Here is a 72,089-nt window from a genome sequence, read left to right as displayed (position 1 = left end):
GCATGTCGCCATGTGCAATTGCATGGACACAAGCAATTTAGGTACATATTACAGTGGGCCTCGGTGTCTGGATGTGTATATGTAATATCATGTTGCAGTTTGTTCTTCAAATAATACTAAATCTTTTCTCCACTGCATAATTATGAGCTTCTTGCACCTTTATCTCCTTGCTACACCAGCCGTTGATGGCAGATTTCAATAATAAACTTTTTTCGAACCATCAAAGTATACACAATCCATAATTTGCACAGTATTAAAACGTTTTAAAAAAAAGATCAAGGGCCAGATGTAATACCCATTTTTGCATGCGCAAACAGGTTTGCGACCCGTTTGCCCATGCAAAAACCTACAGAGCCATGTACAAACCCTATTTAGTGAGTCACAATTTATTTGCAACTCGCTAAATAGGATTTGCGACTTACAATTAGGAAGGGGCGTTCCAAGGGCTTTCCTTCCAAATTGTAACTCACTACCCTATGTAAGAATGTTTTGCAACCGCAATTGCGGTCACAAAACACTACGTATGGGCGTTAAATCCGTTTCGCGGGCGAATTTGGGGATTTTTGACAATTTCACGGACCGCGAATCGCGCAAATTTGCCCAAAAATCCGCAAATTCGCAAGTTGTGAATTATTTTGCTTGGTTGCGCTTGAAAAATACAATATCGCGTTGACTTACCGTGATTCTGAGTCCGCCGAGTTGTTTTTCTCCCGGTTTGCGTGTGCTGCGCCATTTTAGATCTTGCTGCGTGATCACGCGTGAGTTTTTCGACCGCAATTACGTCATCGCAGTTTGCCATCTTGCACAGCGAGAGTTTGACAACGCGAGTACCTCATAAGGGCCCGCGATCACGCATCGCGGGAGTAAACAATGCCGAACACGTAGATGCGGCGCGCAGCTGACATCCGGCGGGAGATTTGAACAGCTCGCTTTCCCGAAATTGCAAAAATTGCAATTCTGCACAAGAAATCCACCGCAGGCAGCATAAACCTTCTGAAAATCATGATTTTGATCAGAATAACCCCTCAGATTGAGATTTGGCTGGACTTTTTGGTGGAAGGAGTTCATATTTGGGGGGGTGGGAGGAAGGAAGTGCCCCAGAGTCTCCAACTTCCTGTTCCTGTCCAGCAGGCTCCTCCCAGGGCTTCGTCCATCTCCTGGTCACTCTTCATTTGGATCTGGAGCTGGAAGGATTACTTTTTGTGGCTGCTGCTGGATATTTGTATTTGAGGACTTTTTGGACTTCACTTTTAGATTTGAGATTTTACAAGTAAGTTGGTGTGTTTGTTTGGGGCATTGCAGTTGCTGCAACTACAATTTTAAAACTTTTTCACAACTTTAAAAAATATATATTTTGGGTAGCCACAGTATCCAGTAGGCCCAGGGTTAGTAATGGGTGCATGATACAACTGTTTCTGTGAGTTTTGTTGAACTTAAATCTCATTTATGTCATTGAATTTTAGCTCACCATCAGCCTGATTCATCATTCTCCCGTTTTGCGAGCCCCTAATAGCGATTCATAACAAATCGCTATTAGGGACTTGCAAAACGGGATTCATGTAGAAATTGCATAAAGAAATGCGATTCCTACACATTCCTTATTTGCGATTAGCAAATTGCTAATCGCAAATAGGGAATAACTCCCCATTCATTCCTATAGGCCAAAAGGCCCATAGGAATGAATGGGGAGTATTCCTTATTTGCGATTAGCAATTTGCTAATCGCAAATTAGATAGCGATTTAAAGGGTGCCAGGGGTGTCCAACGGACACCCTGTAGCACCCCTTAAATACAAATTGAAACAGGTGTTGCGCACACACATGTCCAAAGGACATGTGTGTGTGCAACATGCAACTTAGAAAAATGCTTTTAAAAGTTTTCGCTATTTACCACGAGGTTTGACCTCGCGGTAAATAGCGGGCCGAAATTGCGAATTCACAATTTTTAAATGGATGATGAATTGCATTTAAGGAATCTCAAATAGAGATTCCTTAAATGTAATTCCTCGCAAAATAGCGAAATCGCTATTACCGATTTTTGCATTTGGGATGATGAATCCCAAATGCAAAAATAGCGCTCGCAAAGGGCCAGATTCTCAGAATCTGGCCCTTTGCGAGCCGATTTCGGCTTGATGAATCAGGCTGTATATGTGGATTTTTATTTTTTATTTTCGGGTGCCTGTAATGCCACACTAGCCAGTAGGCCCATTGGTAGTGAGTGGTGCATGGGCCAAGTCTTTCTGTGGGGTGTCTTGAATTTAAACATCATTGAGGGCATGGGTGGCATTGGATTGTGGTGATTCTTGTGTGTTTTTCGACTTTTTGGGGTGGTGTTGGTGCCTGGCCATATGGGTGGGGGCCATTTTGAGGCCTGGTCCAGGCAGGGCCTGGCCATGTGGTGAGGGTCAAGGGGCCATTTTGAAGCCAGGCAGCGTGCTCAGGCCTGCACCCACTTTGCCTTGCTTTCAACCATTAGGCCCAGGGGTAGTGAGTGGTGCATGGACCAAGTCTTTCTGTGGGGTGTCTTGAATTTAAACATCATTGAGGGCATGGATGGCATTGGATTTTGGTGATTTTTGTATGTTTTTCGAGTTTTTGGGGTGGTGTTGGGGCCTGGCCATGTGGGTGGGGGCCATTTGGAGGCCTGGTCCAGGCAGGGCCTGGCCATGTGGTGGGGGTCAAGGGGCCATTTTGAAGCCAGGCAGTGTGCTCAGGCCTGCACCCACTTTGCCTTGCTTTCAACCATTAGGCCCATGGGTAGTGAGTGGTGCATGGGCCAAGTCTTTCTGTGGGGTGTCTTGAATTTAAACATCATTGAGGGCATGGATGGCATTGGATTGTGGTGATTTTTGTGTGTTGTTTGACTTTTTGGGGTGGTGTTGGGGCCTGGCCATGTGGGTGGGGCCATTTTGAGCCTGGTCCAGGCAGGGCCTGGCCATGTGGTGGGGGTCAATGGGCCATTTTGAAGCCAGGCAGTGAGCTCAGGCCTGCACCCACTTTGCCTTGCTTTCAACCATTAGGCCCAGGGGTAGTGATTGGTGCATGGGCCAAGTCTTTCTGTGGGGTGTCTTGAATTTAAACATCATTGAGGGCATGGATGGCATTGGATTGTGGTGATTTTTGTGTGTTTTTCGACTTTTTGGGGTGGTGTTGGGGCCTGGCCATGTGGGTGGGGGCCATTTGGAGGCCTGGTCAAGGCAGGGCCTGGCCATGTGGTGGGGGTCAAGGGGCCATTTTGAAGCCAGGCAGTGTGCTCAGGCCTGCACCCACTTTGCCTTGCTTTCAACCATTAGGCACAGGGGTAGTGAGTGGTGCATGGGCCAAGTCTTTCTCTGGGGTGTCTTGAATTTAAACATCATTGAGGGCATGGATGGCATTGGATTGTGGTGATTTTTGTGTGTTTTTTGACTTTTTGGGGTGGTGTTGGGGCCTGGCCATGTGGGTGGGGCCATTTTGAGGCCTGGTCCAGGCAGGGCCTGGCCATGTGGTGGGGGTCAAGGGGCCATTGTGAAGCCAGGCAGTGTGCTCAGGCCTGCACCCACTTTGCCTTGCTTTTAACCATTAGGCCCGGGGGTAGTGAGTGGTGCATGGGCCAAGTCTTTCTGTGGGGTGTCTTAAATTTAAACATCATTGAGGGCATGGATGGCATTGGATTGTGGTGATTTTTGTGTGTTTTTTTACTTTTTGGGGTGGTGTTGGGGCCTGGCCATGTGGGTGGGGGCCATTTTGAGTCCTGGTCCAGGCAGGACCTGGCCATGTGGTGGGGGTCAAGGGGCCATTTTGAAGCCAGGCAGTGTGCTCAAGCCTGCACCCACTCTGCCTTGCTTTCAACTATTAGGCCCAGGGGTAGTGAGTGGTGCATGGACCAAGTCTTTCTGTGGAGTGTCTTGAATTGAAACATCATTGAGGGCATGGATGGCATTGGATTGTGGTGATTTTTGTGTGGTTTTCAACTTTTTGGGGTGGTGTTGGGGCCTGGCCATGTGCGTGGGGCCCATTTTGAGGCCTGGTCCAGGCAGGGCCTGGCCATGTGATGGGGGTCAAGGGGCCATTTTGAAGCCAGGCAGTGTGCTCAGGCCTGCACCCACTTTGCCTTGCTTTCAACCATTAGGCCCAGTGGTAGTGAGTGGTGCATGGAGCAAGTCTTTCTGTGGGGTGTCTTGATTTTAAACATCATTGAGGGCATGGATGGCATTGGATTGTGGTGATTTTGGTGTGTTTTTTTACTTTTTGGGGTGTTTAACTGATGTTCCTCTGGCTTTCATTGCTTTTAGGTGCTCACGAGAACCACCAGTGCCAGGAAGAAGTCCTGCAGCGGTGTGTGCAGCACAATGTCACGTGACGTCACGTGTGGCCACAGACAAGACAACACTGCAACTCGTGCAACTGCAGCCTGCTGTTCTGACATCTGAAGAAGATGGCCCCAAAGAAAGGTGGCCGTAGTGCCTCAGCGAAAAAAGTTGCTTGTAGAGAGGGGGTTGTAGCCCACACGAAGACTAGGGCATTCATGTGAGGAGGCACCCCTTTGCTGAAGCATGCCACCTCTGGTGTGTGAGCGGAACTGTCTTGAAAAGGCAACCCCCCGCCATGCATGGCATAACATATCTAAACAGTTAACTAACCTCCTCCCAATATGGACCTGTGGCTCTTTTCTTGTGTGACAGTAGTTTGGTGGGGACTTAAAACTCCTCACGCCCTCAAGTGTATTGATTGTGCAGCTGCATGTTGTCAGCCAAGGCACAGGAAAAGCTAGGGCAACCAGGTGGGCAACCTCTAAAGTAGCCACCTAGGTGCCTGCCCCATCAAATACGCCTTAGAGAAAAAGTTTGATTTGATGAGAATGTTAGTTTGATACCAAACAAGACACTTTTCAGTGGGACCGTAATGGAGCTGGCAATGTCAGAATGCCCTGGTGCCAACACATGCTATCCCATTTCCCTTGAAGACATATTGTAGCCCCTAGTGGAAGGAGACTACTATAGGGACACATAAGCTTGCACTTATATATACACACCTTTAATATAATGCACCTTGCCTCCTGGGCTCAGGTGGCCTACCTTAGGGATGAATGTCATGTATTAAAACTAGTGCTGTGAACTATCCACTCACGGCGAGGGTAAAGTTGAGTTTGAGCAGTTTGCACTGCCTGTGCAGTCTGCAATGGCAGGACTGCTGTCATCTTTTACTTGGGTCACTCAGGGTGGCACAATCAGTGCTTCAGGCCCCGGTGACCCCATTAACAACCCATACCCTACGTACCACTGGTACCACTTACCAGGGACTTATAAGGGGGTTAAAGTCTTTGCCAATTGATGTTACCAATTCACATGCATCATATTTTAGAGAGCGAGAACTGGCATTTGGGCCTGGTTAGCAGGCTCTAGAGCACTTTCAAAGTCAAAGGTATCAGCTTTGAAGAAAAAAGTGTAGGGGTGGTCGTAAACAAAAGAGCACTTTCCCACACCCATCATTTCATCTCATTCTCCAATATTTAAGCACAAAGCATTGATATTTTGATGCCAGAAAGAGATCTCTATCTAGTGACTGAATTTCACAGTATGAAACTAGAAAATCTGGATCTGTCCCAGCTTTTCCTCTTTGCAACATTAACTATGTCACCTTTTTATTCATTATCACTTATAACAGCGCCTCAAATATGTGAGATCACAATGTTAGTTGTAAAAAAATATTGTGATTTGACCTAATAGTCTATAATGTTACTACATCTATAATAGGAGTCTAGGCCACATATAGGGTGTACATGACAACTGACATATTCCACTAATAGCAGTGTTATTGACAGGGGTCTGAAGGTTTTTCAGTTCATGTTTGAAACTCTGACCTTTAATATATACTTTCAATGCAGTGATGAAATGGATAAAGGAGAAGCGATTCCACTTGTTACAGAAATACATTTTTTTTATTTTGAAGGCACCTTATATAATAATAAGATGTTTATTGAATGATTCCATGACAAATATTGTCAAGGCTTGGCTCGTGCATTTACTAGTAGAACCAGAGCTGAGTCTTGGCTCGGCTCTGACAAGCTTTGTTAATTTATTGGCTCGGACCTCCAGAGATAAATATATCTGGCATGTCGCCATGTAAAATTGAATGGACACAAGCAATTTAGGTACATATTACAGTGGGCCTCGGTGTCTGGATGTGTATATGTAATATCATGTTGCAGTTTGTTCTTCAAATAATACTAAATCTATTCTCCACTGCATAATTATGAGCTTCTTGCACCTTTATCTCCTTGCTACACCAGCCGTTGATGGCAGATTTTAATAATAAACTTTTTACGAACCATCAAAGTATACACAATTCATAATTTGCACAGTATTAAAACTTTTAAAAAAAAAGATCAAGGGCCAGATGTAATACCCATTTTTGCATGCGCAAACAGGTTTGCGACCCGTTTGCCCATGCAAAAACCTACAGAGCCATGTACAAACCCTATTTAGTGAGTCGCAATTTATTTGCAACTCGCTAAATAGGATTTGCGACTTACAATTAGGAAGGGGCGTTCCAAGGGCTTTCCTTCTAAATTGTAACTCACTACCCTATGTAAGAATGTTTTGCAACCGCAATTGCGGTCACAAAACACTACGTATGGGCGTTAAATCCGTTTCGCGGGCGAATTTGGGGATTTTTGACAATTTCACGGACCGCGAATCGCGCAAATTTGCCCAAAAATCCGCGAATTCGCAAGTTGCGAATTATTTTGCTTGGTTGCGCTTGAAAAATACAATATCGCGTTGACTTACCGTGATTCTGAGTCCGCCGAGTTGTTTTTCTCCCGGTTTGCGTGTGCTGCGCCATTTTAGATTTAAAACGGCCACCAAAGAAAGGTGGCCGTAGTGCCTCAGCGAAAAAAGTTGCCAGTGCCACTGCCAGTAAGAAGGGGCAGAAGCAAGTGGCACCACCTACCAAGGAGACTGGTGTGCCCACCGACACTTTTTTGGAGAAAAAAAAACTACGCCTGCAGCAGCAGCGGTGTCCGCCGGGGACCAAGCTGGAAGCAGCACCTCCGCTTCATTGGGCTCAGTGCCACCACGCCAAGTTAGGCCCAAGCCCATGAGTGCCGCAAAGGCATCCACTTTGGTTGTTCAATCACCATCGACCAGTGATGTTGGCTCATCACAAGAAAGTACCATCCATCAACGCCGGGTGTAACTCAGCTGACGAGTGTTCAGCAACCACAGCCGCAATGACAACCACAAGTGCAACTAGTACAAGCGCAAGTACTTGGGCAAGGAGAGGTCCAAGTACATGGGCAAGGAGAGGCGCAAGTACATGGGCAAGGAGAGGCGCAAGTACATGGGCAAGGAGAGGCGCAAGTACATGGGCAAGGAGAGGCGCAAGTACATGGGCAAGGAGAGGCGCAAGTACATGGGCAAGGAGAGGCGCAAGTACATGGGCAAGGAGAGGCGCAGGTACATGCACAAGGAGAGGCGCAAGTAGAGTGTGCATGGAGAGGTGCAACTAGAGGTTCATGGAGCGGCACAACTGCCTACAACGCTTGTTCCTCCAGAAGTAGGGGCACATCAGGAAATTGATATTCAAGTGGAGGCATCATCCGAGGAAGCCCCTCCTCCTGAGGATGATCCATTGTCTTCCAGATCCCCAGCAAGAAAAATGTCAAGGAGGGGTGCTACTACTACAAGTTCTTCTTCAAGCCCCCTTCATTCTGATGACATTGATCGTGATTGGAACCCAGCAATGCAGTCTGACAGTGAGGCACGCCATGAGCCGACAAAGGTAGCTAAACCTAAAAGAAAGGTTCCCGCAAGGCTTCGACTTATGGTTGATGAAGATGAACAAGAAGTGGTGTCTTCTGCTGTTGATGAACAGTCTGACGATGACCCAGTCATCACAGACGTCACTCCAGCCACAGCAGGCATGCAGCAGACAAACATTTTCACCCTATCCCGAATGGATGCTGAGCGGGATGTGGGCGGTGTGGCACTGGTACCACCACCAACGCAGTTAACTACAACACCAAAAAGACCTACAGCTTCCATATTTTCTCGTCAGAAGGGCCGGCAGGGACCTCCATCCAGCTCGACCTCCATTACCTCAAGTAGTGGTGCTGTAAGTGAACAACAGAAACGAATTCAGCCACGCCCATCCTCCACTTTATCTGGCATTGAAAGTCAAAGTAGCACCTCCACCACCAGCAGACATTTCCAGTCCCCAGTTTGGGACTTCTTTACTGTTAGCAAAAAGGCGGAAAACATGGTCGTTTGTTCGATTTGTAAAGTATCAGTTAGTCGGGGTAAGCTTGGTACCAACTATGGTACCGGAGGCCAGAGAGGTCATCTAAAAAAATACCACCCTATCCAGTGGTATGCGCACCTAAGTAAGATCGAGGAAGTCAAAAGTAGAACTGATCCAAATGTATCCATTGACATTGCATCTGATGCTGACGAGGAGCTGATTGTGCAGGGGTAAGTCAAGAACCAACCGACATTTTTTCTGGTACACCCAGTACCCCTGGCAACAGCACTGCAGTGGTAGCGCCCACACCCTCTACCCCTGCAACATGTATGAGGCACACTAAGAGTCTGGGACAGACACCAATGCAAAAAAACTAAATCAATGGGCCTAACTGGTGTGAAGTCTGCACCATCATCACGTAAAACGGTCCAGCCCACCATTAGCAGCCTGTTTTGGTCGAATGCGCCATTTGAACGCAGCCACCCAACGGTACGTCTGTATAACGCAAAGCTGGCTAAAATGCTAGCGCTGGACCTTCTCCCTTTCTCTTTCGTGGAAGGGGTGGGTTTTCTTGAATTGGTGGCAACAGTCTGCCCTAAATGGAAGGTTCCTAGCCGGTCCTATTTTGCCAGGGTTGCTGTTCCAGCACTACATCAAGATGTGCTGGAGGTGATTGGCGCAGCTATTCTGAAGAGTGCTGTTCACACTATCCACATGACAACAGACATATGGACCAGTTCCCAAGCCCTTGATTACATTTGCATCACTGCACACTGGGTCTCTTTTGCAGGGGTCGCACAACAGTTAAAACAAGCAAGTGTTGACACGGAGAAAGTTTTTCAAGCTACTCGCAAACATGCAACAGTAGGCATGTTTGCCAAGGAGCAATCTCACACTGCACGTAACCTTTTGGAGGAGTTTAACAGGAAGGTCTATGAATGGCTGCATCCAAGAAATCGCATAGTTGGTTATGTTTCCATGGATAATGGCAGTAATATAGTTAGGGCCATGACTGATGGTGGATATTTCAGAGTGCCATGTTTGGCGCACAGTATTAACATCGTGGTGCAAGAATTCTTGAAAAAAGAAGAGCCAGTCATCAAATTACTGACCATCTGCCGAAGAATCTGCACATATTTCAGCCATTCTTTTAAGGCCCAGAAGCAGCTGAGGAGCATTCAACATGAACGTAAACTGCCAGTCAAAGGACTAATCCAGAAGGTGACAACACGTTGGAACTCAACCTTTTGCATTCTTGAGCGTCTGTCTGAGCAGTGGGGGGTAATAAATAAGTATGTCTAAAACTGGGTTCTACTCACAAAGAAATGAGGCTAGAGTTGGAAGAATGGAAGCTAATTGCAAGGCTGACAGACATGCTTTGTCCTTTTGAGGTCTTCACGCGTGAAGTCAGCAGGGAGGACTGTTCTTTGGGCAAAGCTATCCCATTGTTGGTCATGCTAGAGCACCAACTGAAGGAGGTGTCTTCAACGTTCAGAGATCATGCTGAAAAGCGAGAAGCATATGGTGTGGCGGAGAAGTTATTAAGGCGCCTACTTCACAATGAAAGGCTTCAAAACATACATACAGAACAACATTACATTTGTGCCACTATTCTGGATCCACGGTACAAAAAGGCAGTGGCCAGCAAAGCATTCATTCCTTTTGATGAAGCAGATGTTTCAAAGTACAAACATTGGCTCGCTGTGTCAGCCACTCGGTTCAAAAAAGAGCGGATGCAATTGCACGGAGACAGCACAAGTACAACTGAATCAGCTGGCCATCCGGCGTCAAGTTCCACTTCTGAATCCGTGGCCGAAGGGAGTCACTTTCCCTCACAGCCGCTAACGACACCAGCAACGGTGTCATCATCATCCTCACCTGCACCAGGCCCCAAAAAAATATTGTCGGAAGCGGATTGGCTAACTCAGCATGGGTTTGCTCGGTCCACTGCTGCAAAGGCCACAGATTTTACGCAAAGTGGAGCAACCCTGGAGAACCTTGAGTCGGTGGTGCAGGCCTATCTGGATGACCCAACAGAGGTCTGTCTTAATGAGAACCCATTGGTGTATTGGTATAGGAAAAGGTCTGGATGGCGACTGATCAGCAACCTGGCTCTAAATTATTTGTCTTGCCCACTCACAAGCGTGTCTTCTGAACGTGTTTTCATTGCTGCTGGTGCCATTGTAACTTCAAACAGGACCCGCCTCTCGCCCAAAAATGTGGAGAGGTTAACAATAATCAAGATGAATCAGCACTTCATACCACCCGATTACAAAATACGTGAATGCACGCAGGAAGAAGAGGACACCGACTTAGGTGACGCCGACGGAAGTTCTTCTCTGTGACCAGACCTACTCCCGTCTCAATTCATAGACTTTGAGGACGAGCTCTACTTCCCTGGCACCGAGGCCTGAAAATTACTTCCTTTTTTTCTGTACTTATTCACTTTTATTCCTGTGTGTCTTTCTTTGTTTTGCAACTTTTACCACAACAAAACTCTAATCACCTAATCACAACAAGTCCATCATCAGCACTGTCTTCATCTTATGTTCCTTATTGATTTGAAGGTGCCGCACTCTGCCTTCCTGATGTTCATAAGTTCACAACTCAATCAAGCTCCTCTATCCTCCTCCTCCAGACTTCCCCTATCCATTTCCCTCAAGGCAGATGGATGGATTATGGAGAATAAATAAACGTCTTCGTAGATGAGTCCACTCAAGTGGGACTGATATTACTGACTGACTACATGCTTTCTGATTGTTGACAGACTTACTTCTGAAATTGACAGGAGAGGCTGCCCTGTGGGCCCTCACTTTTCGAAGAAGATGCGGACAAATAGTAGAACAGGTCATGAATAATGAGAAGATGGCATGCAGTGGACAGCAATGGCTGTCTGTCTTTGTTGAAACCAGTTGCTGTTTGTTTTTTGTGTTTTTTGTGAACAGCGCAATTTGCCATGTTTTGATTATACCAGTATTGCAGGTTTTTGGGGGTTTCTTTGGGGGTGCTCTAGATTTGTGGTGCTGGGTCGGGGGGTCTGAGAGCACTGCTGGCACAGTCTAATTTTGATTCAAAGTGGTTTGAAGGAAATCCATGGTGGCACAGGGGAGTTAGGGCCTAGCTGCAGAGCGCGCACGGAGTGTTTTTGGAACTGGGCCTAAATATTTCTAAGTGCCCGTTTTTGTATTTTTGCTTTTTGCCTGTTTGGGGGTCTTCAACTTTTTCCGCCTGGGTTGACGGGTCTGGGGGCATTGCTGGGAAGGTCTAATACCGGAGGAAAGTGTGTTGGAGAAAATCCATGGTGAAAAAGCTTTTCACTTTTCAGAGTTTTCACTCACTTTTGTGTTTTCGGGGGCCTGCTTGGGGGGTTCCTGGTGTTTGGGGGGGGGTTGGAGGGTCTTGGAGCAACGCTGGGTATGGATAGTTTTGATTGCAAGTGGTTTGAAGAAAATCCATGGTGGCAAAGGGAAGTTAGGGCCTAGCTGCAGAGCTCGCACGGAGTGTTTTTGGAACTAGGCCTAAATATTCAAGTTCAAGTTTAAGTTCAGAGATTTATATAGCGCACTACTCACCCAGAGGGTCTCAAGGCGCTTGGGGGGGGGGGGTGCGTTTACTAAGTGCCCGTTTTTGTATTTTTACTTTTTGCCTGTTTGGGGGTCTTCAACTTTTCTGCGGGTGGGTTGGCGGGTCTTGGGGCATTGCTGGGAAGGTCTAATATCGGAATCAAGTGGTTTGGACTAAATCCATGGTGGAATTTTGTTTCCGTTTTTGCTCACTTGCCTGTTTTTGGGGGGCTGTTTGGGGGGTTCCTGGTGTTTGGGGGTGGGTTTTGGGGTCTGGGAGCACTGCTGGCACAGTCTAATTTTGATTGCATTTGTTTTTAAGGAAATCCATGGTGGAAAAGGGGAGTTAGGGCCTAGCTGCAGAACGCTCTTGGAGTGATTTTGGAATGAGGCCTAAATATTTCAAAGTGTGAGTTTTTCCGGTTTTGATTTTTGGCTGTTTGGAGGTGTTAAACTTGTTTTCGCCTGGGTTGACGGGTCTGGGGGCATTTCTGGGAAGGTCTAATACCGGATAAAAGTGTTTTGGAGAACATCCATGGTGAAAAAGTTTTTCACTTTTCGGAGTTTTCGCTTACTTTCGTGTTTTCGGAGGCCTGCTTGGGGGGATTCCTGGTGTTTGGGGGGGGTGGGGGGTCTTGGAGCAACGCTGGGCATGCCTAGTTTAGGCTGCAAGTGGTTTAAAGAAAATCCATGGTGGGAAAGGGGCTATTTGGCCTAGTTGAAGAAAGCGTTTGACACTATTTTTAACTTAGGGCTCGTTAGATTAGCAGTATTGCATGTGTTTGGGAGTGTTTGAGATTTTGGCAACTGGGTTCTGGGGTCGTCTACTCTTGGAGCACTTGTCCAGAAATGTCTAATTTTGGTTGCAAGTGGTTTGAAGAAAATCCATGGTGGAAAAGGGGGGATTTTGGCCTACTTTACTTTCAAAGTACGTTTTGTCACCATTTTCCACTAGGCCTCAGACAGGTAGCAGTTTCCCACGTTCTTTGGGGTCTGATTGGGGGTCTCCTACATTTTTGCAACTGGGTTTAAGGGTCTGGGAGCACTGCTGGGAAGGTCTAATTTTGTTCTAAAATCGCAGTTTACAGTACACCTAGCTTGAGGGGAAATATCCGCAAAATTCGCCCATACTTATTTATCCTTCAAAAGGAGATACAGAGTACGCCCTTTCGAAACTATTGTACTGTCGATTCTGAAACTGAAAGTGTGACTTTTTGCACTACACAGCGAACGTACCTTATATTTTTTTCTCAGTGGTGTTTTAATATCACTTCCTGTTTTTCCATCAACATTTACAGGGTGGCTTTCACCCTGTGCAATCGGAAAAAGGATGAAGTTAGGCTTCACATTAGCGAGCCGCAATTCAGCATCCGCCAGGCAGGTAGTGGACAGGGTGTCTTCTGGTCACCAACATTGATCGACGGAGCGTCAGATGGAATGGAGGAGTACCGCAAATAAGAGGAATGGCTGGATGCATGCAACTTCCCAAATTCAACAGGACAACTACAACAACATACAGTAACAGTATTCATTCATTTCTACTTATCTTTTAAGTAATGTTATTGCTGTGAACTTCTATGAGTTTGACTCTGCATTTCTTTGCTCTCTGCTTCTAAGTGCATCCCTCCAGCCATTGTATAGGTTTTATTTTGCTATTTTTCAAACTAATTTAATGTACAAAGTTTTTCTCTGAGTGCAGAGATAGGCAAGTGAAAACGCATAATTACTGCAGCCCTGTACTGTCGCATTCTTTCATTCATAGTTAGTACGTTATAGAAAGTACTACTTACTGTTCAGTAACTTACCCATGTAGCAAACAACTTGATGCATGCAGTAGTGCATGCATCCAAAGATGTGTTTATCTTCATATGTTGTTTGTCCATGCCGTGCTTTTTTTTCTTCTCTCAACAAAACTTTCCCAAAAAAAACCATTACCATCCAATTTCCAAACCCTAACCCTCTTCCCCCGGGCTGTGTGGTTTTCATTGATGTGTGAGTAAATGACAGCAATGATTCCACACACTTGCTGGGGAGGATAAGGTCACAGCAACAGAAAATGAATTACATTTCAAGGCTGGTGAAGGAATCTGAGCATATATTCTTACTCAGCTTGACACAGACCCATGACTATTGGCAAATCAAAGCTGATTTTCATGGGCGCCATCAACTGGATTGATCATCAAGAACATCCTCCTCCTACACGTGGCAAATGATTACGCTGATGTGTCCTTCCCCTTCAGTACTATTTCTTGTAGTAGTAGCCAATGTCAAATTCCACGCAAGTAGTAGTTATACTTTCAATACTTTAGCATTTGTAAGGCTACATTATGGCACTGTTCTAGTGTACTGTCACATGCTATAGTATCTATCGTACCGTTCTAATGCTCCACTCAGGCCAATCAAGGTTTCATTTTCTTTTTTTTCATATGCTGCAACTGCCACTGTGTACCACTACTAGTTCCACCGCAATGATGCAATTTCATCCGCCCAGGATTGCCAACCTTAATCGCCATTTGCCATGCAGCCAGCCCTGTGCCTAGCCCTCTTTTCGAACACGAATTACAGGTAAGATAAGCGTTTGGGGGGAGGAAGAATAATGGAGTAGTAGGAGAGACATGAGACTGACGGTAGTACTAGTAAATTCCTAGGACAATTGAATTTACTAACTCTGTGAGAGTCACTTAGTTTTGTAAACATTTGGACAATTACTTAAACAATTTGAATCAAGAAGCCACTTAAGTTGCAGGAAAGCAAACTCACAGTTAAACCCCCCCCAGCTTCCACTGCAGTAAAAACACGTATGCTATGTTTAAGTTGAAAGTAATAATTATTTATATCCCTAACAAAAATAAACTATCCTGCAAGACCCGACCCACCCCCCTCCCTAACCCCAAAGAATGTCCGTGAAATAAAAAGTCCCCAAACCCAATTCCCACCCCCCAAAGATCTTTAAAAAAGGGGCAAGGGACAGTCTCTCCTCCTCTAATGCCGCCGGCGGTGTACTTTTTTGGCCAGGTGGTCTTGCTCCTTGCGGAGGTTCTTGAGCAGGATTTTCATTTTCTTCTGCTCCTGCTCAAGGTAGGACACCCTGAGGGTTAGGCGGTGCATGCGTGCCTTTGAAGTGCTGTGGGGGGGCAGCTGATTTTTTGGCTGCTTGGCGGTGGCGGGTGGCTGCGGTACCACGGCTCCGTACCGCTGGAGGCTTGCGCTGACTGGCGGACCCAGGGAGCACGGAGGAGGAAGCAGCTGTCGCTGTGGATGTTGTGGAGGTCGACTGCGTGTCTTCCTCCTCCTGGGCCACCAACCGCCGATATTCGGCGACAGTCGCCTCCAGCTTCCGTTGCCGGGCCCGTCTAGCCAGCTCCTTCCGTGACAGTTTTGAAGGAGCATCTATATGAAGAAAGAAAGACATAGTCTGTAACCAATGCTCTTTAAGATTAACACAAAATAATTCAGCAGAAGGTTGTGTCACAGTAGAACTAGCAACTTGCCAGCACAGTACATGACATTTGTGGCCTGTATCTATCTAACTTCCCACTTCTTCAGCCTTTGCTCTAACATTAGTGGGAGTTTCAGGAATCAATTCTACGAGCACTATGGACTCACTACATTAGAGTCGACTATGACAGTACACCAGTCTTATAATTCTTCTTCTCTCTTGTTTAGCGAAATTGGTACGTAAACTTCTGGAAGCCGGCATAATGCCAGCGCAGTCAACTTGAACCCGAGAAAAACAGACGCACGCCATGATGACACAGGCTTGCGTTACTGTACCAGTCCAGTACATGCAGGTGGTGAAGCTCTTACTTTTCTATTACGGGTGGCACTGAGAATACTCTGATACAAGGGCTACTGCTTAATTAATTTAACTTTCACCCTACAGTGCCAATGACTACTAGAAAAGGAAAATGAAGAAGATAAATAATTTGATTATCTATCCCTTCACAGGATATGTATTTGCTTACATATGGGATGACTGTAGGTGCTTTGTTTTTTATTGAGTGAACACTGATAGGCCACACATGAATGACAGAGTTGTACTAAAATTATTTACAGAGGTAGTGAATGGCCCCTGTAATCGCCGGATATATGCTGCGCTTGCAATACAAACTACTGCTACTATTCATGGTAGTATTCGGAAAAATTATAACTTCTTTTCCTTGCCTTTCCTACACTGGAACGGACGTGCGGGTGCGGTGTTACATGCTCTTCAAAGTAACACTTAGTTCATCCAGTGACCGTCTACTCTCTCTACATACACATATGCTATCTATGAGTTGGATAGTACCATGATCCAGGCATCCATCCATTCAAAGTAAATGTCAATCATTCTTCTTAATGTCTCAACTGGACAAACCTTACTTTTTCTCACGGGAAAACAACTTATTCATTTTATTTTGGAAACCGCAAGCCATGCATCCGTGTTTCACTTGCATGTGAATTTCAAACAAAGGATATATTGCGCACACATACAGTTTCTGTTTCACCCACCCAGGCAGTCCTCTTTCCTTTCTTCTTCCACCCATCCTTGCTTCATCCTTCAACCGGCCATGCATCATATTCCCAGCCACCTCGGGCAGCAATCAAACACGTATCATTCTTTGCCAGTCATCATTACTTTTAACTCGCTCGTCCTTCCACACTTACTTACACCCTTCTTTCCCTTTTACTTCATCCCATCCATCAAGTTCATCTCTGATCTGACTTGGATTCTCGAAAAAACTTCCACAGCTGAGTTGAAGTCAATTTAGAGGAGGCTACTACCAGGTTGATAAAAACTTAGTTCTAAATGTGTAAGTCTTCTTAAAAGTATAGTATAATTGTACTGTACAACATATACACCCGTGCAGAGAGCACACTCTGCAGTCTGCAGTTTCCGCTGGCTGTTGCACCGCCTCCGCCCCAGGAGTGCCCACCTCCGCACTGGCCCCGGCACCGGCGGATGGTTGTGCCGATGTTCCGCCTAGAAAATACATTTCAGATTCTTAGATGCCATATACACCACTCCCTAGTATTTTGTCTAGGAATGAAAAAATTTCACTACGACTACAGAACCAAATGTAATAATTTGCGACTGTCTAGTCAAAACAAAAAATTGCCCTTTTTTCAGGGAAGGGTGTTGTCTTGCTACACTTTTTGGCACAACTGATGAATGCTTGCTTTTTAACACGCACCATTTTTCTCATAACAGACAGAAGGTTCCCTTCTAATAACAAGAGCAAGATCAGATCATCATCACTAGGACGGAGTCAGCAACGATTCAGCACCACAAAGAAGATTTGAAGTTAAAACCAGGTGAGGGCTCGCCCACAATAAATGTGTGAAATCACTAAGCACTTGTCCATTTTCAATCCACCGTTTATGTTGTATGATGAACTTGATTTTAATAAATGTTTTTACTTTTAATAAAGCTTTAAAACTTACATAGACTCTGTGGTTTTTGGTCATGACTGAGTGAGCGAAAGGGTTTGCAATTTGCAAGCATGAGTCCGTGGCTCTGACAGTTCTAGACTCTGACTCCGTAGTCTTATGTCCTGGGTTGGATAATCATCATTGGGGATCAATCATCGATGAATTAGGGAGCTAAATGACTCTGCCACACTAGCTAGTCAGTAAGAAGATTGGGGGTTCAAATTCTGTTACGACTGAGGTATGTGGAAAGTCTAACTGCGCCTATTATAATTGATAAACAATGCACTATTTAGTGTCCATAGTTCTGTTTGTGCAGAATTGTCCCTGCAACAATAGTAGTATGGATTGTCTTCCTATCCACTCAAAAAGTAAACTAGTATCTTATTCTTTGTTGGTGGTCATTGACATTTTATTGTTGGGAATTGTCAAAGCATAAACATTTAGAAGACTTCAAAAGACATTATGGACAACCCAGAGGACTGCACTCAGTGCATAGAGATATTGCTGAATAGAATGGGAGTTTCGTTTAACACCTTTTGCCAACTGTGGAAGCTTAGTTAGCCACACAGACAGACTAATAATAATAATCTAGTACTACCACAGGGAGTCATAGTAGAGGCAGGATAAGAATTTAGAAACAGTCTACAAGAAGATCAAAGACGATTTAGAAAAAATTGAATGAGGAACGTTAGTAAAAAATAGGTACTCTAAAAGATAGGGAAGTATAATTAATAATATTAACATGAAAACTTACTGGGGCCATCAGAGGAGCCCTCGCCGTGTGGAAAAGTAAATTTTGCCATGTTATATGTGCCTACGTGTTCCCTATGTTATGTCATATGTGCATGATCGATATGCATGTATTCCCTTCTGATCGATCAAAGACGCAATTACAGTTGTGTCCATCTCTAGTATGTCAGTTTCCAGTCCTCGTGAATACAACGGATATCAGGCCTATGTAAAGCTACGTTGCCACGTTTTACAGTGTGCACGTTAATTCATTGAATTATCCCCGTTTCTAGGCCTCAAAAGGGCCCGGACTCAGATTCAGCTCCTGTTTCCTGAACCCTCTCCAAGGAGCGATACAGCCCCCACCTGTATCCCTGACCCTTAGTTTACTTTCATGCCTCGCAGTGCCCGGCTCGGCCTGGCTCTGCCTCCCAGTCTGCCAAGAGTATGTTATGTTTCTAGTTATCAGTCCAGCCCTCCTTCTCTGCATTCCTAAGCTACTGAATTGCATCAATAGTTTCCGTCATGGTCTAGCCTTTATGTCTCCATGTAAGAGAAATACTGTATTAATATTCATAGAATATTCCCCACACACGCACTACATGTAGGATTATGTATGCACCAGTCTTAATGTCTGTTAGCCTTTACTCTGATAACTTTTGGATTCTATCAACATGTACTCATAACACCAGATACTAGATATGCCTGGGTACATGTCGCTCTGACACTCCAGACTTTAGTCTCCTCTTCTAGCGCAGAAGTCATAGCCCCCAGTTCTCCCTAGTAACACGTCATTGTCAGTTTGCGCGCACCACTAGGTTAGAGGTCCCAGCTGCTCAGGTAGCCCCCTCCATGTTTCCGCCCCGTTTATGACATATTCTGTTACGTTTGCATCACATGTCCATGTATACGCCCTGTACACGCCTTCTTGTTACATCATTTTGCCCTTATCTTTCGCGACTGCTACAAACTCCGCCTACTGCTACGCCTACTGTATTGAATGCAATGTATTTTGTTTAACTATAAATATTGTGCACTGTTATTAAAAGGTACGCCAATTTGCCTATTTCCTGCCCCCGGCAGCTGCCATCCCATTCCCATGCAGGCTGTCCTGTTCCTGTCCTTTTATGCCTGATTAAAGCCTGTACACTCTAGCTACCTCGTATCTTGACTCTTATTTATTGAGCTATCTGTTTGTATGAGTATCCCGAAAAATAGAACCGGTAATTAATTATTTATTTACCACATAATGGCGCCCGAGTAGGGACTTGCCCTTTCCCCACGCGCCGGAGAAGCCACGCAGGCCCCCTGATCCTCTGCAGCCGTGACGGAACCATACCGTGCACGTGCAGATATTTCTGCTTCAAGTATCCCTCAGGCCCACGGAGGAGACGGAGGTTGCGGTCCAGCGTCCAGACGAGGCGGTGGAGGAACGCGGCGAGTCCCGACCAGAGCCCAAGCCGAGAGTCCAAGGTCCGAGGTATCCGGAGGCCCACCTGTAACTGAAGTCCGAAGTTCGTCCGTCCGTCGTCGTAGCAGTCCAGTCCAGTCCAGTCCGAGGCCTTCCGTTCTTGCTGCCCGGTGAGTACCGTTGCTGGGGTAGTATCTAGACAGGGTCAATTGAATTGTCTCTGGTCCGTGGGTTTGGGTACACAGATCCAACACGAAGTGTCCACTTAGGTGGATGCGGGTCCTGACGTGTCTCTTTATGGGACCGGTAAGTTTCGTACTGTTTTAGCAGTGCATCTAGTCATTCTAGTAAGTTCTGTTCTCGAGAAATTCATGTGTTCTGTTTTCAGTATTTCAGGTAGTATTCTGTCCGAACTGTTGTTTTTAAATGTTATTCCATGTGTTCTCAATGTCGTGGTATGAGTGATTTGTTTTCTTAAAGTCATTATTGTGTTTATCGTGTATTGTATTGTGTCCAGCCTTAGTTATGCCTCTGTTCACGAAGTTACGTCAGTTAAAAACTAGAAAAGGTCTGCTCGAGGAAGCAGTTCCTGTCCCGCCTAGGGACAGTCCAGGTCATTTTATGTATCAAAAGCATGGCATAAGTGCCATATTATATCTAGATTTATGGGTGGAGTACACCAAACAATTAGAGGAAAAGTATAGATGGCCCGTATCAGGTACGTGGGATGCCGAGTGCATCATGCGAGTAGAAGAAGCATTATGGAAAAAGAAAGCCAGACAGTCCCAGAAAGATGCCATCGAGTTATGGCGCAAAGAATCTCATAAAAGAACAGAAAAAGAAATCAGGAAGTTAGAATTAAGTAGAGAATCCTCAGAAAGAGCCCAAGAAAAGGAATTAATCGAAATAGGTGAACGAGTAAAAGCCGAACAGTCAGACAGACAGAGAAATGCCCTCATTAAGGGTATGTATCCTCTTCTTGCCGAGGGCTTGCCAAAAGCAACCCCGGAAGCACCATGTAATTTTCCGCCGCCATTAGTTCCGATTAAGCTACGTCACAAACCGACCGCAGCTGATATTTTTCTCTCGTCCTATTTGGACGACACAGTCCCAGAATATGCAAATCCTGTTCCGCCTGCTCCTGTAAATAATGTAATTCCTGTTCTTCCAGCCACCGGGGCACCTGTTACGGTACCCCCGGTCCAGCCCGTAGTACAAGTTCCCGCTACATCGGTCACTCTGCCAGCACGAAGAGTATCAGTCGACGATTCTAGTTTAGGGGCCGCGGGAGGAGGTCCTCCTGGTACCCCGCCGCCACACAAACGTGTAACGTTAGTCGAGTTACATGAACGTGCGTTACAGCGTACGCCCAAATATCAGTCCGTTGCAGATATCAGACGAGCTCTTACCGAATGCCGTTATGATCTAGTCCCAGGCGATGATAATATGGTTATATATTCATTGCGCGTAAGACGGGTGACCGAGTATTTGGACACCCTACCGAATATGAAAGAAGATCTAGACAGAATATATCGTTTCATCCGTACAGGGGATGATCCAGAAAGTATTGGCGAAATCATGTCTCTAAGGAAAGCTGAGACCCAGCTCATGCTATTAAAATTTCTAATCAATTGTTTAATAAGGGAACAAGATTATCCAGATAAAGATCCGATCGAAATGAAAGTTCTGACAAAGTGGAGTGATCATGTAGCCGAGGGTAGACACAAGACACTCAGTAGTATAGACAGTATGTACAAGAAAATTCGTAAGGAAATAATAAGGTTACATGAGAAACGCATAGCAGCACAAGTAAGCGAGAAAGAAGATAACACTGATACTGAAGAAGTAGAAGACGAGAATACCGCCAGAATAGCGTATGTAGGTAAATCTAGATTTCTAGACCGACATTCATGCCTAGAACACAAGAAAGTCTTTCATCTTCCAGCACCAGAACAAGATTCTCTAGAACAAGTATTTCAAGCTACCGATCACATTCTGAAATCACGAATCGGTTATAGTGAACTTAGTACCATGCATGAACAAGAACTAGCCCGATCAGCAGTCCGATGGATTACTGATTCTACCACTTTTTCAGACGAAATAGTGGCACAAATGTTTCTGAAACTGCCCCCAGCCGAGCAGCGACTGGTGGGTATGTATATGATCCAGTACCTCATTACACTGTATGAGGGACAACATTCTGATCCAGGTCCGTTACATAATGTTCTGAACGAGTTACTCCAGTATAAATGGAAAGGTTTAGGTACCGATTTAATTAGTGTCATTCTAGAACAGCGCCACAAATATAGAACGTTTCTGAACCCGCATTTTGTTCACGTCTCACCTCCAGAAAGTAAACCATTCTACATAGATAGACAGCATCCGTTACGAGAAGTACATCCAGTCAGGACAACGGGTGGTGAAATGCAACGAGTATTTGTTTACACCCCTATCACAAAGATGGAACTCTTAGAGATGAAGAAATTAATTCCTTGTCACGACAAAGATCCAGCAGGGTTCCATCGAGAATTAAAAGACATGCTCCGTATGGGAGAATATACGTATCCAGATATCATTAAAATGTTAAAGGTCCTGTTGCCCGCAGGGGTATATGAAAAACTCAAGGAAAAGGAATGGGAGGTGGGAGAGAAAAAGATCGATTGGACAGCTCTAGAAGCTGAAGATAAAATCCGAGTACCAGGTACCAGTCTTGGGGACAAATGTAAAGAATTGCCCGAGTTATTGATACAAGTTTTGCCAAGGTTACTAGCCACGAAAAAGGAAGATTGGGATGCAATCTCAGCATGCAAACAGAAGCAGGATGAAGACACTAGTGATTTTTATTCTAGATTTGAAAAATGTTTTATTATTAACAGTGGTTTGAAGACAGGTAGCGAGTCATACCCTCATCTTTTTGTTTCTAAATTAGTCGAGAATTCAAGTCCACAAGTTAAAAATCGAGTTTTGAAAGTCGAAAGTACCTGGCAAGCTAGTACCCCGTCACAAATGTTACAGATGCTCCAGTACCACCAGAATAGAATCAGGGAAGAGCAAGAACACGAAAGGAGACGTATGAAAGACACGAAAATGAAAGTACTAGTTGCACAATCTGTTCCACAAGACAGTCAGAAGAGGGGTCCGAATCAAGTCAGTCATCCTGCAGTTCCCGTTAAAGGGACATGCAATTATTGTAAACAGCCAGGTCATTTTATAAACGAGTGTGCAGTTCTGAAACACAACATAGCAACCGGTAAGACTAAAGAAAGACCACGTCCGCCTAGACAAGAACAAGTTTCACAGACTTCTCAGCCACCACAGAATGCACAACAGACAGTTCCAGCACCGCAGCCTATTGCTGCAACACAGCATGTTACACAGCAGATGTACCAGTATGCCCAGACAGAGTATCCAGAGTATCAACCGTATTCATGAAACAGCCTAGAGAGGGAGGTAGACTTGCCTCTCATCGAGATACCTGTAGATCAAGAGGGTCCCTATGTACACAGTCAAGTATTAGGGAAAGACAGAAAGTTTCTGATTGATACAGGGGCAAGTAGGACTACTATCAGTCATGACGAGGTTCCAGGGGCTCCGCTCTCAGGCTCTAGAAATGTTTCCCTTGGATTTTCAGGAAAGCCTATTGTTAACGAGATTTCAAAACCAGTTACTCTAGAAGTTGGTCCATTGTCCCGAACTACTGATTTGTTACTTACGAAGTCGTGTCCAGAAAATTTGTTAGGCATTAAAACATTGAAAGAATTAGGTGCAGTTATTTGCTGCTCTCCAGAAGGAATACGATTGTTTTTAAGAGACTTTAAAGGTCACTATGTATTACGAGATTTTGATCCAAGGTTACTAAATGTTCCACAGCATTTATGGGCGCAAGGTCCAACTGATGTAGGTTTTATGCGAATCACACCCCATCGTGTGACCCTCAAGCAAGGTATAGTCTTGCCACGAATCAGACAATACAGACTGCCACCTGAGGCTGTAGCAGCCTTATCCAAAATTATTGACGAGCTCATTGCTCAAGGAGTGGTTGTAGAAACTGACTCCAATGTATGTAATTCTCCTATCATTCCAGTCATGAAACGTACTGATCCAAATGCACCTCCAGTATATCGATTAGTGATTGACCTTCGAGAACTTAATAAATGTATCATACCCCAGTATCCAGTAGTCCCAGATATTTCATCTCTATTGACAGCTATTGATTCTGAAGCTACATTTTTTACTGTCATAGACCTCAAGAATGCATTTTTCAGTGTTCCGATTCATCCAGACAGCCAGTACCATTTCGGTTTTTGTTTAAATGGAAGGAGCTATAAATTTACACGAGCTCCTCAAGGTTTCACAGAAAGTCCTAGCATTTACAGTCAAGCACTTAAACGACAACTAGACAATATTCACATGCCAACTGACACTGCCCTGCTCCAGTATGTAGATGATCTACTGATCACAGCCCGTTCTGAACGTGACTGCGAGCGAGCGTCGCTTACAGTTCTGTATTTCCTAGCCGAGATGGGGCACAAGGTGTCCCCTTCGAAGCTCCAGTTCTGTGTCCAGCAAGTGATCTACTTAGGCCACTTACTGTCCAAGTGGGGTAGGCAGTTGACACCAGACCGTATCCAGCTAATAGCGAGTCTTCCACAGCCCAAGACACAGAAGGAGGTACGAGCTTTTATTGGCCTTACTTCCTACTGCAGACAATGGATTCCTCAGTATGCATTTCTAGCAAAGCCACTGATACAGTTAGCGACACAGGAGGCAGCCGTATCGACTGTTCTCCCTTGGACATCTGAACATACACTTAGTTTTAATGAATTAAAGAAAGCTTTATGCCAAGCACCTGTTCTAGCTACACCGAACTACAGTAAGCCTTTTACACTTTTTGTCACAGAACGTGATGGTACTGCATTATCTGTTCTCACACAAGATCAAGCAGGACAGTACAAGCCGTGTGCTTAGTTTTTCAAGCACATTAGATCCAGTAGCCCAGGCTTTGCCTGCGTGCCTCAAGTCAGTTGCAGCCACAGCTCTAGCAATCAGACAAAGTGATTCCATAGTATTAGGACACTCCCTGACAGTACAAGTTCCACACTCCGTGGAAGTTCTTTTAAACCGAACACAGACTCAGCACTTGACCATTGCACGTTTAACAGGTTATGAACTGACATTGTTCCAGCCACACATAGAAATCAGACGCTGCAACGTTCTAAATCCTGCTACTCTGTTACCGTCAGTTACTTCAAATCCCGCCACACATGACTGTGTGGAAGTCATTAACACTATGACTAAGCCAAGACAAGACCTGACAGACATTGCATTACCTAATCCCGACCTGACACTTTATGTGGATGGTTCATGTATGAGAACAAGTACAGGAGAACTAGTAGCCGCGTATGCAGTGACTACTGAAACCGAAGTTATTGAAACACACCGTATTGACACCCTGTCTGCTCAAGCAGCAGAGCTAGTTGCTCTGACCCAAGCCTGCATCCGTTCCAAGAACCTGAAAGTAAACATATATACAGATTCACGTTACGCATTCGGAGTTGTACACGACTTCGGAGTGCTCTGGCAGGAGAGAGGTTTCATGACTTCTCATGGAACCAAGATTCAGCATGGTCTCCTCATTCAAGCTCTGTTAGATGCAATACATTTACCGACAGCTATCGCTATCATGAAGTGCAAAGCACATACGAAAGTTACTGACATTATTTCCCAAGGTAACGATCTAGCAGACCGAACAGCCAAGCTTACAGCTCAGACACCAGACATTCCAGTTAACAAGATACAGACATCCACTCCAGAACAGACTACATGTATGACAGTTAAGGACCCTACACAAGATGTCATAGACATACAGTTACATGCTGCTCCTGAAGAAATCAAGAAATGGTCCGAACAAGGAGGGGTCCAGACAGATCAGGGATGGGTGACGAAGGGAAAAGCCACATGGTTTCTCCCCGACTCTATGGTTCAAGTCATTATCAATACCGCACATAGTCCAGCACATCTAGGAGAAAAAGCCATGTTAGACAGTATTCAGAACCTTTGGTTTAACAAGCACTTACGCGCTGCAGCCAAGCAGAAAGTCCGTACTTGTATGATATGTTGTCAATTCAATCCAGGTAAAAGTGTCCCGGTGGAACAAGGTGGATTCCAACCCCCTGACCACCCTTTTGCAGTCCTCCAGATGGATTATATTCAGATGGAGCGATGTCGAGGTTTCAAGTATGTTCTTGTAGTTGTATGCGCTTTGTCCAGGTGGACAGAAGCATATCCAGTTCCAGATTACACAGCAGCGACCACTGCTAAGCAGTTGGTTCGTGAATTCTTCCCCCGTTATGGACTCCCTAGGGTCGTGTATTCTGATAACGGCCAGCCATTCTCATCCGAGTTAATGAAACATGTTTCCCTCTTGTTAGGGTACCAGTGGAAGTTCCATTGTGTGCGCCATCCTGAAGCAGCCGGTCTCGTAGAGAGACATAATCAGACCCTGAAAATCCGTATCGCCAAGACATGTAAAGAGAAAGGTGTAGACTGGCTAGTTGCCCTGCCAGTTGCTTTATTCTTTATGCGAATGGTCGCACATTCCAGATCAGGTCTGTCCCCTTATGAGGTCGTATTCGGCCGCCCCCCAAACATGTGGGGTACACCTAGACCCCGCAGTATTACAGATGTTTCCAGTAATATGTTGACAGATTACCTAGCTTCCTTGATGTCTGCCCTACACTCTTGTCGTTCACAGGTTGCCGCCGCATTTCCAGACAATACTGAAGTGAAACCGCACGAGGTCATTCCAGGCGACCTCGTTCTTGTAAGGAACTTTGATCGTTCAAGTCCGCTGGAACCTCGTTGGAAGGAGCCACGACTTGTCCTCTTGACCACCCGTACGGCCGTGAAGTTGGAAGGCCGCAAGGGTTGGGTCCATCTGTCTCATGTAAAGAAATTCCATGGAGTCCGATCAAAGACATTTTTAAAGGACACTTCTAAAGACTGTTCCATTTCTAAAGACTGCCTGAAACCAGACATTGATCTAAATCCTGAACTGAAAGTTCCTCTGTTAGAAAAAACTCCGCAACAGGAGTATAAATTGAAGCTCCGGTCTAGTAAAATAAGTCAGCCAGTTTAATTGTCTAAGTCCCTCTCGGGTGAAACGGTTAGACAGGTATCTGACATGTATGAGATAGACCCCCATAGTGAGAGAGTTAGTCAAAACTCTATCCGATGTATCGTTTTTCTAAGTTTCTTATTGTTTCTAAGTTTGATGGTTACCTGCACAAGTTATGCATTGCATTTATGTTTTCCAATTTCTCATGTAAATAAGTTTTCTAATGCTACAGTAGAGCACACATTTAGTGATCTGCCTCCTCACGAGTTATCCTATCGTCTTGCTATGAGAAATAATACATTCATCAGAATGTTACACTATTCACACCAGACCAGCAATGCTACTAATTGTTGGGTGTGTGGTCGACTCCCCCCTTTCCAGACACCGAAGGGAGTTCTGCCACTCTTTCCTTATCCGTTTTCACATAATGGTTCGTGTGGAGCATGGTCCACGTTAACGTCATCTTCAAATGATATGTCCCTTCTGAATAGAACATGTTTCCCAGACAAGCAAGGTCTCCCCCATAGAACAGGGTTGGATCTAGAAAATGAAGTTTATAATTTAGGTAATTATTCTTCGAATTTTATGGTCCTGAATGTTCAGTCTGATACTACTCCAGACTTACCTGCTATTTCAGTACTACCAGTCAAAGGCGAATTATGTGTCCGAAAGAATGGTTCCGCACATGTAGGACATAGTGATTGTACTACTACTGTCGAGTATGGTGACAGTGGGAAATCTATTTTCAAAGCTTCACGTCATTCTTATTTTGTTTGTGGTCAGACCGCATATGTTCGTCTGCCCCTCGATTGGGATGGAACATGTTATATTGCCTTCCTACTGCCACCAGTTTTTCTAGCCCCATCTGATTATCACAGAAACACACATCTAGTACACGTCAGACATAGAAGGGAGATTGAGTCCCCAATTGTCGATCAAACTGAAACTGCTCTAGAACAGTATACAGATTTCAATAGAGGTTTCTTTTTCTTTATAGGCCCTGTCCAGAATAGTAAGTCAATCCGTAGGTTAACCAGAACCCTTGAAGCAGTAGTGAATGAGACTACTTCTGCTCTAGGTAACTTAACCGAAGAGCAATCTGCTATGAGATTTGTCGTGCTCCAAAATCGTCTCGTTCTTGACGTCATACTGGCCGATAGAGGAGGAGCATGTAGAGTCATCGGATCTAGTTGCTGCATTTTCATTCCTAATAACGCGCCGTCTGTTTATTCAGCTATAACCAGACTTCATAAAATTGCCCATCAGTTACACCAGAATCCAGGCACCTGGACATGGTCCGGTTGGCTCTGGAGTATCATATCTGCTTGGAGATGGAAAGTATTGTCATTCCTAGGTATTGCAGTAATGATCATATTCAGTTGCTGCCTCTGTATACAATGTGGCCCTGCGATTTGCGGCATTTGTGCTACCTCTTGTATTCCTAGTCCTAAGTCCCGTTCCAAGACAATTCGAGACGAGCAAATGATGCTATATGAAATGATAGATGGTATCATGAATATTGATGTTTCCTGATGGAAACGTAGGGCACCAGGAGGGAATGTGGAAAAGTAAATTTTGCCATGTTATATGTGCCTACGTGTTCCCTATGTTATGTCATATGTGCATGATCGATATGCATGTATTCCCTTCTGATCGATCAAAGAAGCAATTACAGTTGTGTCCATCTCTAGTATGTCAGTTTCCAGTCCTCGTGAATACAACGAATATCAGGCCTATGTAAAGCTAAGTTGCCACGTTTTACAGTGTGCACGTTAATTCATTGAATTATCCCCGTTTCTAGGCCTCAAAAGGGCCCGGACTCAGATTCAGCTCCTGTTTCCTGAACCCTCTCCAAGGAGCGATACAGCCCCCACCTGTATCCCTGACCCTTAGTTTACTTTCATGCCTCGCAGTGCCCGGCTCGGCCTGGCTCTGCCTCCCAGTCTGCCAAGAGTATGTTATGTTTCTAGTTATCAGTCCAGCCCTCCTTCTCTGCATTCCTAAGCTACTGAATCACATCAATAGTTTCCGTCATGGTCTAGCCTTTATGTCTCCATGTAAGAGAAATACTGTATTAATATTCATAGAATATTCCCCACACACGCACTACATGTAGGATTATGTATGCACCAGTCTTAATGTCTGTTAGCCTTTACTCTGATAACTTTTGGATTCTATCAACATGTACTCATAACACCAGATACTAGATATGCCTGGGTACATGTCGCTCTGACACTCCAGACTTTAGTCTCCTCTTCTAGCGCAGAAGTCATAGCCCCCAGTTCTCCCTAGTAACACGTCATTGTCAGTTTGCGCGCACCACTAGGTTAGAGGTCCCAGCTGCTCAGGTAGCCCCCTCCATGTTTCCGCCCCGTTTATGACATATTCTGTTACGTTTGCATCACATGTCCATGTATACGCCCTGTACACGCCTTCTTGTTACATCATTTTGCCCTTATCTTTCGCGACTGCTACAAACTCCGCCTACTGCTACGCCTACTGTATTGAATGCAATGTATTTTGTTTAACTATAAATATTGTGCACTGTTATTAAAAGGTACGCCAATTTGCCTATTTCCTGCCCCCGGCAGCTGCCATCCCATTCCCATGCAGGCTGTCCTGTTCCTGTCCTTTTATGCCTGATTAAAGCCTGTACACTCTAGATACCTCGTATCTTGACTCTTATTTATTGAGCTATCTGTTTGTATGAGTATCCCGAAAAATAGAACCGGTAATTAATTATTTATTTACCACAGCCGGACCGATCCTGGCCTTCCTGTTCCTGCTCCGCCGGCGCCGCTACCTCCTCCTCTGTCCTATTACCCCTGGAGGGAGATGATGTACAACATGAAAGAAAGACTCAAACATGGATGATTGTTGTCAACCAAATCAAACATTTCAAAAGAACAATAACAAATTATTTTGGGGAAATAGAAAATAGACAACAATTGCACTACATTTATTAACCTATCTGATGTGGTCTACTAGGATATTAGTATTGCTGGAATTACGGACCGTCGACTTGGAAAGTTATGTAACTCACTAAACCAACTACAAAAAGGTTCGACTAGGACTGGCAGGCAGCACTCCGCAGCACGCAAAGTGACAGACAAAGTCCATCGTGATTGCAGACCAGTGAGAACACTAAAAAGTAAGTACATAACCAGTCATTAAAATACTCAAACTATCAATCCACCACCACTATCTCTTCTTAGTGGCAGGTTTACAAAGGAAGGACTGGACTTGAGTCTCTAGGGGCAGATTTACAAGCCCCTTGCGCTCTTTTGCTCCATCATTGCGTGACTTTTGTGACGCAGCGGCAGCGCAAAAGAGGTGCCATGGTGTGGGGTATATTAACAACGTGACGCATCTGGGAGATGCATCACGTTGTAAAGCCCTGCGCCATCAGGGGGCGTTCCGGCGCAAGGGAGGGCATTCCTGCGCAGGAACGCATCCTAAAAGTGGCTGAGTGAAATCTATAAGATTTCACTCAGTCACTTTTAGGCCAATGCTGCGTCACTCAAAACCCTGCGCCTGCTTGAAGCAGACGTACGGCTTGACGCAGCATTGGGGAGATAGGGCACCCCAGAGCATTGCTGGAGCTGCGTCGTGGTTGCGACGCAACTCCAGCAATGCGCCGCCTTTAGGGCACAGATGCGTGCCGCTTCTGTGTCGTTTTTGCCCCATGGTGCGCTGCATTGTAAATGCGGCGCACCATGGGTGGTGGAGGCATGGCGCACAATTACTGGCGCATCCCTGCTAATTTGCAGGGATGCGCCAGTAATTGTAAATCTGCCCCTTAGTGTCTAGCATTACGCAGTTCTGTAAAGTACACTCATACATAATTACTCAGGCCAATGAAATGAGCACAAAATCGAAAACAAATAAGCATAGTAGCACCGCCACTGAGCAGGAGAGCAGTGCACCTGAAATGCAATCACAAAAGATTTTGAAACATAATTTACCTACAATTTAATCTGCAGCATTATTGCTCTTCGGAAAAAACAAAAATGTGCAATACGATAACACATAGAGCAGGAGAAAACAGAGTAGTGATTAAATAGCTACTACTACTCACCAAGCCCGGGGATCTCGACGCCTAGCAGGTCGAGCAGGTCATGTTCACGGTCCAGGAGGTCGGACCACCAGTGCGAGGCCTGGCTGTAGGTGCGCCGGACCCCAGAGTGTTTATACATGGCCCGGCACACCTTCTCCCACAGCTTCCGAAGCTCCCGGAGCCCGTACCCGCTAGTGATCCTGCCACCTGCCGCGATGGTCTTGGGGAGGCGGCGCTGCAGATAATAAACCAGTGTGGCCACCTCCTCCGCGCTGAATATCTCCCGGGCTGTGACTTGCTCCCCCCTCAATTGCCCACATGGGAGCCGGGAACGGGGTGCGGGACCCTTCCCCTTGTCAGGCTGCTTCCCGGCTCCCTTTGCCATGGTCTGGACAGGAAGGTAAATAATAAATAGGAAAGAGAATAGGGAAAAAGTAAAAAAAAGAAAAGAGTTTAAAAAAGTAGTTTTAAATTAACCAAAAGTAGAAGAAAACACAAAATATAGAGCTAGAAAACTAGAGGGATAGATAATAAGTAAAATAGATTAAAAAAACTTCGAACAAGCAAAGGATGGAAAAGATTGAAGCTCGATAGAGAAAGCATGCCCAGCACCATAGCAATGAATGAAAAACAAGATGGCCGTGCCCATTGAGGACCGCGTGGGTAAGTTTGCGCGATATTTCCCCCGCGAGCACGCAAAAACACACGCAAACCTGTAATAGCACGCCGCACACAACGCGAGATTGCCAATAGCGCCCGGAAACGGAAATACGCAACGCGCACAAGATGGCCGCGCCCATGTACGACCGCATGGATAACTTCGCGGTCACTGCACTGCAAGCGGCTCACGAATACGCAAAAAACCCCGCAAACACGCAAAAAAAATCCGCAATTTTGCACAAATTTGCAAATTTCGCACATCGCGAATTCAATTTTGCGTGAATTCGCGGACCGCGAATTCGCAAATTTCGCCCATACTTACGAAACACTCACAATTTTATGCCCTCTTCAATAGGGTGGTAATGCACTCGCAAATGGGAAGGGGTCTCCAGGAGACTCCTTCCCCTTTGCAAATGCAGTGGAAAATATGTGTTAGGGGCAGGCAGAGGTCCCAGGGACAACTACCTGCCCTTAATAAATGAAACAAAAATGTTTTTTTTTTTTTAAATTTAGCCTGTTTTCCTTTAAGGAAAACGGGCTGCGTTTAAAAAAAAACATATTTATTTAAAAGCAGTCCCAGACATGGAGGTCTGCTGAGCGCAGCAGGCCACAATGCCTGGGAGGGCCAGCCATTCTTAAAGGGGTTGCAAATTGTAAGTGTCTCTTGAATATTGATGAGGCGTGCAATTTGCGAGCCCATTGAGAATCATTTGCGAGTCTCAAATTGTGACTCACAATTGAGCGCTATTTGCGACTCGCAAAACGACATGGTCGTACATCTGGCCCCAAATCCATTTAATAAGCATCATAAATATACATGAGATCAAAGAATGAGAATGATAAAACAATCAAACTACTCTTACAAATGTTCACATCATGTTAAAATATTAAGAGTACGATCTAAAATACAAAACACAATTCATCTTTTTTTCCTGGACATAACTTCCACAGTATCCTTTGATTCCATAATTATGATGGCAGGGTTTAGTACATCAAGCACAAGGCCGGCCTAAACGAACTGGGTTACAAACTTCTGTTGCCTGATCCAGAAGTAAAATAAAATCCGACTTACTGCAAAAACTATTGGATAAGATGTATCACTCTTCAGAATTCTATAAGCAACCAAATATTTTCTAACTCCTAGATTTAAGCAAATTGGTCTTATCCACCTCCTTCAGATCTGGTGATATTTAGTATGGAAAACTAAAATGTGTTCTTCAGATTCTTGTGCTCGACCACATGCATGACATAATTGTGATGTTAGGTCAACAACCTGGTTGTTAAGAATCTGTAAAAATAAGATACCCAGGCAAAACCTAACAAATAATCTTTTGGCGAATGGTGGAGAAATCAAATCCAAATGGGATTCAAACTTTGGGTAGAGCTTAAAGCTAAAGAACTGTGCTGTTAAGTGACCATTGGTCCTTCTCACTGCATAAAACGCTGCCACATACTTCCAGTACTTCGCCTTTACTTTAGGTAATTCATGTTTACTCACACCCCCTGGATGATCCCACAAGTTTGGCATTTCCAATAGTCTACACCAATTTGCAATGTGTTTGAACCACAGTAATTGTTTTGCACCACTATTCATCAGGGTCTCCTGCAGTGAACTGCAGTTCTTTGTCCACAAGCGCAGCCAGTACATTAAGGGTTTAAGTGAGGCCACATCCCTAAATTGAGGAATAATGGGGTCAGAAGGGTGGTAACAGGTACTGAAACAAGTTTGTGTAACTCCATATGTCAGCTCCATACAATGCGCCACTTAGGGCTTTGACACGGTAGACCTCTAATGCTGTGGTCAGTGGCCGAATTTGGGACTGTCTAAAGAACCTCAATATTGACTTTGACCTCTGACGTATGGTAAGGTAACTTTTGTCTAATTGTGTCTCCCATCTAAGTGAGTCAGTTAACCTCATCCCTAGGTAGTCAAGCCTTTTTACCCTTTCAAGTTGTTTGGCTGCGATCCTGACCATTCATGTTTTTCCCTTCCCCTTCCCAAAGACCATCAATTTTATTTTCACAAAATTGAGTTCCAAACCCCTTTCCAGGCAGAAACCAAAAAGGTATCTGCTAAATTTGGTAGGCCCATTGGTGTTGTGGAGATGAGATGGGAATCATCTGCAAAGAGCAGGATCTGCACTTTCTTGCCATTCAAGATGGAAGAATTATTCCTGCAGTCCATAATCCTGTTGGCACTTCATTAATGAACAGGGAAAACAAAGTGGGAGCGAGTACGCACCCCTGATGCACCCCAGGCTGTATTCAAATCTTGTCTGTTAGATCTCCATTTTTCCCCCTTCATACCTGGGCATAATTGTCTTCATGCAATCTTGCTATCAAGTTTACCAGATTAGTTGAAGCATCTAAATCTAGCACAACTCTCCATAACATTTTGTGGGGCAAAAGTTCAAATGCAGGTCTCAGATCAACAAATGCAACATATAGTTTTTTTTTTTTTTACTACATCTACTTCAACATGAGTAAAATAAATCTGAAGGCCTAGTCACAAGTACTTATCTTGGTTTGGAAGCCTGCTTGATAGGAAGACAAGATCGCATTATCATCTATCCAACCTTGAATTTTATATAGGAATTGCCTCGCAAAAATAGTTTGCAAATTATCGATCAAGCTGATTGATCTATAGTTGGAGGGGATTGAGGCATCTCTCTTTTTATATATAGTAATTATCTCTGCCCCTTTCCAGGTTGTTTGAATATCCCCTCCAGCTCATATACAATTTGATAAAAGATGTATGCAAGGAGCCAATACCATAGGTTTAGATTTATATAAATTGCCTGGTATCAGGTGAGGCCCAGATACTTTTCCTGCTTTCAGTCATTCGATTGCTGATACAGTATCATCCAGGCTAAAAACCAACTCAGTGCTAATGGTGTTAGGTGGAGAAGGGAAGTCGGGAGTACTAAAGATAGCACTAGTGGTCGATACGCAGGTAATATCCTCTTCTCTGGCGTATAGCATAGAAAATTGGCCAACCCATACCTCCGGCTGGATGTGGTAGCTTACGGTCGTAATACTTTCCATGCGTCCATGTGCAATGATGTGCCAAAATGAGAGTTATCATTGCACTTTGCTGCTAATAGTAAATCTTGCAAGTTTTTATCTGCAAAATCTCGTTTGGCACTAGCAAGCGCGTTCTTATATCAGCTTCGAGTCAGAGCTATCCCAGGTTGGTCGCGCTCAGTAACTGCTAACTTTAGGGCCCCTTTTGCTAATTTACACTCTGAGTTGGACCATTTATCATTTTTTCCACCAATAGGCTTCTTACGAGCCACAGGTTTGGAAAAAAAACACTATGAATTGATAGTAATGATGTTGCCCCTAAAAAACTAGGCACTATCCAGGCCAGACAGAAACTACACAAATAGCTTGTAGATCTTTGAGGCCAACTCCCTATTGGCAAGAACCCTAGGCCAGGTTACTCCCCTTCGGTTGTTAGCTATATGAGGTTCCTTTTCCATTAAAATATGGTTAGGTGGTTTCCTTTCAAGAGGAGCACGCTCCATTTTTAAAAGCAAGGGATTATGATCGCTATCAGACCTCTGGACGATCACCATATCCTTAATTAGAGACAAAATACTGATGTCTACTAAGATATAATCATAGACACTAGAGCTGGAGCCCTTTTTAAAAGTAGGTTGCCTATTCGTATCTGAGGGGGTCCTCCCATTGTAAGCCCTCAGGCTCCTTTCCATAACCAAAGATGCAAGCTGCAGGGATATAGCTGTGTGATGGTTAACGGTGTTCGATACTAGGTTTGGTCTGCCTCAAATCTCCTCCTCTTCCTCTAGTAGAGTGTTTAATAAAAGCGAAGGTTAAAATAAAAAGTATTGACATCCCAGCCACTAAAGTTTTTTTGTTGGTTTGGTATACTCCAACTACATCATCTAGCAGGGATAACAACAAGGACTCATTACAATGTGATTCTGACGTGGCATAAATGTTAAGCACAGTCTGTAATAATCCTGTTAGAAAGGTGAGCAGGATTTCAAATATATTGGCTGAGTTAATTAATAACTGTTTGTATTTACGCGCTAAAGTGTTCTTCACAAATATTACCTGTCCCTCCCTCCCTAGATCCCTACCTGATTTTTTTAGGCACAATTGCCCCATCACTCTAAGTTATGTAACCAATGCAAGACCTTTAAATGGATCCCCCCGAATCCAGTAGGGCTGTCACCCATGCACTCATGACAAGCAGACTGGACTATGGAAACGCCGGAATCAACAAATCCCTGCTCAGCAAACTCCAGACCATCCAGAAAACCATGACCAGACTCGTACTACGACATGAACACATCACCCAACACCTGCGGGAACTCCACTGGCTCCATGTGAAGAAGAGAATGATCTTCAAGCTACTTAACCACACCCTCAAATCCCTCTACAACACGGGACCCAAATACCTCAACAAAAGAGTCTCCTACCAAGTACCTGAGAGAAACGTCCGCTCCACCGACCTCGCCCTTGCCGAAAACCTTCGCATCCGCTGAACTAGAGCAGGTGCAAGAGCCTTCTCCTACATCCCAGCAAAGACCGGGAATGAGCTCCCGATCAACATTAGACTCTCCCCCTCTCTACACACCGTCAGGAAGAGCCTCAAGACCTGGCTCTTTGGCTGACTCAGAGCTGCAACCCCCCCGTGTCTTGAAACCCTCATGGGTGAGTAGTGTAATTCACAATTCCCAGGTTGATTGATTGATTTATGTATACCCTGTCCACGGCCCATATCTCCTGAAAAAATATAGATATCATTACTTTCTATGAAAGCATTCCAGCCTGGATCTAAAAGTTTGGAGAGAATCCCTGCCAAGTTCCATGAAATCAGGGACAATCCTATGTTTGCTTCATTGTTCGGCGTAGTCGAACATCTGTGGAGTTCTACTTTGTAAGAGGAAATCTTGACAACAGTAGAGTAGCAATTTCAAGCTATTGATTCAGGATTAGCCATTGTAGAAGAAGCACTGGGTTCAGCAAAGCTGCAGTTAGATGGTGCATCAATGTTGGTTGCCATTTGCCTTATGGGAATAGATGCCTCATAGTTGTAAATGTTTCCTGGAGGTATATTAATAGTACTACTACTGATAGCTGTAGAACCTAGTGGTGAAGCTGGAACAATACCCATTTCTTTCTCTTTGGATGCATACACTACAATTCAAATGAATGTTACCTGCTGCACTAGTATGTGACAGGATTGAGATGAGTTCCTCTGACCCTAGTATACATATATTACTACAGTTCACACATAGTAGGGCAAAAGTAGAATGGGGAAGATTTGTAGGAATACTAAGTCAATCTACTTCTGGCATCGATAATGGAGACCCTTTCCCGTACCTAGAGTCTAGCAGTAAAGAAGTTCCTGGTCGGTGTGCAGTACTTAAACTCGATGCATGAATTATTTGAAGGGTTTGTCATAATGTCTAGGGCCATCAAGTCATCTACCAACCTTGCATAGTTCAATCATATCATGCATTGCATTTTTTGCTGAACTCCTACGGGCACTAAGGACATCTTCTCGAATGATCGAGGGGCAGCCCCTAACATGCCTGATCCAGTGGGTGACTGTATTTATGAGAGAATCTTCTTTAGATTTGAACTAAGGCTGCTGCTTCGGTACTTTACCATTGCAACTTTATTTTTCTGCATGTTATTCCCACTTCCAGGGTGGAAATTGAGCCTTTGACTCCACCCTCTGACAGTTCTACCATAAAGGGAGTTAGTAATTCCAGAAAAGTACAGTAACTGTGCATAACAGTGTTAATCGAGTTGTTACTCCATCTTGGCTGTGGGTTAATTTCAGAGTTATACAGAGAATGGGTCTGGTGTCTTAAAGGCCCACAGCCATTATGTACCACCTTTTGAGAGCAAGAGATAACAGATAAAGGTATAGGCTGCTTTACTTCTGGTTTGGCAGAGGATAACTGCTGAGTGGTCTGGGTAATAAACATATCAGTATCTCTAACATATATTGAGCTTGTTTATCATAGAACTAATCTGGAAATGACAGATTTTAACTCTCCCACCTCATCATTTGGTTCAATAATTAGAGTAATGCACTCTGCACTTGGATAACTAGGAGACTCTAATGAGGTGACATCAGGGACGAATTTTGTCATGGACGATGGGGACGGTGTATTCATAATATTGATTATCGGTGATTTCAATGTAGATCTCAGTCAAATGAGTGCCAGCCGAACAATCAAATGAGGGAACATTTTGGGAAAAAATTGGAAAAACTAGAATTTGGAATGTTAAATGGCAATTCAAATGAGGATTCCCCAGCATTGATTACTTTTATAAATGGTACTAAAACCTCTAAAATTGACTACACGGCAATTAATGAGGCAGCGTTGCCCGAAGTAGGCCTCTTTCAAATTCCCCCATGCTTTGAGAGTGATCACTTTCGGTAATTAATTTAAATCCATTATAATGGTACCCAGATACCTTTGACAAAAAACGTAATGTCTCTACCAATAATATATAACTTAAAAAGCTTAAGATGGTGGGGTGAGGGGATTGAGAACTTGACTGCAGAAGTCTATCACAGTGCCAGAACCATTGAGTCCTTAAAAAGTAATTTAATTGGGCAAGAGGCAGCAGAATCACAAATCGACAAGCGTGTAAAGGCATGGCAAAACCTGAGAGATTTACTATTAGTTACATTTCCATCAAAACCCAATGGTTGAAAAGCCTGCAAGGAGTTATAACAGGAGGGGGCAGGACAAGGAATTTTGGAACATTAAGGATCTTTGAGGCCAAAATCTCAAATAACACAGGAATCAAGAAGAGTGACACAGGAGCAAAGACAAAGCAAGAGACCCAATAAAATCCTACTGCAAAATCTAAAAACTAAATATAGTAAAAGTGGCTTAGGAGAAAAAAGAAGATATTCTGAAAATCTATTAAACTAGCTTCTTGAGCCTAGTAAACAACAAAATAGTGAAAAAATCTGGCAAATACTTAATTGCCTGGTATTAGGAATGGAAAGGGAGAATAATGCAGGGATTGATGCAGCATCCTGGGAAGCCCATGTCCTTGCTGTGTATGCAGTGCCAAAAACAATGAATAAGAATGGTTTACTGTTGTCCCAAGCAACTTGTAAGACTACTCAAAGAACTCAAGAGACCATAGAGGAACGTAGTCACTCATAAAGAAAGTTCGAATAACCCTATTGGGCAATGTAGAACAACTTAAAGGATTAATAAAAAGAGTAAAACATGAGGGAGCACCAGGTCAAAACGGTATCACAAATGCCCTATTTAAAGCAGATGTAGATTATTGGGCCCACTATTAGACCCCAATGTTTAGTGATCTTGTTCACACAAACCAGATAACTGATTCATCAAAAGGCAATATTATCCATCCTATATTCAAAAATGCTAATCCAGCAATGGCTCCCAATTACAGGCTTATAGCATTAAACAATGTTGAGGCGAAACTCTACGCATCCTCATTTATTGCAACATCTAAAAACATGGGCAGAAGAAAAACAACTAATACCTACATTTCAGACAGGATTAAGAGCACGAATGGGGACACTAACTAACATTACAGCCTTAACCCTATTAATAGAGAAGGTGAAATACAAACAAAATGTTTATTTACATGTTTTATAGACCTCAAGTCTGCCCTCGACTGTGTGCCAAGAGCTCACTTTCTGGAAAAAACTGGAAGAATGGGGAGTTCCGGAAGATCTCCTAAGGGCGATTATGGAATTATATATGCAAATATGGGCACAAGTCAAAATAGGGGATGGTAACCAAGTAACAACCAAAATCAGGACAAATAATGGCTTTCAAAAAGGATGGGTCTTGGCTCCAAGCCTATTTAATTTATATCTAGCAGATCTGGCCAATGCTTTGGATTTGGAAAATACTGATCCACCAATTCTTGCTGCAGAGAAATTGGGCTGTATACATTATGAGGATGATATTTTCCTGCTAAGTAAAACACCAGTAGGCCTACAATGGCCTATGAATGCCCTAAACAAGTATATGGTAAACCAAGGGCTAGATCTGAATCTAAGCAAAACCAAAGTGATCCGGCGGCTGATTTTAAGTTTAAAACTCAAACGTGGCTGTTGGATGGGAAAAAACTGGAGGAAGTACATTCATATAAATATCTGGGATTCACTATGAATAAACAAATGACTGGCAAACCCCATCTGTTAACCATTCTGGCTAAAGCACCTATCACCATCATATGGATTCAAAATATTAAAACACAAATTGAAGTGTCAGTCTCTAATTTATCTATTCAAGGTTATGGTGGCTCGGCTACTGCCTTCGGTATCTCTAGGCATAGAAATTATGCAGGGTGTTGGAAATAAACACTTTGAACAGTAGCCAAACAAAAGTGTTTAGATCCGTATTCAATGTTCCTAAATCTGTCTCACAAGCTCAAAAGCGTTTAGAGTTTTGGTTTAAAAAATCAAGTACATCAATGCGAAAATGCTTTTATAAAATTATTTTGGAGATTGCTAGCATCGGAAAGGGGATCTCTTAGCAATGTATGCTGGAAGGAAATAAAGGAACAGCAATATAGTAAAACATAAGAGTCCTCGGGAAGTCATTTAAATCTGTCTTTAAAGCATCTAGGCATACAAGAACTTGGGAAGCAACAATGGGGAAAGCATCATTCAATCACGTGCTAAAACTGCAAAGCAAAGTGCATCAAAGAAACAGATAAAAATGTATTTGCACTAAGAAGACATGCATAGACAGTAATACAGTCTTATTCTAAGATAGGCCCTCGGAGGTATTTGGCAGAACATTTTTCATTCAGATTAAAACACTACTTTATGTTAATCTGGTTTGGTATTATGGTATCTAAAGATTGTATCCCATCCTAGAAAAAACAGCCACAGAATTTATCCTGTAGACTTTGTGGATACAAAAAAGAAACATTAATTCATATTTTATGTGTCTGTTTCGTACCTTTGGCACAAAGGAAAATTCTCTTGAAATCACTATTTAGGAACATGGGAATACGCTCATGTAGGCAAACCGTTATCACCTGGCTAAGTGGAAGTCCACTTCCTCATGCTTGTAGGGAAGTAAATTTCCTAATGGCATTTAGCCAAGGACATTTCTAATAAAGGGATGAAGGACTAAGAACTGTGCCTAATAGTGGTATCATATATAGGCATGAAATATTAAACTTATTCCTTGTTTCTATGTATAAATTGGCCTTGAAAGCAGTCCCTTCCATGCTTAGTAGGATAGAGATTATAAGGACTACGGCTCACTATAGCTTGTTTATCATTTCAAGAAGAGGACAGAAATATATGTTATCTTATGATTTTATACTTGGTAAGACATGATGGGGAAATAAAAAAGTTAAAGCTGTTAGTTCTTGGAGTGAATTACCGATGGTTTTAAAATACTATGTTTTTAGCGCTGTTCTCATTAAATTTGCGATTATGAATGTTAAGAAAAAGTAAATAGTGCGCACAGTGATCACGTAGCTTTAGAAAACCAGCAAATGGCACTTAGAATGTTCTTGCAGCAACAAGGTAACTAATGAATAGTGATATTTTTATATCATTCTACACAATTTTACATAATTTATACAAATCGTTTTATGCTATTTTTTGTACTGACGATTTACAATAATTATATGTATGTTGCATTGTTGTAAAGGTTTTAAATAACCATATACAATAACGAACTCACTCATTAATGCCCCAAAGCACTTTGTTATAGTGGGGAGTGTATGGCACCAAAGTTGTGATTTGAACAATTAAGTACACAAACAACTTGAATGAATGAACGGCTAATAAAGCTTATAATTTCAAAGAACATCCAGCGTTGAATCTAAATATGCACAATTTTATCATTAGACATTTAATTGTATATAGTTCATTGTGGTTTTTGACTTATGTGTTATTCTTCAAAATTCTGGCAACAGACCATTTATTTAAAAAGTGACAGTATTGGTGTACTGATGGATTGTTTTGCTGTGCTTGTGTGTTGTATTATAGGCTTATGTGGCAATGTTTTTTGTATTGTTGCCTTATTGTGGTTTCTTTTTTTATTATAGTGTGCCAAAGCTTTGTTTTTTGTGATACTAAACGGTGCTATTTTGATAGTAACTCCTCTTCAGTTCTTCTGGTTAAACATGCACCATCTCTATAATAGTTATCTGAGGACATGTAATATCACAAACCAACATATCTTGCGATCCGGTCCTTGATTTAATTTTGAGATGATCTCTGTTGTTTTCCTCAACTGTCAGGTTCCATGTAAGAAATGTGACAAATTAACACACTTTCTACAATAACAGAATCTTTCAACGTTATGTGTACATGACGACTATTTTCCATGTCTGTGAGACAGTGAGGCAAACAATCTTTTTCCAGATGTAAATCAAGCGTATGCAAGGGACAATCAAAACAGACCTGCAAAAGGAGTATATATGCTGCACAGATATCCTCCCTGTGCAGCATGACAATTGCAAATAAATGGTGACAATTATCAATTACTCCACTTCAAAAATATCCTATAAAATATATATTGCGAATAGAGTGCAAAGGGCAACCAGAAAGGCACAGGGTGTGAGCATTTCAGAAAAAGAGTTAGAACATCATCAAAAATGCAGGTTATTAAAGATTGAATGAAGGTGAAATGTCACAAAATGTCTCAGAAATTCGGGAACCTTCAATTTAAGGTGTCTTTTCTGGATGAACAAACATAACGTTCGCATGAAAAACTGACTTGAGCCTTTGCATTATTGGCATATCTTGAAAAAGAAATTCGAAGATCATTTATGAGTTTTTGCAGAAATGTCGGAATCTATGAAGAGTTTTCAAAATCAATATCTATGTATCTGGTGTGAGGTTTTTAGACCAGAATATGATACACTTTTATGAATCTGACAAATCCACTTTTCTATGTTCACAACTGTTTGGCTAAATAGAAAGAAACATATGAAAAGGAAAGGTCCCGTCAGAATTATATCGCTTGTTGTTCCACAACTGACTTGTCAGCTGCATCATTCATGTTTGGCCTTATTAACTTTTCCATCTTGTTCTCTCGAGTATGAACATCCCTAACAACCTGGCACATCGGAATTTGACGCAATCTTGTTTATGCTGCATCTCAAGAACCCAAAATATGAAAATGGAAAATCCAATCAATGTAAACTTTAATTTGATGGGGTTCCAGCACACCCTGCTGCCTGTACTGCACGCCTACAAGGTTACATGTATTGCTCAACAAATAGGCGAGCCTCTTTCTGAAGTGAACCTGCGGCTTAGTCTAATTGGACCAATGTATGATGTTGATTTGTTTAAAATAGTGGAGTCTTAACAAAGCACACGCTGTATTTCTGAGAAATTGTGTATTTATTTATATACACTTTAATATGGTCGGGAGCTCATCCTATAGTAAATCAGAGAAAATATGTTTTTATTGAAACCATGCATCTTTACAGCTAACACCAATCAAAGCAAAACATGAGTCACAAAGACAAACGCTATAATAAAAACAAATAATGGCAAAAACAAGCAGACAGAAAGGTTTTGACCAGTCAATATAGTTTTCATTTAGGAAGAAAGTAACGTACAGTCTCAGAGAAAGTTTTCAAAGCTAGGAATGAAGCCCCAACCTGCAGTAATTCATTAATTCGTCTTTGTAATCTACATGACATTTCGTGGCTTTATAAGTGTCACCTGTATGGGTTCCTCATGAATTGGCAAATCTCTAAAATATATAGTAGGAGAATGAGGACAAAATATAACCTTCCTTCAGCTCTTTGGTGTTTGTCAGTCTGGCTCTAACACATGAATGAGAAATTCGGTGGTCCAGACTCCTAAACTTCTCTATGATATTTTCCTTTGTGTGTTGTCCATGTAGCACATAGATAGGCATGATTAATGTTAGCTATTGGTATTTTTTGGCACTTTTGCACAAACCAGATATACGGGTGCAACATCTTATTGTCTATCCGTAGATGAGCCTACCCAAGGAAGTAGCTGTATCCATCACAAATTCTTGCTTTAGCAAACAGTGCTTCATGTTGCTCATTGAAGAAACCAGAACGGATCTGTCCATCTGTGCACAGAGTCGAAGTAAGAGAGGATTCCAAAGCATGCATTGCCATCTTCTAAGGGTGGACGAGGAGTGGTCAGCACAACCTCTGATTTACAAGGCCCTCCTATGTAACCCTACCATGCTACTTAACACCCACCAACTCCCTTCCTAGCATATTGGGGAGGGACGGGCCAAGGTAACAAGGGGATAATGAATGAATCTCTGGTCCCTGGCTGTAGCACGATTATGCAGAAATTTAATGTCATCATAATACTACGAAGAAGAATTACAATAATAACAACAACTAGATAGCACTGTGTCTCGGTCACCATACCTCCTGCCCCAATCCTTGGGGGTAGCAAAGGGAGTGGCTGGATGGAGTACAACAGGTCCTTGTAGAGCTTGTAGAGCCCAGTGGATGTGGGCCAGTTGCCAGTTGACACAGTATAGTGAATAATAAAAGAATAGCAGGAGAGGCAGCTTAAGGGGCGATAACTACTGAGAGGCCAAGGACCAGTAAGTGTACTATAGGAACGTGGATCATGGGCTGGATGCTTACCCTATGTTGTTACCTCAGAAGCGATGGCCAGCGGAAGTGGGAAGGTGGTAAGGCAGGGGGTCTACGATTATGGAATTCTGAGCAACCAGTGAGTCAAGAGTCACCAGGGAAGCGATTGCAAGGCAGGAAGCAGATACCCAGTTGCATGGGTGGGCAGAAGAGGTTAGAGAGCCTGCGTCAGGTTCGTAGTCTCCATCAAGAAGGCTATCCAAACTCTCTCCCAGTCCTCCTTTTTCAGAGTCTCTATGTAGAGAGTTCATGTAGGGCTTCTCTATGGCAATTTATGATCCACTTTGTATGAGTTGGGGTGGTGTGCTAGATATTTTCCTATTGCCGATGCTGCAGCAAGCCAGCGGTGAATATGCATGTCCAAATCAGGTGCATCAGAAACATTGTGAATGAAGTCTAGCTGTGTGGACGGATAAATATAGTGAGGGTAATGCTTTTTTCAGGTGTAACAGCACAGCTGTCCAATAGGGACGAACCCCTGGGCAGTTCCATAGAATGTGATAGATATTGCTGTCCTCCTACAAGCATCTCCAGCAGCAACTATGGGGCAGCTGTCACTCTCACTGGATCCTTCATAGGGTCCAGTACCACTCATGAAGAGTAAGTGCAGAAACTATATACAAGATTCCCAAGGACTTTACCAAGGGTAAGTAGCCGGTCCGTCCAGTCTTCTGGGGAGAATTCCCTGCTGAGAATGGCTTGCCACTTACTTCTGTTGATAGCAAGAGTGGGGCCTGAGTTCACACCTTTAATAAGCACTTCATATGAGCCGGAGACACTTCTCCTGCATCTGTTCCTGAGCAGGAGATACTGCATAATGTGTGAGAACAATACCTCCACCGGAAGGGCCCCGGATCAAAGGCACTGTGACATTTGTTGGTGTTTCCAGTAGTCTGACTGGGTAAGATCAAACTTACCCTGAGAATTGGAAATGACTTAAGGGTGCCATCACTAAGGAGTTGATCAATGTGGTGAATCCCCTGCCTGCTCCACATGCCCAGAACGTCTTATCTGTGACGTGGAGAGCCGCATTGTGCCAATAGTTTGTCAGCCACTTTCCAAGTGATGGCTGTAGCAGCATGAACCAGATTGCCTTGCCAGGGGTGTGGAAGGGTAGTAGATAGCACAATAGAGACACATTTGAGGGCCATGTAAGGCACCAGTCAATCAGCATACATGTTGGTGCCTTCATGGGGTCAGAAAGATTTGAGGTCAACTGAGAGAGGTGTAAAGCCAGGCTATATGAGGACATATGCATAAACATAGCCCCCCTCTGTCAAATCGTCCTAGAGTTTGGGGGCTTGCAATCTGTATCATCAGCTACTTCAGATATATCAAAATGTTTGCATTTATACTCAATAGTATTGCACATGTGTTTGCTAAAGTCAATATGCTAAAGACATAACTGTATCTAGGTGCCACCATACTTCTTACCATCTGCACCCTTCCCCAAAGTGATAAATTGAGACGCTGCCACTTGAGAAAGTCTTGCTTGGACCATGTTGTAGGTGGGTGAAAGTTGTTCTCTACTGTTAATGAGAAGCCTCTGTTCACCCGGATGCCAAGGTATTGGAGCCCCTTGGGCATCCATTTCATACCATGATCACAGAGACATGCCCTAGAGGTCCCCATTCGACAGGGGCAGGGCCTCACTTTTAGTCCTGCTAATCTTATAGAAAGAGAGGTGGGAAAAGCTGTCTATAATAGACATGCCTGCTGCTAGAGAGGAGTTGGGGCTGGAGAGGCGGAGGAGGATGTAATCCACATATAGTAATGTCTTCTCCTCTGCACCTTCGATAGATCTACCTCTGATCTTTCCTGATGGATATACAGCGGTGCAAAGGGGCTCAAGATCCAGAAGAATGTAGAGAGTCCAGAGTAGGCAGCCTTGACAAGTGCCTGTATGGATCTGGAGCTTGTTAGATAGAAAACCTCAGCAGGTGACATCCACTGTACAGAAGTCATACAGGAGGCAGACTTTAATAAGGAAGACTTCTCCTAGGCCCATTTTTAGTATCACCTAAAATAGGTATGACCACTCCACCCAGTCAAATTCCTTCACAGCATTGAGGAAGAGTACACGTTTCTCCTCTGTGTAGTCCTTTATATGCAAAACACCCTCGGGTCTATAAGAAATGGCTAGGAGACGACAAAGGATGGCTATAAAGAAGTCATCCCTTTTAAGGACTGTTTCCCTCACCCACCAGAGGTGGGATGCTTCATCATTGGGAATCCTCCTCGCATCATGAAGCCCAGTCATGATGTAGGCTACAACTCCCTCACTACAAGGGAGGAGCTCAGGGATATTTTCGTGAGAGGGGTGATTACTAAAACCCATATGTGAGCTAACCTGGCTTAGTGAATGGTGCAGTGCAGGGAGTGATGTGATGTTAAAACTAGCTACAGGGTTTACCACATTATTTTATTCTGGCTACCATGTGCTAGGATTAAAAACAAGAGCATGCAACAGAAAAGATTAGATCCTATTGTATTATTTTTAGATCAACATGTTTCAGTCGATGACCTATAGAGTATCGTGGCTTTCTTCAGAATCTTAGTTGGCTACTGCTGTGAAAATAATTCAAGTGAAAAGAAATTATTAAGACAGCACCAATGATCCATGTAGAAACAGGTGGTGGATTCACTGGTAATACCTGCAGGAGTCAGGTATCGTTCCCCACCTGTCCTTAGCAAGGAAGCTTAAGGTACAAGCGCATGTCCAACCTCTATATTATGGTTGACAGTACTGAAATAAGTTTGTGTAACTCCGTATGTCAGCTCCATACAATGCGCCACTCAGTGCTTTTGCACGGTAGACCTCTAATGCTGTGGTCAGTGGCCGAATTTTGGACTGTTTAAAGAACCCCAACATTGGCTTTGACCTATGACGTAGGGTAAGGTAACTTTTGTCTAATTGTGGCTCCCATCTAAGTGAGTCAGTTAACCTTATCCCCAGGTAGTCAAACCTTTTTACCCTTTCAAGTTGTTTGACTGCGATCCTGACCATTCATGTTTTTCCCTTCCCCTTCCCAAAGACCATACATTTTATTTTTACAAAATTGAGTTCCAACCCCCTGTCCAGGCAGAAAACTAAAAATGTATCTGCTAAATTTGGTAGGCCCATTGGTGTTGTGGAGATGAGTAGGGAATCATCTGCAAAGAGCAGGATCGGCACTTTCTTGCCATTCAAGATGGAAGAATTATTCTTGCAGTCCATAATCCTGTTGGCACTTCATTAATGAACAGAACAGGGCAAACAAAGTTGGAGCGAGTACGCACCCCTGATGCACCCCAGGCTGTATTAAAATCTTGTCTGTTAGCTCTACATTTTTCAACCTTCATACCTGGGCATAATTGTCTTCGTGCAATCTTGCTATCAAGTTTACCAGATTAGTTGAAGCATCTAAATCTAGCACAACTCTCCATAACATTTCGCGGGGCACAAGATCAAATGCAGTCCTCAGATCAATAAATGCTACATATAGTTTTTGTTTCGTTAACTACATGTACTTCAACATGAGTAAAATAAATCTGAAGGCCTAGTCACAAGTACATATCTTGGTTTGGAAGCCTGTTTATAGGAAGACAAGTTCGCATTATCATCTATCCAAGCTTGGAGTTTAGCTAGGAATTGCCTCGCAAAAATAGTTTGCAAATTATCGATCAAGCTGATTGGTCTATAGTTGGAGGGGATTGAGGCATCTCTCTTTGTATATATAGTAATTATCTCTGCCCCTTTCTAGGTTGTTGGAATATCCCCTCCAGCTAATATACAATTTGATAAAAGATGTATGTAAGGAGCCAATGCCATAGGTTCAGATTTATATAAATTGCCTTGTATCTGGTAAGGCCCATTTACTTTTCCTGCTTTCAGTCATTTGATTGCTGATACAGTGTCATCCAGGCTAAAAACCAACTCCATGCTAATAGTGTTAGGTGGAGAAGGGAAGTCTGGAGTACTAAAGATAGCACTAGTGGTCGCTACGCAGCTAATACACTTGTCTCTGGCGTATGGCATAGAAAATTGGCCAACCCATACCTCCGGCTGGATGTGGTAGCTTTCGGTCGTAATACTTTGCAAGTGTCAATGTGCAATGATGTGCCAAAATGAGAGTTATTATTGCACCTTGCTGCTGATAGTAAATCTTGCAAGTTTGTATCTGCAAAATCTCGTTTGGCACTAGCAAGCGCAAAATCTCGTTTGGCACTAGCAAGCACTAGCAGAATAATACTTCCTCTTATATCTGCTTTGAGCCAGAGCTTTCCCAAGTTGGTTGCGCTCAATAACTGCTAACTTTAGTGCCCCTTATGCTAATTTACACTCTGAGTTGTACCATTTATCATTTGTTCCACCAATAGGCTTCTTACGAGCCACAAGTTTGGAAACAAACACTATGAATTGATAGTAACCATGTTGCCCCTAAAAAATAGGCACTATCCAGGCCAGACAGCAACTACACAAATAGCTTGTAGATATTTGAGGGCAACTTTCTATTGGCAAGAACCCTAGGCCAGGTTACTCTTCTACCTTTGTTAGCTATATAAGGCTCCTGTTCCATTCAAATATGGTTAGGTGGTTTCCTTTCAAGAGCGACACCCTCCATTTTTAAAAGCAAGGGATTATGATCGCTATCAGACCTCTGGATGATCACCATATCCTTAATTAGAGACAAAATACTGATGTCTACTAAGATGTAATCAAAGACACTAGAGCTGGAGTCCTTTTTAAAAGTAGGTTGCCTATTCGTATCTGAGGGGTCCTCCCATTGTAAGCGCTCAGGCTCCTTTCCATAACCAAAGATGCAAGTTGCAGGGATATAGCTGTGGAGAGACAGTTAACGGTGTTCGATACTAAGTTTGGTCTGCCTCATATCTCCTCCTCTTCCTCTAGTAGAGTGTTTAATAAAAGGGAAGGGTCAAAAAAAGTATTGACATCCCCAACCACTAAAGTTTTTTTGTTTGGTATACTCCAACTACATCATCTAGCAGGGATAACAAAAAGGACTCATTACAATGGGATTCTGACCTGGCATAAATGTTAAGCACAGTCTGGATTCATTCTGTTGTAAAGGTGAGCTGGATCTCAAATATATTGACTGAGTTAATTAATAACTGTTTGTATTTATGCGCTAAAGTGTTCTTCACAAAAAATTACCTGTCCCTCCCTAGCTCTACCTGATGTTTTAGGCACAATTGCCCCATCACTCTAAGTTATGTAACCAATGCAAGACCTTTAAATGGATCTCCCCCGAATCCAGAAAGACCATCACCCATGCACTCATGACAAGCAGACTGGACTATGGAAACGCCCTCTACGCCGGAATCAACAAATCCCTGCTCAGCAAACTCCAGACCATCCAGAACACCATGACCAGACACTTACCAAGACATGAACACTTCACCCAACACCTGCGGGAACTCCACTGGCTCCATGTGAAGAAAAGAATATTCTTCAAGCTACTTATTCACGCCCTCCAATCCCTCTACAACACCGGACCCAAATACCTCAACAAAAGAGTCCCCTATCAAGTACCCAAGAGAAACTTCCGCTCCGCCGACCTCGCCTTTGCCGAAACCCTGCGCATCTGCTGAGCCAGAGCAGGTGCAAGAGCCTTCTTCTACATCCCAAGAAAGACCGGGAATGAGCTCCCGATCAACATTAGACGCTCCCCCTCTCTGCACACCATCAGGTAGAGCCTCAAGACCTGGCTCTTTGGCTGACTCAGAGCTGCAACCCCCCCCCCCCCAGTGTCTTGAAACCCTCATGGGTGAGTAGTGTACTTCACAATTCAAAGGTTGATTGATTGATTTATGTATACCCTGTCCATGGCCCATGTCTCCTGAAAAATTATAGATACAATTACTTTCTATGAAAGCATTCTAGCCTGGATCTAAAAGTTTGGAGAGAATCACTGCCAAGTTCCATCAAATCAGGGACAATCCTATGTGTGCTTCATTCTTCGGCGTAGTTGAGCATCTGTGGATTTCTACCTTGTAAGAGGAAATCTTGACAACACTAGAGTAGCAATTTCAAGCTATTGATTCAGGATTAGCCATTGTAGAAAAAGCACTGGGTTCAGCAAAGCTGCAGTTAGATAGAGCATCAATGTTGGTTGCCAATTGCCTTATGGGAATAGATGCCTCATAGTTGTCAATGTTTCCTGGAGGTATATTAATAGTATTACTACTGATAGCTGTAGAACCTAGTGGTGAAGCTGGAACAATACCCATTTTTTTCCTCTTTGGATGCATACACTACAATTCAAATGAATTTCATCCGCTGGTCTAGTATGTGACAGAATTGAGATGACTTCCTCTGACCCTAGTATACATATATTACTACAGTTCGCACATAGTAGGGCAAAAGTAGAATGGGGAAGATTTGTAGGAATACTAAGTCAATCTACTTCTGGCATCGATAATGGAAACCCTTTTCCGTACCTAGAGTCTAGCAGTAAATAAGTTCCTGGTCAGTGTGCAGTACTTAAACTGGATGCATGAATTATTTGAAGGGTTTGTCCTAATGTCTAGGCTCATCAAGTCATCTACCAACCTTGCATCCTTTAGGGTTAGTTCAATCATATCATGCATTGCATTTTTTGCAGAACTCCTACGGGCACTAAGGATATCTTCTCGAATGATCATGGGGCAGCCCCTAACATGCCTGATCCAGTGGGTGACTGTATTTATGAGAGAATCTTCTTTAGATTTTAAATAAGGCTGCAGCTTCGGTACCTTTACCATTGCAACTTTATTTTTCTGCATGTTAGTCCCACTACCAGGGTAGAAAATGGGCCTTTGACTCCACCCTCTGACAGTTCTACCATAAAGGGAGTTAGTAATTCCAGAAAATACAGTAACTGTGCATAACAGTGGTTAATCGAGTTGTTACTCCATCTTGGCTGTGGGTTAATTCCAGAGTTATACAGAGAATAGGTCTGGTGTCTTAAAGGCCCGCAGCCATTACATACCACCTCTTGAGAGCAAGAGATAACAGATAAAGGTATAGGCTGCTTTACTTCTGGTTTGGCAGAGGATAACTGCTGAGTGGTCTGGGTAATAAACATATCAGTATCTCTAACATATATAGAGCTTGTTTATCATAGAACTAATCTGGAAATGACCTCAGCTTTTGGTTCAATAATTAGAGTAATGCACTCTGCACTTGGATAACTAGGAAACTCTAATGAGGTGACATCAGGGACGGATTTTTCATGGACGATGGGGACGATGTATTCATAATATTGATTATCGGTGATTTTAATATAGATCTCAGTCAAATTAATACCAACCGAAACAATCACATGGGGGACTTTTTTGGGGAAAAATTGGAGAAACTAGGATTTGGAATTTGGAATGGCAATTCAAAGGAGGATTCCCCAGCATCGATTACTTTTATAAGTGGTAGTAAAAGTTTTAAAATTGACTATACCGCAATTAATGAGGCAGCGTTGCCATAAGTAGGCCTCTTTCAAATTCCCCCATGCTTTGAGAGTGATCACTTTCCGTAATTAATTGAAATCCTTTATAATGGTACCCAGATACCTTTGACAAACAAGGTAATGTCTCTACCAATATTATATAACCTAAAAAGCTTAAGATGGTGGGGTGAGGGGATTGAGAACTTGACTGCAGAAGTCTATCACAGTGCCAGAACCATTGAGTCCTATAAAAGTAAGTTAATTGGGCAAGAGGCAGCAGAATCACAAATCGACAAGCGTGTAAAGGCATGGAAACACCTGAGAGATTTACTATTAGTTACATTTCCATCAAAACCCAATGGTTGAAAAGCCTGCAAGGAGTTATAACAGGATGGGACAGGACAAGGAATTTTGGAACATTAAGGATCTATGGATGCCAAAATCTCAAATAACACAGGAATCAAGACTAGTGACACAGGAGCAAAGACAAAGCAAGAGGCCCAAAAAATCCTACTGCAAAATCTAAAAACTAAATATAGTAAAAGTGGCTGGAGAGAAAAAAGAAGATATTCTGAAGATCTATGAAAGTAGCTTCTTGAGCCTAGTAAACAACAAAATAGTAAAAAATCTGGCAAATACTTAATGGCCTGGTATTAGGAAAGGAAAGGGAGAATAATGCAGGGATTGATGCAGCATCCTGGGAAGCCCATGTCCTTGCTGTGTATGCAGTGCCAAAAACAATGAATAAGAAGGATATACTGTTGTCCCAAGCAACTTGTAAGACTACCCAAAGAACTCAAAAGACCATAAAGGAACAAAGTCACTCATAAAGGAACTATTGGGCAATGTAGAACAACTTAAAGCATTAATAATAAGAGTAGAACATGAGTGAGCACCAGGTCAAAACGGTATCACAAATGCCCTATTTAAAGCAGATGTAGATTATTGGGCCCACTATTTAACCCATGTTTAGTCATCTTTTTTCACACAAACCAGATAACTAAGTCTTCGAAAGGCAATATTGATACCTATTGGGGCTCAGATGGGGGGACCAATCCTGTTGATCTTCTAACTCTAAACTCAATTTTACGGGGTCAGGTCTTAATATCAGTGTTTTGGGGATAGTTTTAAAATAGGAGTTGAGGGATGAGGTTGTCTTAATCTTGTGCTCCACACTATGTTTCACCAAATTACAATTTTGTTTACCAGAAGTTTTTTTCTTTCTCCTCAAAATACTGACTGCACAGTCACTCGTTGCTGCTTTACTCCCTGGTCCCCTTGCCGCACTCCTTAAGATATATGCAACTTTAGCTGACTCGGCTGCACCTCCTCCAGGGACAATACCTCCTGTTTGACTCCCCTGCTTAATCTCTGCCCTATTGTCCTTATTGTCCTTGTTGCCCCCAATGTTTTTACCGGGCAGTACGAAGTCTGTGTCTGCCCCCCTTCCACGTCCTCCGACTGCTCTGAGGGCGATTTTAGCTGCAGCTCGCCGGCCTCTCCCTACCTGCTGTGCAGCCCTCTTCCACCCGACCGAGTCAGCTGCTCGATCCGCCGCAGCTGCTGCAGTCCCGGCCGACTCCGCGGCCGGCTCCTCCGGCGTCCTGCTCCCTTCCGCGCTGACAGCCTCCACGCCCCCTGCCTCCATACGGGACCAAACAGCCCGTAACCGAAGCCCGTAGAAAATGTTGGAAAAAGGACGACCCGGACCAAATCACAAAAGCCACTCCAAGCCGCCGAGTCTTTAATCGCGGTTTCCTCCCAGATTGACAGCGAAAATCAGCCCTGCCTGCACGATACCGCACCACCACTTCTCCCACACTCGCGACCCGCTGCTAGCCGGCCGCCATGTTTTCCTCCCTACTGTTTCCCTATTGCATCCGTCCTTCGAAAGGCAATATTATCCATCCTATATTCAAAAATGCTAATCCAGCAATGCCTCTCAATTACAGACTTATAGCATTAAACAATGTTGAGGCGAAACTCTACGCATCCTGTTTATTGCAACATCTGAAAACATGGGTAGAAGAAAAAACTAATACCAAAATTTCAGACAGGATTAAGAGCACAAATGGGGACACTAACTAACAATGCAGCCTTAACCCTATTATTAGAGTAGGCGAAACACAAACAAAATGTTGATTTACATGTTTTATAGACCTCAAATCTGCCCTCGACCGTGAGCCAAGAGGTCACTTCTGGAAAAAACTGGAAGAATGGGGAGTTCCGGAAGTTCTCCTAAGGACGATTATGGAATTATATATGCAAATATGGGCACAAGTCAAAATAGGAGATGGTAGCCGAGTAACAACCAAAATCAGGACAAATAATGGCTTTAAAAAAGGATGGGTCTTGGCTCCAAGCCTATTTAATTTATATCTAGCAGATCTGGCCGATGCTTTTGATTTGGGAAATACTCATGCACTAATTCTTGCTCCAGAGAAATTTGGCTGTATACAATATGGGGATGATATTGTCCTGCTAAGTAAAACACCAGTAGGCCTACAATGGCCTATGAATGCCCTAAAGAAGTATATGGTAAACCAAGGATGGTGGGGGGTCTATGATTCTGGTGCTGTTGGACTTATCCGCTGCTTTCGATACGGTGTCTCACGAAGTGCTTCTCGGCCGTCTGAGGGATGTGGGACTGGGAGGTGTAGCCCTGTCTTGGATGGAGAGTTTTCTCTCCTGCCGCTCCCAAGAAGTCAGGATGGGCTCCCACAAATCCACCTCTAGGGAGCTCACCAGGGGTGTGCCACAGGGCTCATGCCTCAGCCCCACATTATTTAATGTGTATGTGGCCCCCCTGGCTGACTTAGTGAGGTCCTTTGGGTTTAGCCGGTGTCCTACGCCGACGACACCCAACTTCTGTTCCCTTTTAAAACCTTTACACCTGCTCTGCAAAAATCTTTTGCAGAAGGCATGAGGGCAGTGTCAAGGTGGATGGCTGAGAACTGCCTTCAATGCAATGTGGCCAAAACAGAGGTATTACTGTTCGGGGATGCGGTGACATTATGGTCTGATGAGTGATGGCCCTTAGAATTGGGACCTGTTCCCATCCCAAAGCAGACCGTGAAAAACTTGGGAGTGCTATTCGATCAAACCCTGACATTTAAAGATCATGTCAACCAAGTTGCCGGCACATGCTTTAGGACTATTGGACTGTTGAGAAGGGTGTTTCCCTATCTTCCCGACAACCATAGAAAGACCTTAGTCCAGGCACTTGTTATCAGTAGATTGGACTACTGCAATGGCCTTCTTTTATCAACCAATGAAGGCCAATTTAACAAACTACAAGTAGTCCAAAACACGGCGGCGAGGTTAGTCCTTAACGTACCATCAAGGTCTCCCTCCCGTCCGCTACTGGCTGAACTCCACTGGCTGCCAGTGCGGCAACGCACTAAGTTTAAAATTTTGTGTACTATTCACAAATGTCTGATAGGAAAGGGCCCTAAATATCTTGCAAAGGCCTTCTTACCCTATGCCCCAGGCCGCCCCCTACGTTCTAGCAACCTCCAGCTATTACAGGTTCCTAAAATAAAAAAATCTCGACAAGGAGGTCGTGGTTTGGCGCACGCCGGACCTGCTCTCTGGAACTCCCTTCCCCTTACATTAAAACACATTACCAACCATCTATCCTTTCGAAAAACCCTTAAAACCCACCTTTTCACTAATAGTTAATCACTCTTCATGCCTCAGGAACTCTCTGTAATGACCTGGTACAGTACATGCTCCTTCTTATGGCAAAAGCGCGGAGATACCCCTTTGGGGGTCTATTCAGGTGCTATAAAAGCACATAAATAAAAATAAATAAAAGGGCTAGATCAGAATCTAAGCAAAACCAAAGTGATCCGGCTGGCTGATTTTAAGTTTAAAACTCAAACGTGGCTGTTGGAAGGGAAAAAACTGGAGGAAGTACACTTGTATAAATATCTGGGATTCACTATGAATAAGCAAATGACTGGCAAACCCCATCTGTTAACCATTCAGGCTAAAGCACCTATCACCATCATATGGATTCAAAATATTAAAACACAAATTGAAGTGTCAGTCTCTAATTTATCTATTCAAGGTTATGGTGGCTCGGCTACTGCCTTCGGTATCTTAAGGCACATAAATTATGAGGGGTGTTGGAAATAAACACTTTGAACAATAGCAAAACAAAAGTCTTTCGATCCGCATTCAATGTTCCTAAATCTGTCTCACCAGCTCAAAAACGTTTAGAGTTTTGGCTTAAAAAATCAAGTACATCAGTGCGAAAATGATTTTATAAAATTATGTTGGAGATTGCTAGCATCGGAAAGGGGATCTCTTAGCAATGTATGCTGGAAGTAAATAGAGGAACAGAAATATAGTAAAACAAAAGAGTCCTGGGGAAGTCATTTAAATCTGTCTTTAAAGCACTTAGGCATACAAGAACTTGGGAAGCAACAATGGGAAAAGCATCATTCAATCTAGTGCTAGACCTGCAAAGCAAACTGCATCAAACCTACAGATAAAAAATGCATTTTCACTAAAGAGACATGCCTAGACAGTAATACATTCATATTCTAAGATAGGCCCTCAGAAGTATTTTGCAGAACATTTGTCATTAAGATTAAAGCACTACTTTATGTTATTCCGGTTTGGTATTATGGAATCTAAAGATTGTATCCCATCCTGGAAAAATCTGCCACTTAATTTATCCTGTAGACGTTGTGGATACAAAAAAGAAACATTCATTCATACTTTATGTGTCTGTTTCGTACCTTTGGCACAAAGGAAAATTTTCTTGAAATCACTATTTAGTAACATGGGAATACGCTCATGTAGGCAAGCCGCTGTCACCTGGCTAAGTGGAAGTCCAGTTCCCCTTGCTTGTAGGGAAGTAAAGTTCCAAATGCCATTATTCAAGGAAATTTCTAATAAAGGAATGAAGGACCAAGAACTGTGCCTAATAGTTGTATCATATATAGGCATCAAATATTAACGTATTCCTTGTTTCTATGTATAAATTGGCCTTGAAAGCAGTCCCTCCATGCTTAGTAGGATAGAGATTATAAGGACTACGGCTCACTATAGTTTCTTTATCATTTCAAGAAGAGGACAGAAATATCTGCTATCTTATGATTCTATACTTGGTAAGACATGATGGGGAAATATAAAAGTTAAAGCTGCTAGTTCTTGGACATATGAATTACCGATGGTTTTAAAATACTATGTTTTTAGCGCTGTTCTTATTAAATTTGCGATTATGAATGTTAATTAAGAAAAAGTAAATAGTGCGCACAGTGATCATTTAGCTTTAGAAAACCAGCAAATGGCACTTAGAATGTTTTTGCAGCCAAGATGTAACTAATAAATAGTGATATTTTTATATAATTCTACACAATTTTACATAATTTATACAAATCGTTTTATGCTATTTTTTGTACTGTAGATTTACAATAATGATATTTATGTTGCATTGTTGTAAAGGTTTTAAATAACCGTATACAATAAAGAACTCACACAGTAATGCCCCAAAGCACTTTGTTATAGTGGGGAGTGTATGGCACCAAAGTTATGATTTGAACAATTTTAATTAAGTACACAAACAACATGAATGAACTGCTAATAAATCTTATATTTTCAAAGAACATCCAGTGTTGAATCTCAATATGCACAATTTTATCATTAGACATTTAATTGTATATAGTTCATTGTAGTTTTTGACTTATCTGTTATTCTTCAAAGTTCTGGCAACAGACCATTTATTTAAAAAGGGACAGTATTGGTGTACTGATGGATTGTTTTTCTGTGCTTGTGTGTTGTATTATAGTCTTATGTGGCAATGTTTTTTGTATTGTTGCCTTATTGTGGGGTTGTTTTATTGTAGTGTGCCAAAGCTTTGTTTTTTGTGATACTAAATGGTGCTATTTTGATAGTAACTCCTCTTCAGTTCTTCTGGTTAAACATGCACCATCTCTATAATAGTTATCTGAGGACATGTAATATCACAAACCAACATAGTTTGCGATCCGGTCCTTGATTTAATTTTGAGATGATCTCTATTGTTTTCCTCAACTCTCAGGTTCCATGTAGAAATGTGATAAATTAACACACTTTCTACAATAACAGAATCTTTCAACATTATGTGTACATGACGACTATTTTCCATGTCTGTGAGACAGTGAGGCAAACAATCTTTTTCCAGATGTAAATCAAGCGTATGCAAGGGACAATCAAAACAGACCTGCAAAAGGAGTATATATGCTGCACAGATATTCTCCCCGTGCAGTATGACAATTGCAAATAAATGATGACAATTATCAATGACTCCACTTAAAAAATATCCTATAAAATATATATTGAGAATAGAGTGCACAGGGCAACCAGAAAGGCACAGGGTGTGAGCATTTCAGAAAAGAGTTAAAACCGTCATCAACAATGCAGGTTATTAAAGATTGATTAAAGGTGAAATGTCACAAAATGTCTCGGGAATTCGGGAACCTTCAATTTAATGTGTCTTTTCTGGATCAACAAACATAACGTTCCCATGAAAAACTGACGTGACCCTTTGCATTATTGGCATATCTTGAAAAAGAAATTCGAAGCTCATTTATGAGTTTTTGAAGAAATGTCGGAATCTATGAAGAGTTTTCAAAATCAATATCTATGTATCTGGTGTGAGGTTTTTATACCAGAATATGATACACTTTTATGAATCTGACAAATCCACTTTTCTATGTTCACAACTGTTTGGCTAAATAGAAAGAAACATATGAAAAGGAAAGGTCCCGTCAGAATTATATCGCTTGTTGTTCCACAACTGACTTGTCAGCTGCATCATTCATGTTTGGCCTTATTAACTTTTCCATCTTGTTCTCTCGAGTATGAACATCCCTAACAACCTGGCACATCGGAATTTGACGCCATCTTGTTTATGCTGCATCTCAAGAACACAAAATATGAACATGGAAAAGCCAATCAATGTAAACTTTAATTTGATGGGGTTCCAGCACACCCTGATGCCTGTACTGCACGCCTACAAGGTTGCATGTATTGCTCAACAAATAGGCGAGCCTCTTTCTGAAGTGAACCTGCGGCTTAGTCTAATTGGACCAATGTATGATGTTGATTTGTTTTAACAAAGCACACGCTGTATTTCTGAGAAATTGTGTATTTATTTATATACACTTTAATAAGGTCTGGAGCTCATCCTATAGTAAATCAGAGAAATTATGTTTTTATTGAAACCATGCATCTTTACAGCTAACACCAATCAAAGCAAAACATGAGTCACACAGACACACGCTATAATAAAAACAAATAATGACAAAAACAAGCAGACAGAAAGGTTTTGACCAGTCAATATAGTTTTCTTTTAGGAAGAAAGTAACGTACAGTCTCAGAGAAAGTTTTCAAAGCTAGGAATGAAGCCCCAACCTGCAGTAATTCATTAATTCGTCTTTGTAATCTACATGACATTTCGTGGCTTTATAAGTGTCACCTGTATGGGTTCCTCATGAATGGGCAAATCTCTAAAATATGTAATAGGAATGAGGAGAAAATATGTCCTTCCTTCGGCTGTTTGGTGTTTGTCAGTCTGGCTCTAACACATGAATGAGAAATTCGGTGGTCCAGACTCCTAAACTTCTCTATGATATTTTGTTTTGTGTGTTGTCCAGGTAGCAAATAGATAGGCATGATTAATGTTAGCTATTGCTTTTTTTCTGGCACTTTTGCACAAACCAGATATACGGGTGCAACATCTTATTGTCTATCCGTAGATGAGCCTACCCAAGGAAGTAGCTGTATCCATCACAAATTCTTGCTTTAGCAAACAGTGCTTCATGTTGCTCATTGAAGAAACCAGAACGGATCTGTCCATCTGTGCACAGAGTCGAAGTAAGAGAGGATTCCAAAGCATGCATTGCCATCTTCTAAGGGTGGACGCGGAGTGGTCAGCACAACCTCTGATTTACAAGGCCCTCCTATGTAACCCTACCATGCTACTTAACACCCACCAACTCCCTTCCCAGCATATTGGGGAGGGACGGGCCAAGGTAACAAGGGGATAATGAATGAATCTCTGGTCCCTGGCTGTAGCATGAATATGCAGAAATTTAACGTCATCATAATATTACGAAGAAGAATTACAATAATAACAACAACTAGATAGCACTGTTTCTCTGTCACCCTACCTCCTGTCCCAATCTTTTGGGATAGTGAAGAGAGTGGCTGGATGGAATACAACAGGTCCTTGTAGAGCTTGTAGAGCCCAGTGGATGTGGGCCAGTTGCCAGTTGACACAGTATTGTGAATAATAAAAGAGTAGCAGGAGAGGGCAGCTTATGGGGCGATAACTACTGAGAGGCCAAGGACCAGTAAGTGTACTATAGGAACATGGATCATGGGCTGGGTGTGGCCCATGTCGTTCCCTCGGAAGCGATGGCCAGCGGAAGTTGGAAGGCGGTAAGGCAGGTGGTCCATCCGCGATTATGGAATTCTGATCAACCAGTGAGTCAAGAGTCTCCAGGGAAGCGATTGCAAGGCAGGAAGCAGATACCCAGTTGCACGGGTGGGCAGAAGAGGTTAGAGAGCCTGCGTCAGGTTCGTAGTCTCCATCAAGAAGGCTATCCAAACTCTCTTGCAGTCCTTTTTTAGAGTCTATATGTAGAGTATTCATGAAGGGCTTCTCTATGGAGATTTATGATCCACTTTGTAGGAATTGGGGTCGTGTGCTAGATATTTTCCTATTGCCGATGCTGCAGCAAGCCAGCAGTGAATATGCATGTCCAAATCAGGTGCATCAGACACATTGTGAATGAGGTCTAGCTGTGTGGATGGATAAACATAGTGAGGGTTATGCTTTTTCAGGTGTAACAGCACAGCTGTCCAATAGGGGAAACATCACTTACAACGCAACTTTTACCACGCAATGCTTTTAAATCGCAGCTTTTACAACGCAAATCATTACAACGCATTGCGCTGGGGGGCGCTCTAGGATAGGGAATAGGTTTAATTTACTGTCCAACACCTTCCCTAGTGTCCACGGGGACTGGAGTTGGAATAGTAAATTCAACTATTCACTATCCAGCACCCCAAAGCGCTATGCATTGTAATTGTATGTGTTGTAAAACTCGCGTTGTAAAAGCATGTGATGTAAAAGCATGCGTTGTAATGTCGTACATCCGTCCAATAGGGCCAAACCCCTGGGCACTTCCATAGAATGTGATAGATATTGCTGTCCTCCTCCAAGCATCTCCAGCAGCAACTATGGGGCATCTGTCACTCTCATTGGATCCTTCATAGGGTCCAGTACCACTCATGAAGAGTATGTGCAGAAACTTCAAACAAGATTCCCAAGGACTTTACCAAGGGTCAGTAGCCGGTTCGTCCAGTCTTCTGGGGAGTATTCTCTGCTGAGGATGGCTTGCCACTTAGTTCTGTTGAGAGCAAGAGTGGGGCCTGAGTTCACACCTTTAATTAGCACTCCATATGAGCTGGAGACACTTCTCCTGCATCTGTTCCTGAGCAGGAGATACTGCATACTGTGTGAGAACAATACCTCCGCTGGAAGGGCCCCCAACACCGATCAAACGCACTGTGACATTTGTTGGTGTTTCCAGTAGTCTGACTGGGCAAGATCAAACTTACCCTGAGAACTGGAAATTACTTAAGGGTGCCATCACTAAGGAGTTGATCAATGTGGTGAAGCCCTTGCCTGCTCCACATGGCCCAGAACGTCTTATCTGTGATGTGGAGAGCCGCATTGTGTCAATAGTTTGTCAGCCACTTTCCAAGTGATGGCTGTAGCAGCATGAACCAGATTGCCTTGCCAGGGGTGTGGCAGGGTAGTAGATAGCACAATAGAGACACATGTGAGGGCACTGTAAGGCACCAGTCAATCAGCACACATGTTGGTGCCTTCATGGGGTCAGAAAGATTTGAGGTCAACTGAGAGAGGTGTAAAGCCAGGCTATATGAGGACATATGCATAAACATAGCCCCCCTCTGTCATATTGGCCTAGAGTTTGGAGACTTGCAATCTGAAACACCAGCTACTTCAGGTATATCAGAATGTTTGCATTTATACTCAATCGTATTGCACAGGTGATTTATAAAGGCAATATACTAAAGACATAACTGTATCTAGGTGTCACCATACTTCTTACCATCTGCACCCTTCCCCAAAGTGATAAATTGAGATGCTGCCACTTGAGAAATTCTTGCTTGGACCATGTCATAAGTGGGTGAAGGTTGTTCTCTACCGTTCATGTAAAGCCGCTGTTCACCCGGATGCCAAGGTATTGGAGCACCTTGGGCATCCATTTCATACCATGATCACAGAGACATGCCCTAGATGTCCCCATTCGACAGGGGCAGGGCCTCACTTTTAGTCCTGCTAATCCTATAGCAAGAGAGGTGGGAAAAGCTGTCTATAATAGACATGCCTGCTGCTAGAGAGGAGTTGGGGCTGCAGAGGCGGAGGAGGATGTAATCCACAAATAGTAATGTCTTCTACTCTGCACCTTCAATAGATCTACCTCTGATCTTTCCTGATAGATATACAGTGGTGAAAAGGGGCTCAAGATCCAGAAGAATTAAGAGAGGTGCAAGTAGGCAGCCTTAACAAGTGCCTGTGTGGATCAGGAGCTTGTTAGATAGAAAACCTCAGCTGGTGGCATCCACTGTACAGAAGTCATACAGGAGGCAGACTTTAATAAGGAAGACCTCTCCTAGGCCCATTTTTAGCATCACCTGAAATAGGTATGACCACTCCACCCTGTCAAATTCCTTCACAGCATTGAGGAAGAGTACACGTTTCTCCTCTGTGTAGTCCTTTATATGCAAAACACCAAACACCCTCGGGTCTATAAGAATTAGCTGGGAGACGACAAAGGTTGGCTATAAAGAAGGCATCCCTTTAAAGGACTGTTTCCCTCACCCACCAGAGGTGGGATGCTTCATCATTGGGAATCCTCCTCGCATCATGAAGCCTAGTCATGATGCAGGCTACAACTCCCTCACTGCAAGGGAGGAGCTCAGGGATGTTTTCGTGAGAGGAGTGATTACTAAAACCCATGTGTGAGCTAACCTGGCGCAGTGAGAGGTGCAGTGCAGGGAGTGATGTGATGTTAAAACTAGCTACATGGTTTACCACAATATTTTATTCTGGCTACCATGTGCTAGGATTAAAAACAAGAGCATGCAACAGAAAACATTAGATCCTGTTGTATTATTTTTAGATCAACATGTTTCAGCCAATGACCTATAGAGTATTGTGGCTTTCTTCAGGATTTTAGTTAGCTACTGCTGTGAAAATAATTCAAGTGAAAAGAAATTATTAATACAGCACCAATGATTCATGTAGAAACAGGTGGTGAATTCCTTGGTAGTACCTGCAGGAGTCAGGTATCGTGCCCCACCTGTCCTTAGCAAGAAAGCTTAAGATACAAGCGCATGTCAAACCTCTATATTATGGTTGAACATACACGTGCGCTAGATGTTCAACCATAATATGGATGGTTCTAGATGGTATTGACGCCTTTTTTATAGCCAGCCTTTGTCGTCTTCCAGCCAATTTTTATAGACCCAAGGGTGTTTTGTGTTACTGAAATTGCAGAGTGTACCCTCGCTGGTCTTTAAATCTCCTCTGGCCCTCTTCAAGTGTACACGTCCTTTATATGCCACAATACATTAGTCAGGGTACATAGGTGATCATGTGAGGTTTGGATCAGCTCCAAGGCAACTTGCAACTTACGAATCAGCTGGGGGATGACCTTCCATTGCTTGATTGCCAATATCTTACCAAAAATGTTTAAGTCAAACTTGATGAAGGAGATCACATGATAACTGGCACACTTGAGAGAGTCCTTATTTTGTTGGGGGGTTATGGTAATCTTATTGTATATAATTTCCAAGGAGCCCTTCTCCACTCCACTGTTTTCCGATACGCTTGTGTCAAAAAATAGGCTTGCCTGTCTTGAAAATCTCACCTGGGAAGCCATTGTCTCTGTCCAAATTACATGTGGGCAATACCCATATGGCCTCCTCCACTTCTCCTTTGTAATCTTGTCCTCCAGTGCCAGTGCCATACTCTGAACTGCGAGAAAGGGATGGCAGAGTGGTGTCAGGAAGTTGTCAATTTGTTTCGGGATTGCAGAAGATTACAATTTTTAGAGGAAAGAGTTAAATGCAGTAAACCAAACTACAATATCTAGTGGGTGTGTTAGGTCGGTACCATTCTCATTGCAGATGGCTTGGACTGCCAGCTGAGATTCTCACTGAGCAGCATATCAGCTTTTCTCCTTCATCTTATGCGCTACATTTTAATTTTACATGTGCTTTTCTATTGGCAGCAGTTAAGAAGGTGCATTATATTTCACTATAGATATTTTCAGTTGGCATCCATAGGGAAAGCTGTGAACTGGTGAAGGAGATCCTCACTTCGTTTTCTATTGGTTGAAGGTCAGCACTTAACTTGCATTTCGTTATTGGGGAGTCCCACAACAGGGCCCCCCAGGAGGGTGGCTTTCACAATTGCCGATAAGCTTCTGTAGAAAGTGACAGAACACTTGTTATCTGACAGGTAGGAGTGAATATGTTCTACGGAGAAGTTCCTTCCACTCGGGCAGGGAGTAGGAAGCTGGTCTCCACATAGTGTGATAAAAAGAAGTACACTGTGCAGAGAGTCCAATGAATCCCCAAATGGCACACAGAGGTAAAAGTAGATCATTCTAATGCTCTTTTTGTGGTAGTTTGGCGAGCAGTTAGGCTTACCAAAGACTTTACTCCGCAGAGCCAATAAATGTGACACACAGTCAAGAATAAATCTGAGACCAATTTGTAAAAATAATATCGATTTTTATAGAATTTTTAAGACCAAGAACACAATTCCAAGGTAAGCACGTTCGAAGTTATGATTTTTCAAATTTCGGAAAATATATCAAATTCATGTGCAATTACACACCATCTGCAGTAATGGGGAAAAAGCTGAAAAATGCATAGTAAATCAGGCAATTCTTTCACGAAGTTCACCTTCACATTTAAGGTCCATGTCGGGACCAGGTCCAAAGTTCCAGCAGAAGAAGGTTGGGAGCATCCCGGATGGAAGGGAACAGAGTGATGAGTGTCTTGGAAACTGGTGCGCAAATACCGAAGGGGGCCACTTGAAAACACACTGCCCAGGAAGACTTACAGGTAAGTCCCGTGGGTCATCTCCTTGGAGGGAGAAGGTTGCAAGGGTTTGGGGACCAAAGGAGCACATCTGGTTGGTTGGTTCCGGGGCCAGTGGGGCCAGGTGTAGAGCAAACAGGTCAACCAGGCGTTGTGGTGTCTTTAGGTCCCCGCGGTCAGAAGCAGACAACTTTGAGAGGCGATCTCGGAACAGCTGGCCCACTTAGAAAATAGATCTCAGGTATCTTGATGCCGCTTAATGGGTGCTTGCTTCTGGTGCTTTGGGAGTCCAGAGTGGACTCTTCTTCTTGATGTTTGCAAGTGGGGGTCCGGTACCTTGAGTATTGGCATGTTGCGTCTCTGGTATGTCCTGTCGTATTCAAACTTGGTGAGGAGACAGATCTGACCTTTCGGAGCTGTTGTACCGCTTCTTGCTTTGGTGCTGCATCGAGGTCAATGACAAGCAGTAAGTCAACAAACCTGACTTCAGAGGATTGGTGCCGGCGATGTACAGGGAATTGATACCTTTACTCTTAGAGAGCTTTTTGGCGATTTCTTGAAGGCTGGAGGTGGTCCGTGGTTCGTGGTGCCTTTTCAGGTTTTAGGATGACACAGTAGCAGCGATTGTTGAGTCCTAGGAGCAGCAGGCAGGGTCTGGTGCCTTTTCCTTGGGGAACAGGGTCAATTCTGATTTGCATATGTCTGGGTCTAAACTGGAATGGTGTGCCATGCAAAAAAGTGATGAATTTAACCCGGATCTGTGACTTGGGGGGGGGGGGGGGGATATTTCATTAAATCAGCATTCCGTCTATTATTTTATTATTTTTGCTCTTTTCAGCAGGGTTTCAGTTCTTGTGCATCGGGTCTTCTTTGTCCCGGTCTTCTCTTGTCCAGCAGATCTAATGTTCAGGACTCTGGTTGACACCTAAATACTGAATTTAGTAGCCAATGGGTTACTTGCACTTAGGATGTTTACACCCTTTAGAGATCCCTAACAATGGGAAGGGGCACTACCCTAGCCCTGATTGGAGGTTTATCCACCATTCCAAGATGGTGCAAATTCAGGAGAGTTGTTCACGTCACTGGCCCACCCTAGAGGTGGTGTAGTCTAGGTGGGGACCCTCCTCCTCATCAAACTAATTTTCCCACCATTCCTCTTGCCAAAAGTAGAGCTGAAAAGGGGGTTTGGCTTCCTCCACTATCTGGAGGCTCTTGAGTTGGATTTCAAAGGTGGCATCACCTTTGAAGCTTCCTGCTCAGGAGGCCATCCTATCCTGGAGGAGTTGTAAAGCACCCCCGCCCACAGCCCTCTTTGTTCCTGTCCTCTGAGACCCCAACAAAGTCAGAAACATGTCTTGTGGTGGCAGACTACTGGAAACCAGTCAGAGACCACACCAGGGATTGGTAAAGTTTCAGAGGACCTTCTAAAATGGTCTCATGTGTGTATTTATTGATAAATCCAACACTGGCATCAGTGGGAATTAATAAGAAAATATGTTTGGTACTAAATATCTTAGAAATCAGTGAAACTACCATGGGCCTAGAAAGCCTGTGTTGACAAGTATCCAGCCCATGTATTCTTTATGGCTTCCCTGTTCACTTACAATATCGCTGGATATTGTATGGACATATCTGCTCATACTGATATGCCCACATACAGGATGAAGCACACAATGCCTTAGGGTTAAATGTTTGCAGTAGGAGTGATTTTATGAGAGACATGGTACACAGTGCTGTGTGCCATGTCGACTCTTCTGATTTTCTTGCACTAAGACAAGCAAACTCCAATAGCAGAGTGCATAGCTTTCGTGATGGGTCCCTTGGGTGGTACATCCAGTGCTGCAGCCCCAGAGGGCTCTCTTCAGTACCCTTGCCCTAGGTACCTCGGATTCCATTTACTAGGGACTTTCAGGGGTACCTGAAGTATTGCCAATCGTGGTACAGTGTTTTGGAAAGAGGTCTGGCAATGGGTACCTGGTTAGCAGGGACCAAGTGCATTTGCAGTTCAAAATCACATCAGGCATCATACAAAAAGTGGGGTCTAATCATGCAAAATTAGGTACTTTCATACACTGGGTATATGCAAAACCCTTTATCTGCCAGTGAGCATGAGCAGGCGGAGGACAGGACAAACCTAGGTCAAGATCAGGTGGGTCATGCCATGATCAATGACATCAAATCTGTTGGCAAAGGGGTGTAGTGTGCCCTGGAGCAGGCAAAAAAATAATTCATGATTGGGTGCCATACTCCCTGTCTAAGGGATGGAGTAGGCACCACTCAGCTACCAAAAAATGGTCCAAAAGAGGATTGCAATGGATGACCCTGTCTTATCTGTTGTGCATTTCGAGTCTGCTGTTAATACTAGGAGTAGATCTGGGGCTAGATTCCAGTTGTCCCTCGGAACACAGGGGTGCAGGCAAATTCCATGAAAGTCTGAGAAAGGTGGGCCAGGAAATAAGTCTTGTCTACGTTAGTAGCATATATGGAGCCAAGGACAAATATCTTGTCCGAGAAATGTATTTTTGAAAAGTTTTAGCAGCCCTCTATGTCTGTCTAGGTTTCGAGTATCCTGTAGGGGAGGTTACATCTGAGGAGGATAGGCACCCCAGACTTCTTAGAGCGGTTATGGGAGGGCAAGTGTGTAGCAGCAGTCCCCATCAGCCTACTGCTACTGATAACAGTGCCTACCCAGTCCCCTTTGAGTATCTGGGATTCTTCCAGGGATAGGTTGATTTCTTGAATGAATGTAATTTAAATACATTTTAATTGTAAATAATGCTGTACTTTTTAATGTTTGATATAGTGAGACATACTGTTGACATTCAATGCAGCATCCAAAAGTGATGCAGGCAGTTCCCTGTGGGGGATTAATCTGGGAGAAGGAACTCTCTGTCAGGACTGTTGAGTGGGTTAGAGAGAAGAGGGTGCCTCAAGTGTGCAGGGAGGGAAATAGGGATGTGCCAGTGTGGGGGAGAGGGGGAAGGGAAAGCTCGAATCTGGGGGAGGAGAAGAGAGAAATAAGAAACTCTTTGAACCTTGAGCTAAGACCTACACCTGCCAGTACCAACCAACCTCCTCAGATCCATAATACAGGGGGTAGGGGATATTTAGGAGTAAAAGGAGTCAAAGATGCGTCAGCCATCAGCAGAGTATAACTGATCTACAGTGGCATGGGGTAGATACTGTACATTTGTGATGAGGCAATGAAATCCACTGTGTGGGGGGCTATGACTAACTGGGGATGTGGCAGGCAGCCAAACAGTGGCTCAGATGGGGATGGTGGTGTGATCCTGCTAAGAAGGTTCCACAAGGGGATACACAGAGCCCAAAGGGAGCCAGGTCTGTGTGGTGTGCTGTATATGTGACATGGTCTCCTGTGGTGGCCCTGAAGACCACAAGGAGGCAAGGTAGGAAAGCACATAGATGTGTGAGAGTAGGAGGTGTGTGGTACAGGTGTATAGCAGAGGTATAAGCAAAGGATATGCATGAGATAGCATGTTGAAAAGGTCTGAGGATATGGCCCATTCACACCAGCATCTGGCGGCCGTTTGAGGGGAGATCATAATTTGTCTCTATTTCTGTCTCCATTGAGGGACTTAACGATTTGATTTAGGCCTATTTGGTCCAACTCTCTGGCCTTTGGAGCTAATAAATGTAGATTTCTAAGCTATGGATGAGGCAAAGGAAGGATCCATTGGCCAAAGCAGCTGGTGAGTTGTTGGACTTTGGGGGTCCTTGTATCCATAGATGAAGCATCAAGGCTATTTAGAAGAGATTCAAAGTCATTGGGGTCAAGGAAATCTCATGGTGACGAGCATGCTCGCCGGATGTCATTGGCCAATATTTAAAGTCCCAATGCCGAAGTCGGGGTAAAGGATAATAACTTATTTTGAGCTTTATGTTGGTGGTGAATAAGTAGTCCACCGAGAAAGATATGCGAAGTGCAGCAGGTTCAACATGAACTTAGCGGCCTGTAAGGTAGCCCTAGTATGCTGATGGAGAAGAACACAGGCAATGACTGGGCATGGCGAATGGGCAGGGGTAGAAGAACTCGTCCGAACCCTGTGTGTCCATTGAAATTTCAGCAGTACTGGGAACCCAAGATCCAGCAGCTTGGGAAAGAGATCTCCAAGAAAGGTTAGCACGTCTTTCTTTTCCATAGCCTACGAGACCCAATAAATGGAATATTGCCCCATTATCACCTGCTCTCTAGGTTAGTCACCTTAAGGAAACCGATGTCTCACTCTCTACCCCAGTCTGGCATAGCTATGTGTGGCACTTCTGCTTTCTCCATTCACCTGATCTAATGTGTCAAGGCAAGGTGGGACTGGAAAGAAGTCACCTCCTGCAACAACAATTTAACACCAGAAGTGAGGTCAGTCATTTTGTTATCCATGGTCAACACACTGGCACATATGGCTCTGATTTCCTTTAGGAGGGTATATCCAGGACATATCCACTGTGAAGATTTGCTGTAGCTCAGATACTAGGTAGGCTTAGGTGTGGTATGAGGGTGAGCTACCAGTTTGTGCAATTGCAGGTGAAGAACAGGGTGAAAATAGGTAGAGAGGGGAGAGGTACGCCCTCTGGACAGTTGCAGCAAGTTGTCACATAGAGAGGTAAACAGAAAGCCTGGAGTGCATCAGTAATTAAGGAATTGATAGCTGGCATGGTCAAGGGTAGACATCCCCGGGGTAATCGACAAGGTAGGGTGGAGGACATTGGACTGACCTCGTCAGGGGGAAAGCACAGAGCTTTATGCAGCACCACCTGCCTGGGACCTTAAGGATCGATGCGGGGGACTTCTTAGTCATTTCAGAGGATCAGGGTCACTTCACCATGGCATCTGAGTGACAGAGTCTCTTGTGGTCATTGCATGGGGTCGAGGCCTATAGCCTTCTGGCATCACTGCATCAGCAGAATCAGAATGTGGGCCCTAGTAAAGGCCAACATAGGACAGGAGAAGATTTTCCTCTCCCAGCCCCTGCCTCTCAGGTATGCCACTCAGTGCCACTAAACAGTTGATAGACTGTCCATTGAGTGTACCAAAATCAGCCGGGTCTTGTGGGAGGGAGAAGGTCAGCCCCAGAATAATGGCTCCTGAGGGGTATTTCCACATCATTAGCCTGTTCCGGGTGCAACATTGCAAGCATCGCGTGTAGCCATCTGTGGAGGAGCAGGGGTCACTGATCTGCCTACTACCAGTCCAGGTCCTGTGGGGTAGTGTCAGCAGTTGCCAGGTGAAGCAAAGTGTTCTATGGAGTCGGGCATGGTCTAGTCTTCCACCCTGCACCATATGCCCATCCAGGACGTCGTAGCTGGTGCATTGCAAGGGCCTAATTTGGGGACCGGCATGGCTGTAACTGGAGGGAGGCTAGCCCAGCTGCGTCCTCCGATCAGTGTCTCGCAGACACTCCCTCAGGTTTCAAAGTATGGTATTTGGCATGGGAGCACCCCACAGGGCCGCCCCAACACCTTCTGTTTTGCAAGCTGCGATCACTGTGTGCGTGGCTGAAATGTCACAGAGGTGACAGGTGTGTGGTTCATCTCCTCCCTGGCAATAGCAGCAGTTTGGTCCCAGTTTAGCTACCAGGGTAACTAGGGATCAATGCTGAGAAATAGCTCTCGCAGGGTGCAGCTAGATTGGGCTCCTCCCAACACTCTCTTAATGCACATACACAGAGTGGGCAGGGGACAAAACACTGATGACATGTTTGGTTCCACACAGAAAACTATATGCACCATAGTCTTCAAACCGGATTTTTATTATAATTCCTAAAGCTTTGGTGAGTGGCTTTCTTGGTGTTTTACGAATTTACACTGTTTAAGTAGTGATTGTGCACACCTAACTCTGGCCTCACGTTAGTTTTGTGACTTGGCATTTTTTACATCTTGGACGTCCTCTTTTGTCTATATATACCTTTATAGCATGCTCTACTTTCTCTGCCCGGCCCCTCAAGCATACTGTCAGAGAAAAGCAGAAAAAAGACGAGAGTAGACACACACAGGCATCGCCTGCTGTCTGCTTAAGGTTTAATCATAGGACTCAGCTTTCCCTATGACCACAATTGTTTTGGTGCCCGGTTCTTGCGAGCAAATTCTGTTTAAATCCCATACCACCAACGTCTTAAGAGTACTGCATTTTTATGTTTTTTTTGTTATACATTACAGATATTTCCTTCAGTCACTCTGATGCCAGTGGCTCGGCTGCCTTAACCCAGTATCTACAAATTGAGTATCTAGCTAATAACACCAGAATAAAGAATAATTTTGCATATAGTGTGCCCAGTGTCAGCTATCCATCCTCTACAGTGATGACTCCAAACAGAATTAAGACCAGGCTTACCTTGATGTTTTATTGGAGTATATCTCCTAAACCTTTACTTATTTCCTTCCAGAATAACTGTACGTTGTGGCAAGTTACAAACATATGCATGTCATCAGCCAGTGCACACCTACATTACTTGCAGATTTCTCCTCGTGCTCCTCTGAAGTTGCTTATCTTCTTGTGCATCCAGTACGACCTGTTTAGTGTAAAGAAAATATTTCTTATAAGAGAAGAAAGCTATACTGAAGTGTACAAGACTCTGAGGTCTTGTTCCTAGAAGCATCTTTCCAAAATTGGGTGTGGCGCATCCATTCTTGATTCTTTGGCATCACATATCACTTTGTACCATTTTGCCACGTCTTTTTGAATGCTACTCCCTTATGAATATTCTCAGTCAGTTTGGAGAAATCAATCTGTGTCCACTTTAGCCACAATAGAAGTTGTGCATAATGATATTTCTTGACTTTCCCGTCAGTGAAACCGCTCAACTCTTCCCATGAAATCAGGCTTATCCCCTCTATCAGTTCTCCCCATGTCAGAAATTCACCTTGTCTCAATTCCCTGCCAATCTACTGTGTCATAAATTTAGGAGTTCCTAGGGAATCCCACACTGGAGTCCTCTCACTGTAATACTGGATAACCCATTTCAGCTTCATGTTATACTAGACTTTTGCCCTGTATCTTAGTCGCATGCCGGACCTTTTTAAAATGCTTTGGGTGACCAAAATTATTCAGAAAGGCCCTATCCTTGTTTTCTGCCGTTACTATGCACATTCATAACTGCCCTCTAGCTGTGCCATTTGAATAATCCACTAACATCTAACAGTTCTTGAACTGAAATGCCAAACTATAGGTTATTAGGCCTGGTAACTGTATTCCCCTCGCTCTAATCTTCTCCTTTTTTTCCATGGCAGCCTGATGCCCTCGTATTCACAGATAAAACTCAAAAGCATTCCCTGAACCCACCATATCTGCTTTTCATCAAATTCCAGGGGAATGGTGTAAAAATGAATATCATCTTAGGGAATTGAGAGAGGAGCATGGTGGCAGGCATAGTTGACCTGTCGGGAGACCATGTAACCACTGGCTCTCAGCGATATCAGATGAAGATGAGACTCACCATGACCGTGTCAGAGAGATAGTTGCAGGACACTGGGCTAGTCAGGTTGGAGGACCTGGAGGACTCACCATACATCCAGAGTCTTTTGGGGATGAGGAGGCCGTGGAGCGAACAGAGAAGGTGGCATACTGGAGCAAGCCGGGTCTGTACTTGCAAAACGGCCACACAGAGGATCGCGTTAAAAGGAGGTCTGGGCAGTTTGGGCACTGCTTTGGAAGGACCAGCACAAGTGCAGCTACAGTAACTGCCAGTAGAGGGGACATATGTAAGGAGTGAGAGCAGAGTG

This window comes from Lissotriton helveticus, chromosome 12 (genome assembly GCF_964261635.1).
Source record: "Lissotriton helveticus chromosome 12, aLisHel1.1, whole genome shotgun sequence".
In the NCBI taxonomy this organism is placed as follows: Eukaryota; Metazoa; Chordata; class Amphibia; order Caudata; family Salamandridae; genus Lissotriton; species Lissotriton helveticus.
The sequence above is the reverse complement of the archived record's forward strand: the minus strand, read 5'-3'. Positions refer to the sequence as shown.